The sequence below is a fragment of the Urocitellus parryii genome, chromosome 12 (assembly GCF_045843805.1).
Source record: "Urocitellus parryii isolate mUroPar1 chromosome 12, mUroPar1.hap1, whole genome shotgun sequence".
NCBI classification, from domain to species: domain Eukaryota; kingdom Metazoa; phylum Chordata; class Mammalia; order Rodentia; family Sciuridae; genus Urocitellus; species Urocitellus parryii.
Window position 1 is genome coordinate 62,385,252 of NC_135542.1, and position 72,089 is coordinate 62,457,340.

A 72,089-nucleotide genomic window follows, 5' to 3' on the forward strand; every position below is an offset into this window, starting at 1 on the left:
ATGTTGGAATGGTTGCACAGTACTGTGCGGGATGAATAATTTATCGAGAGCCTTTGTTTGTTCTTATGTTCTCTCTGTCCCACTTCTAGCTGCATGCATGTAGCCAGACTGTATTCTGTGCCTTGGGGCTTTTTTGCTGGGCAGAAAGCAGAGGTGACTGAGCTCATTGAAGTGACTATGCAGTGAGTCCAGGAGAGGAGGGAGGGCAGGAGGGGTGACTAGGCAGGTTAGAAGTGCTAAAGGGCTGAAAAGACAAAAGGATGGCCACCACAAGATTAGCGGAACAGTCCTGAAAGGTTCAGGGATAACGGGGCCCTTGGTACAATAGCTCTCATATCCCACAAGCAGACTCGATGGTCAGGGAGGGGCCAAGCCTTGGAATGGGGGCTTCTCAGTAGTATCCAGTGGGAGCCTTAGAAAATTCAGGGACATGGTCACAAGTGTGTCCATGTGTCCCCGATAATGTTTGAGGGCAATTTCCTCCAATCCTGCAAATAAGGCTCTGGATTTTGAATGGATTTATAGAACATCTGAGATTGTATATTAAAAGTCATGCTCATCTTCCATATATAGATAGCATTTACAGAAACTGAGACTTTCCCTAAAACTTTGATGAGACAATCACAGACCACACATATGTTCCTTTCCTTTGAACAGCATGGTCTTTGATCTATTTGCAATGTTAAGACCATACTTGCTCACTCCCAGGGAACCCTACCTCTTCTTTTGACCCTTGAGAATCAAGATTTCCCACAGAGCATAATATCCCCCCATAAAGTGCATTATGTCTTTCACCAAATATTTATTGAGTGCTTAATGTGTGCCAAGCACTATTCTAGCCACATGGGAAACATCAGTGAAGCAAATTAGGCAAAGGTTCTTGCCCTTGTGAAGCTTTTGTTCTAGTAAGATGCGGTAAAATGCAAGTAAAAAAAATTAAAGTCACCCTTTCTGCCTCTAAATAATTGCATGAATGCAGAAATAAATTAATTCAAACAGTTATTAAAATAAGTTTCCTTTGCACATTCTCATTGGTTCTGTGCATTTCGCTTCACAGCATTTGCATTTGTCTTTGGCAAAATGAAAAGTGCATTATGAACTTTTGGGAAGTGTGGGTGGGGAGGGGTGCCTCTTGAAGATCTCCCATTTGAAACTTGAACCTGAGAATGACAAAAGTGGATCTGGCCTTCTGGAGACCCAAGAGCTCAAGGTGAACCACCAGATGGAGGCTGGTGCACGTAGGATGCCCAGGTCACTTGCATGTTGCCTCCAGGTCTTTGCTTAGGCTGACTCCTCTGCTGTAGACTCCCAGCTTGGCTTATTCTGACTTTTCCTTGTGTCTCAGCATCAAACAACCCTCCTGAATGCCATCTTCAAGAAGGCTGTCCTGCTTTGACTCTTTTCCTGAGCAGATATGCTAATTATTCATTCACCCCTAACCAGACTGTAGATTCCTACAAGGTAGAAACTGTCTTGCTCTGCTGTCTCCAGTGCTTGGCCCACCACCTAGCACACAATAGGTGCTGTCCCATCTTTGTGGAATCATTGAATGAATTAAGAGTCACAGATAAACTTTCCTCTTCCTTGGACAGAACTGACTCCCTTAGCACCAATTTTAGAGAAGCTATTAAAAATAGACAGTAGTATGATGAGGCTAAAAGGAAAGAGAATATAGCTTGGCAAGCTAGCAAGCCTCATTAGAATAATTAAAGGGACTATTAACCCAAACTAACCCAGACATAATTTGAAATGTGTTATGAACTAAGTACAATGGAACATTTATTTGATGGCTCAAACATTATTACGTTAGTAACCTCAATATGGTTCTACACCTCAATTTAAACTTTCTCACTTATGTGTGGGTGTTTCAAATCTCTAATTGGAATTCTGAAAGGAATGCCTCAGAAATGACTTCCTTTGAATGCAAATAGCTATACTGACCAAGGACTCTTTTAAATTGCATTTGAATTTCTCTAGGGCCTTGTCCTCTGACCAGAAGGAGAAGAAATTCTCCGTGTTGCAGGCCAATCACAAATGCTTGAAGATGCTCAGGGCATCCAAATGCATACTGGGAATATGGCTATTCAATATAGTTCTTCTCAGTATGCAACCTGTATTTTGCAAACCTTCAAAGCAAGGCTTTTTAATTGTTCTAAATCCTATTAGAATATCTGCCTGGAGCTCTTACAAGAGGAAAACAAATTAGTTGGCTATAAAATAAGATACTTTTCAGCCTTTATTTCCTATTTTTTCTCCCTTTCAGCATTCACTGTAAAATAGTGCCTGCTATGTGTAAAGCCCGGGGCTATCCATTTGTTCCTCTCCAGTCTCGAAGTACATGGTATGAAGACAGGAACCAGAGGAGACCACAGGTTTTCAGCAGAGAGAACAAGGGTGCAGTGGTGCAGGTGAGGTTGCTGAGCTAGGCAGGATGGAGGCTGGGCTTTATTCTGGCAATAGAAAGCAATTCAAGGGTTCAAAAGAAGAACAAGGATGTGAACTGATTTCTACTTAAGGATACAAGTGTTGCCACTGGGTGGAGAATGAATTACCACAGGCCAAGACTAGAGGTGGAGAAGCCAATTTGGAGGGAGAATGTCACAGGATTTCAGGAGACTAGATGGTGCCTGGACTGAGGAGCTGGCTGTGAAGATGGAGACATGGATGGCTACATTTTAAGAGGGTGTTGATGAGCCTTGTGGTAAATTTGATGGAGGGGAAAAAGAAAGAGAGGTTTTCAAGGATGAGGTCTAAGAAATTTTAAGGGTTAGCTTGTTTTCTAAGGAAACTGTGGTTCTTAGGCTGAAAAAGGGATACAATAATATAGAGGGAAAAAAAACCCACCATGGTTTGGAGGGGATGCTAACTTTCATGGTACACTGTGTCACTTAGGATGGTATTTATCCCAAACTGAGTGGAGCCTGGGCCTGAAATCAGCAGTTGGGAATATGGTTTAGTGTTCCCAGTGCTCTTTCTAATTGATCTAATTTGGCTCCAATTCCTCTTTGATTTCTAGTTGTTCTCCAGAACCTGCCTACAGGGTTGATGATAGTTGATCAATTAGTGATTGACAGGGAAGATTTCAGTTCAGGTACAAGGAGAAAATAATGTCGTGATTTTGGGGAGTGGCTGTGAGTGAATTGGAAGGGCAGGTGTTCCATAGTAGCTACTCCAACTTCAACCATATCTGATAGACTGTCAGTCTTCTTCAGGTAAGTATTTACCTTCTCTGGAGCCTACTGTGAAATTCTGAGAAGTCCCTACTATGCCTTAAGGCTGACATTCCTGATAGTCATAAATGCATGCATCATTGCATCTTCTCATCTTGAGAGGCCACGATTGACTGTGCTACTCCCTCATGTGTGGTTTGTGAGGATGGGGGAATGGTACCCTCAGGTTTTTCAGAATGTGCTGTAGGTCTACACAGGAACTTGGAGATGAATTTCTTCAATATCTGCATGTGAGGAGTGACATCCTATGGGGGTTCAGAAAAATGCACAAAAGATTTGCTGTGGCAAAAGTTCATGAAGGTTCCACTAGATTCTGACAAAAGGGCCAGGTTCCACTGACCATGTTCACTGAACACAGTGTCCCTTACAATCATAGCCAGATGTCAGGCTCAGGATGTTTCATTCTTAAATCATAAATGCCTTCTATTTCTATCTATGACTTTGCCTATCACTCAGGTTGACTGGGATAAGCACATAAATTCTTGCTTTAGATACTTGGCTAAGCCTGAGCTGAACTTCACCCCACCACAGTTTCAGTGGGCTTCAAACTTATTCCCTGCATATAAAACACATGATACCTCATCATACTGGTTGACCCTCTTCATGCTAAGAGCTTAAAATATACCCAAAGACTTAAATAAATTGTTGCGGTTTTCTCCCTTCCCCCTAAAGCTCTGGTTTTTCATTTGTTGGTTCTAAACTCTGTTGGGTGCTCAAAAAACAAAACAAAACAAAACAGAAAAACACAACATCTCATTCCTTTAAAGGACTGTAAGAGGATGACACTAGGAGTCACATCCATGTCAAGTCTTAGGTCTTCTTCATTCTTGTGAAGCATAAACAGAAGCTCTGGTTCTCAAAGTCCTCTCGGTGGGTCTCTTGGCATTAATGAGAGTGAGTTCGTGAATGAGGAGAGGACTCAGCGCTCCTCAGCGATGATTTCAGGCCATCTTGTTATTTCTGCCCCTACTTAATGAATGGAGAAAGGAAGTCGCATAGAGGCCAAACAACCTTCCTTAAACTTCCAGGGGGCAGAGCCAGAATCCGGTATCCAGCCTGCTTCCTCCAACCAAGTCTTCTAAGATGTCAAGCTTTTCCCTAGTAATGACTGAGCAGCTGGCTCTGTGCTGCATGATTCCATACATTCCAATGTCACACAGCATTCTGATCAACTACCCAAGACCCAGTGCACACACCAATACACAGTAATAGTGCATCTTGAATCATATCTGGGCCTGTTCTCAAAGTTGTATACCTCTAGATAGGCTCACATCCCCCACCCCCATGTTAGACCATTCTCCTTGGAAGTTACTGCTTTATAGTTTTTAATCAAGCTTCTGTATTTCTAAACCAGAGCACACCCTGCCCTTTGTAAATCTGTAAAGAATGCCAGACCTGTTTTCATAATCACAGGATTTCTCCTTACATGACTGACCTTCAAGAGACCCTGTAGTCTGCAGTAGCCTAAAGGTATGACAGCAATTTTAATTACCTTCTTGGCACTTCCCACTCCACAGCATATTATGAGAAATTCCCATGTCACCAGGCCTGCTCAAAGGTTAATATTTAAGTTGGTATGTCCTCCTTACTTTGCCCTGTGAAAGTATCCCTGATGGCTTTTTAAAAACGTTATTAAATGAAAGCAATTACTCCAAAAAGGAGTCTATAAAGCCTCGTGGTTAGAGGTAGGTTAGCCACCCCGAGAGTTAGGAATTACAGTTCTTGCTTCTTGGCTGTTTCTTTGTGTGGTCCCTGACCATCTCTCCACGGGCCCTTCCAGGAGACGTCCATGAACCAATGTACTGTCCAGGGATGTTGGCAATACTGGCACATTGAAGAAACCTGAAAAACACTCTGAACACCTCTATCCACTTATTTTCTTTATCCAACTTGAATGGGAACTAATTTTAAAACATAGCATATTAAATTACACAAACAATAAAACAAAGCCATCTGATGTGGAGTCAATTCAAGAATACCATCCAAGTTAGTTTTTTTTTTTTTTTTCCATATTAAGGAGAGCATTTCATTTTGTATCTTCTCTTCAAGAGAATGGTTGCTGTGGGATGATGTAGGGAAAAAATGAACAAACAAAACCCCCTAAAACAAAAACCTCAGACAGCCTGGGAAGCCCAAGGGGGGCAGTGATTGTCATCCCCATTGACAGGAGAGGAACCTGAGACCCTGAGCATTAACCCCCACATTCCCAGTCGGTCCCTGGCAGAGGAGCTAGCTAGATTTTGAGGTGGATGTATCTGACCGAGTATCTGTATTCCTGCGAACACGTCGATGGCACATCGGCCTCTGCTTTATATGCCTCTGCTGTGACTACAGTAAATCGCTATCATGCCAACAAGTTTCTCAAATAAAATGGACTCGGGAATTGAAACTAAACCAACTGTGAAAGGTAATCTGAGGAGATAACACAAGTGATTAATGCAGTATTGACTCAAAGGATGAGCCAGTTCTTAAATAAAGCATTCTCCAAATAAAGTCACAGTTTACAGAGTGCTCACACAAGTGGGGAATGGTTTTCAGGAGAAATGAAGTGGAGGTGAGGAAGAGAATGTGGGGGTGAGCCACAGGGAGGAACACGTGGGGCCACACAGAGGGGACACGTGAATGGTCTTCTTCTCATAAGCCTGTCCAAAAGCACAAAAGAAAACCCCAGTTACCGTGAGGAGCCAGATGAGTAAGAATGCAATGGGTTAAGATGAAATTTAGCACAATTTCATTATTTTTTTAAAGCAATCAGCCTGTGGGTCTGTGATACGCCTACATAATCATGAAGGTGCCACAGAAAATGTCAAGCTTTTCCCTAGTAATGACTGAGCAGCTGGCTCTGTGCTGCATGATTCCATACATTCCAATGTCACAGAGGAAAAGAGAAATCTTTCAAGGGAAGAAAATTTTTTCTTTTTGCCTTCAAGACATTGGGATGTGTGGATTTGATCAAAGTGAGGGGAAGTTGGTTTAGCAAGCCAGACCTTTCTGGCACTGTTCACTTTATTGGCAGATGACCATGGGGCCAGTGGGGTGGAGAGCAAATGCTCAAAATCACATGCTGAAGCAACAAGGGAATAAGTAAGTGAGTGCAGCACCACAGAGATGCTGGTCCTTTGAACTCAAGGAGTAGACCGGCTGCCTCCCAGTCTCTGTTTTTTCAGGTTTATATTCTTGTGTTATTTGGAAGCTCCATTTACTATTGTCTGCGGTCTCTTTAAGAGAAGGCCCCCGCAGTAGCAAATTGGTTCTGGGACCTCAGTGAAAACAGGGACATCTCCACACAACAAAGACATGTGTGGTCATAGGAGGAGTGACCAGCATCGCTGTTCCCTTGCTCACTCATTCATGGGGTCATTTGTTTATCAAATCTATATTGACTGCAGAGTGTGTGCCAGAGACTGACTGGAGTGTGGGAGGTAAACAAGGGACAGATCAGATAAAGCTGAGGCCCTCAAGGAGTTGCTATTGCAATGGCCAAGAGCCAATGGGACCAGCTTGTCTCAGGTAATGTGTGGTGGTGATAGGTGCTACAGAGAGAAAGGGAGGTGCTAGGAGAATCCAATGTGAAGGACCAGGTGGTGGCCATTTAGATAGGCAGGTGAGGGATGGCATCTCTAACAAGCAGACACTTGAGTCAGTGCAGGCCTCTGGGCAAACAGTCTAGGAGAGGGAGCAGCCAATATGGAGGCCTCAGATGGGAAGGAGCTTTGCATGACTCCAGGGTTAGCAAAAGAGAATGAAAGGGGGGGCTTCTGGGGCCAGATCAAGACTTTGGGCTTTATTCTGAGTAAAACGGAAAGTTCTTGGAAGATTTTGAGCGGAAGAGTGACATTATCTGACTTGTGTAAAAACCAAGACAAAACCCCCTGGTCTGGTGAACCAGTTTTTCTCATGTTAATGCCCAGAGGCCAGTCCTGGACGTGTGGACTCCCTGGCAAAACATATGGTCAATAAAACTTCTCTTCCACGGGCAAAATCGATTTCAAACCACATGAAGATGTCAAGGGCAGGAATCACAAAAGTGTAGCTTTTTTGTACCAAAGGGTAGAAATGACCTGTGAGCAAGGGGGGCAGGAGGGCAGGGCCTGCCTAACTGCTCTTCTGAGCCCATCCGCCAGGCGGTTCCTGTAGAAGGAACCCAATGAAGACCCACAACAGTAAACAATTGTGGCAAGATTATACTGCAGATCTCCCGAGGCTCTTGAACAGCATAAATTCATGGAATTTAACTAAAAGAACAAGCTGAGCTCTTCATGTACTCGGGCATGTTTTCAGTTGTTTCTTTCATCTTCTCTCAGAGGTTTTCCCCGACTCCCTCCATCAAGGTTTTTTTCAGAGAGCAGCTTCAGCCCTCTATTTCCAAAGGTCAGGATTATTTCCTTCTTTCCTAAACCATGACTTCTGGCGGCTGCCCTCCTACCCTTTGCCCAGCTTCCCTTTCAGAGAACTGTCATAGCAGCACTCCAGGTGCTTTTCCTGAGTCCAATGCAAAGCTAGTACTCATACATGCCTGAATGAAGGAACAAATGAATGATTGAACGGATATGGAGTTCCAAGGGGCTGCACACACTCTAGGAAAATATAAGCATGCATGAAAATATTCTTTTGAGAATTCCTAATTCGCAGGAATTTCTCTGTTTAGACTTTGCATCTCTCCCATGGAGTCCAAAGGCTTTCTTGCAAAGTTCCCTGAACAACCATATTTATCCAACATCGAAGTGAGCAGTTCCTCTTGAACCTTGGTTTATTTTGAATTCCTAATGACATACAGTTTTCTAGGCTGCAAAGGAATTCAGTATCTCTCTAATAGCTGTCTCTTGCATGGCTTCTGAGTGTCTCTTTGATTCTGTTCTCAGATCTACAGGCATTTATTTATTTGTTTGCTTCCAACAACAGTCAGTTGAATTTGGTTTAAGACAACAACAGTCAGTTGAATTTTTTTTTTTTAGTGCCACACCCTGAGCCTTATTCTGGAAAGAAAAATAAAAGACTATAAAATACTCCAATTAGAAAATATCCTTAAATTTTGGGGAAATTTCCAAAAGATCTATAGTTGTGTGCATTTTGGTATATAAGATATTTTAGCAGAAACTGAAATCATGATTTAATTATTCAACTACACAGAGATCATCAGAACTGCTGCCCCCTTGTGATCAACACCACTGTCTCTCAAGTCAGTGAAGAAACACGTTTTTCTACCTGCCATTTGCTGCATCTTGGTCAGACACTCAAAGATGTCCACCCACATATGTTTTTTTTTTTTTTTTCCTTTTCTCTTAAAGACGCAAATGAGGCTTAGGCACACAATGAAAGACATCATTTTAAAAATCTTTGGGAGGCACAAGACATTAAAAGTGACTTAGGGGAAGGGAAATAAAAAATGATAGAACTTACACCTGGAAAATAAAGCCAGGGAAACATGCAAAAACTAAGGAGACACTCAACTGAGAATGACCTACATATAGCATACATATGGCAGGATAGCAAATGTTCTAGTAACCTCAGTTGCAATCAACAGAATCTACTCGAGGCAGTTCAGCAGAAAGGAAATTTATTAAAAACTACATTAGGATGGGCCAGAAAATTAGTCTAGGGACCTATACAACCGAGAACACCATCCAATCCATGCAACAGGGATGAATGATGCCTCTTCTGTCTGCCCTGCCCCTTGCACCTTGATGCTGCGCCCTGAACACCACCCTCTGCCCCTGCTGACCTTTGAGGCCAGATGCATCTGCTGCCACACTTCCACAGAGTAGGTTCGATCGTGCCGTGCCTGTTTCCTCAAAACAGCTCCTGTCCGAATCAGATGATCACCTGTCAGTGTCTGGCCTACGTTCTACCTAGAATAGAGGTTGGAAAACTAGTGTTCTGGTTTCTGCCTTGGAGAGGTGGGACTCAAAAGCTGGAAAATTCCCCAAATGTTGGAAAAGTGTTAAAATATACTAGGTAGCCTGAAAATATCATAATTTACTATTCTACGGCAATCTTGGATGCCCGTTATCAACATCCATTCTTACTTCACATTTGAACTTCCTCTGAACACCCAGTATTTCCATGGAACCTAATGCAATTATACTTCATGCAAACAAGAGCCTGCTCATTCTTTCTTTTGACAAGGGTAATACATCCACTTCAAGAACATGATTTCTGAGGGGTTTCATTCTTCCTTTAGTTTCATTTGACCTTCTGTAAATTATGGATTAAATTGTGGAGACAAAAATCCTAAAAGTAAGAGGGAGTTGAAAGTCATCCTACTCAACCGATGGGCCTGGGGGATACTTCTTCTTTGGCCCTGAGGGTGGACAGTTCTGGGGAGCATTCTACATAGCTCTTCAGAAGGGTCTACAGGATCAGATTGCAGTTTCTCACAGCCCAATAGGACATTCTTAGATAAATTTCTTTCTCTCCCTATTTTACTCCTTCTAGTTCCCCACTCCCCAAAATAAATTATCTGCAAAGAAATCTTAGTCTTAGTGGTTTCGTGAGAACCTAGGTTAACTCCTGGGTTCCAGACATACTTGTCCCTGAGTAGGAAGAACAAACACATAAACCCACACTATTAACCTCCTTTATGCCTTTTTGTCCAGTGGGATCAAGAATTCCAAATAATCAATACCTCTTCATTCAATGGTTTCATAGCTGTGTCTGCTAGCAGAAAAATTTCTCTCTTGGGAACGATTTTGTAAAGAGCACGGTTATCCGTGAATGACCATGGGGCTCACAAGAGTTACATGGACAATGAGCAGCTGGGAACTTGGGGGTACCTACCTGTTCTCCCAGAAAGAGGTGATGGCTGCATTCAAACTCAGATTCCCACAGAACCAGTGGCTATCTTTCTGTTTCTCCCTTCTAGCTGGCAAGGAGGACTGTAACATATTGTGGGTTTTCACGGTGAATAGGTCCCCCCAGTTTCTCAGGTGTATGGAAACTGGCGGTCAGGATCATTCCAATAAAAAATTGGAAGACCAAATCCAGACTGCCTGACACCAGGGGATATATTTCTCCACTGAAAAGGCTCCTTTCTAGTGGTTGCCCTATAATGATGGAGACCCATGGGCTGGATGGAGGTGGCTGGGGTGATGATGATGGTGGTGTTTGAGTGGTTATTTGTTGCAATAACACTGATCTTTCTATGAGATGATGTGGAGGCCAAGGGAAGGTGTGAAATATGTCCTGAAGATTCCCAAAGAGGCCTTTGTGACCTGTAAACCAGAGAACTTCAGGGATGAGTTGCAAATGGGAGAAACAGCACCATCTATTGGTCCCTGGTTTGTGGTGCACACAGCGTCGGGTAGGGAGGCATCCCATCTCTGAAGGACGCTGAGTTCAATAGGTCATCCCCTGTGCCACAGGCCTTGTGTTTCAAGTGAGAGGATATATGACAAGAAATCCTAGGAGTGTCTGTTATTTCCCTCATATTACTTTAAAAGGAGCTTTTTTGGTGAGAAGTATTATTGGATGGAAATAAATGATAAGTGAGTAAATCAATTTGGTAAGTCCATGGAAAATGTTGAGAGAATTCAAATCCAGAGCAAATGGTTATTCCAGTGAGGACAAATTATTGCCTTCTCCCCAAGGGAAGGGTCTCCGGTGTAATCCCACTCCTGCATGGAGTTTTATAACAAGTCTTGGGGTTGCTCACAACTGCTAAAAAGTAGTCAGTAGTGCTAGTAGCCACATCAGCCTTGGTAAGAAGGCCTGCTAGTCTGGTGAATCATTTCCATCTCTGCAACCATGTCCAGCTGTCTGGGAGGCTACTGAGCAAGTACCAGAATGGCTGGGGAAAGGGAAAACTTAGCAGGGGAAAGGGCAGGCAACCTTCTACTACATAGAACCTCCTCTATAGGAGGGCCTCTTCCGAACATTCCATGGGACACCAATTTTCTTCCCTAAGAGAGCAGAATGAATTGGACGTAACTTTCCTGGGTTCACATATGAATACATGACCAGTGTAACTCCACATCATGTATGACCACAAGAATGGGATCCCAATTAGAATAAGTTATACTCCATGTATGTATAATATGTCAAAATATGTCATGTTTATCTTTAAAGAATACATAATTTTTTTTCCCATAATGTTCTGAGATGCCCATCTACATTCCTTTTTCTAAGACCTTCTTTCACGTCCTTGACCATCCATCCAAACTTAGCTACCCCGTATGCCATGCTGAAGATATGCCTCTCAGGCCATCTTGCCTTCTAGGCAGGGTACATAGTGGACTACTTACAGTTCTGCTCCCTGGGAGGACTTCCTTTCCCCCACTGTCCGACATTCCTCAGTGATTAAATTCCAGCAGGGACCAACAAAACTTGCTTGCATTCATCTGTAAACCAGATCTGACATCTTCCCCCTTAGCAAACTGCTTATTGGGGATTTCTCATGAGACCATCGCTGTGAGGGAGGAGTAGCAGTGAGGTCAGCGAGAGTCATCAGGGTAAAGCACTAACTGCCTCTCGAGCCCTTGAGTCCAGTCAGCAAGTTGGAGCTCAGTGCCCATGTAGACCACTTCCATCTGAGGAGCAGGTACTGCTGTCCTGGGCCCACAGCACTTTGGGATTGGTGGGTGCAAGCACTCTTAGTGTAAGATAGCAATTTAGGTCATGTGGTCACTTAGTGTCCTGAAGTCAAGTCCCAGTGGCAAATTAAGGGTTATTTCCAAAAGGAGAATAATTACTTGCATAAGAAAGCTTGGCTTTGTTCCAAAAGCTAAAAGGCTGCAGCTGTTCTTCCCCTGTCGGGATTGGCCACAGGCTCCATGCAATATGCAGGTCTGTCACAGATGCTCTGAGTGTCGCTAGGTCTCTCAGGTCATATGGGCATTAATGTAGAGCTGCTTCTGGTGGGACCTAGACCAGCTGGAGAGCCCTTGCTTTGCCCAGGCCTCCATTAACAGTGAATGAGTCTGAGCAGCAAACTCAAAGGTGACATGGACTGCCTTCAGATGTCACAGAGTTCCATCAAGTGTCTGTGCCTTTCTTATTGGTGGCACTAATGCCTGCAACTCCTACAATCATTTGGTATTGCTTCTGTTGAGTTATTTTGGCAGGAAGGGGAAGCCTAAGGAATGTGACATTGGCCCTTTCATTAATTGACAGCCTTATTTCATGGGTCAGATGGCTGAGGGGAAGCTATTTCAACTATGGACTCAGGAACTTACCATTCATTTTTTCACTGAGAAAACTGAGGTAATCAGAAAAGAAATTCTACAGTCTCTACTGCCAGATCCACCCACTGTCCAGCATCTGTTCCCACTTACAGTCTGCTCTCCTACAATGCATGTTCTGTAATGGCACTAGCTCAAATATTATTGCTAAGTAGGGAGATGATGTCACTCCAAGGTGGAAATTGGGTTGGTGTCTAAGTGACTTTTTCCCTTACCATATTCATGTTTGGTGTCACCAGATAAGAGCAGCAGAATAGAAGGGCACCAATGGAACCAGCAGAATGAGAAAGTTGCAGAATAAGGTGCCCACATGGCATGCTCTTCTTGGTTCATTTTTGCCACAGATTGTGCCACAGAAATGCTTTTGGAATAATTCAGCAGTTTATCTTTCTTTATGCCCAATTCTGTTACAGTGTCTTTGCCTTTTCCCTGAAAAGGTGAAGTTCTTTATTTACTGATGCACTTATTTACTAGGAATATGATGTTTTTAAACTGTGCTAATATTTTCCTTCTCTCTCTCTCTCTCTCTCTCTCTCTCTCTCTCTCTCTCTCTCATATTGCTAAGGCTGGCCTCCATCCTGCCCCTGCTTCCTGAATAGCTGGGATTATAGGTGGGCACCACTGTGCCTGGGTTTGTGCTTTTTTTATATTTATTTTTTAGTTGTAGTTGGACACAACACCTTTATTTCACTTCTTTATTTTTTTTTATGTGGTGCTGAGGACTGGACCCAAGGTCTTGCATGTTCGAGGTGAGTGCTCTACCACTGAGCCACAACCCCAGCCCCTGGCTTTGTGCTTTTATGTTTACTAAGATGGTGTTAGTACTCAGGTTGCAAAGTTGGATAGATTTGGGATGGTCTGCCCGACCCATTTTTTTCCCCATAATTGCTTAGAGCATGAATTTGAGAATGAAAACCTTTTTAGGAGCACATCTATCATATTTTAGCAGAAATGTCTGTTTGCTGCCTTTCCACCCATAACCATGGATAAATTATTCATGCTCCTATCTAAAGCGAATTCCTCCACTAGTGGACTGCGTTCCATCCTCTTATTCAAAGACCTTGCTCCAGCATTTTCCCATTTTCAGCAATTTTTCGAATTTCATCAACTTTTATCTCTCCTGGAACATTCTCTCCACCATCCTTCCCTCAATTAAAAAAAAAAATCATTCTCTTGATTCCACTTCTCCTACCAATCTACTACTCCCATTTCCCATTTCTTTGCTCTTCTTTTCCAAAAAATCAGTGGTAAGTGTTGCCTAATGCTTTCTACCTCTAGCTCTTCTCCTATGTTCTCTTGAGCCTGTTGCCATCTGGTTTGGTTCACTGCTCTCCACAAAACTCTCATTTTCAAAGCCACCAGTGACCTCCTCATTGGTAAATGCAATGGTTAATTTCCACTCCTTTTCTTACTGGGTGGGCCTGCAGCATTTGTAATGTTGCCCACCCCTCTTCCATACCCATTGTTTGTAAGCTTCCAGGCCGGCACAGTTTGGGTTCTTGTCCTAGCTCAATGGCTACTCCATCTTGGTTGCCCTTGAAGATTCCTTCTCTAACCCTCTAGAGTATTCCCTCTATAGATAATACTTTGGTGATGCCCTCCAGTTTCATGCTTTCTAAATACTGACATTTCCCTAATATATGTCTCCAGAGCAGACCTTTCTTCTTAAACTGCAGACTCACATATTCAATTGCCTACGTGACATCTCCACTTTGTTTAATGTGCATTTTAAAATTAGCAAGTCTAAAGCTGTCTAGCAAGCAAGTCTAAACTGGATTTGCTAGTTTAGACTGTCTTGACTAGACAAGTCAAAATTAGACTGTCTAGACTAGCAAGTCTAAAACTGAACTTCTGATAGCCCCCACCCACTCTGCAAACCCCTCCCCAATGGCCCCAGAGCCATTCTGCTCTCAGTTGATGGGAACTCTGTTGTTCCAGGTGCTTGCCCCCAATTCTTAGCCATTTCTGTCTCCTCTCCATCTATCACCCCCCCTCATCAAACATATCAGCAGATCCTGCTGGTTCCACTTTCAAAATACATCCAGAATCCACGCACCTTTTGCCTCCTCTGCTGCTGTCATCCTGCGGGTATCACTTTATCTTGCTTCAATTACTGTAAAAAAAGCCCTCCCAGCCGATTTCTCTGTTTCCACCTTTTCCTTCTTATAATCGATTGTAATACAGGAGTTACGTTGATTCCTAAATGGATGTTAGATTCTCTTACCTGTTCCAAACTCCTTTAGTGGTTTTGAGTAAAAGCCCATCTTTACAGTAGTCCTCAGGCCTCATCTAATCCTAACCTACCATGCCCACCTGCCACCCACTCTCACACTCACCGGATCTCCTTCCTCCCTCACTAGCTCTCCTTCAGTCACATTTGCTTTTCTTTGCTCTTGTTAAAATACATCAGGCATTCTCCTGCCTCAGATCTTTGCACTGGCTATTTCTTCTTCCTAGAACATTCCTCCGTCTCCTTTATTTTGGTACCACGGAGTGAACCCAGGGTTGCTTAGCCGCTGAGCCACCTCTGCAGCCCTTTTTATTTTTGATCAGTCTTGCTACGTTGCTTAGGGCCTTGCAAAATTGCTGAGGTTGGCTTTGAACTTGAGATCCTCCTGCCTCAGCCTCCCAAGCCACTGGGATTACAAGTCTGTGCCACCGTGCCTGACTCTCCATCTCCTTTAAATATTTGCTCAATCCTCACATTCCTCATATTCTCAAGGAGGCCTGACCTATTTAAAATTGGAAAATACTTCTGTCTCCATCCTCCTTACTCCCCCACCACTTTACCTCATTTCCCTGTCCCACTATTATCACCTTGTAACCTGTCAAATAAATAATGTCTATTGTTTTCTTTCTCCTAGAATATTTGGGTCTTATGAAGGGAGGGATCTTTGTTGGGCTCACTGATGTATCCTAAGTGCCTAGAAAAGTGGTTGGCGCTCAATGAGTATGCAGTATTTATTGCATGAGTGGTGGAATTTACTGGGTCAAAAATTCGTTTGCTGCCTGAGCACCGCCCTCCCCAGTGGCACTTGGGTTCCAGGGATTAGGGCTGGTGTGGGGCAGTGAGCCAGCACCTGAAAGGTCTAGGTCGTCCCTTTCCTTAGTGAGCTGTTTGTTATCTTGTTAAGTAGCTATAGTACTTTTCTGATGAAGGCTAAGAGGGCTTCTTCCCTCAATGGTATCTATCTTCCTGTTCATTCAAAGGGCTGTTGGATATGAAGATTCAGGTCTGGGAATTGGGTAATGGGCTATGACTTTACTGTGGCTTAAGTCAGACTTGGAGCCCCTCCCAACAGTTTGCTAGACCTTTTTTTTTCTGGGTGTATGTGTGGGGGTTATGCACAAGAAGTAGGAGTTTAATAGATTTTATCTACTTGGAGCTTAGTGGCATCTAGGGATATGGTACCTGATTAGCCCTTACCCCAAACCTTGCAGATGAAAACTGCTCTAGTTTAGACACCACTTTGGTGTTACTGTCTCCATAATTCTTTCGTCTCTGGTCTTTACATGCTGTTTCTTGGACTCTCACCGAGGTATCCCATCTATCTCCAGAGAAAACAGGAGGCCCATTGCAGTAGCCATGTCCTACCTGATCCCCAGCCCACAGAATCTACTACAGAGCTTCCCTCCATCCCCCAATGCATTTTTCCCCCTTAGTGCTGTGATGAAGGGCTTTGGGGTACACAGAGTGGGGAAGTATCATCAGCCCAATCCAATATGTTGACCTCTTGGAATTTCTTTCTCTATACATCCCAAAGTTCTGGGATTCAGCTCCAGATGATGATGGTAACCAAAGAATCCAGGTTGACTGGTTGTCAAACTGTTGGAGCCCCTCCCAGCTGCTTGGCCAGGACCTTTGCTAAGTGCCCCTGTATCAACAAATTCAATTTGATCTAAAATTACAACCAGCTTTTTCTCGAATGACATAATGGATCCTCTCATATTAGCTAGGATTTTGCCTTCTCAATTAGAAGTGTTTGGAATTCTGATATGCAAGCCTTTTTCCTCCACAGGCCCCAAGCCTCCTGGGCTCTGACTTTAAGTTCTAGAAGCAATGAGACATGAAGCACACGAAAAAAACTGGTTTCCCTGTGTAAGAGAATCTAGGCTATGAGCACCTTCCAGGAGAGCCTCATCAGGAAAGGAGCAGAGCTGCTGCTTCTGGCTCAGGAGGCTCCCTGGGCTATGAGTTATTTGAGTCACCTGTGTCTCCATCCCAATTCTCAGGGTCCCCCCTTTCCTAATCAAGTACCAATTTTCACCTTAGAGACCTACTAGGCTGTGAATTCAGCGGATAATTCAGCGTCTCACAGGATCAAAGTCTTGAGTTCATTTTTTCAGCTCAGTCCAATGGCTACCAGAAATAGAGGTTCTCTGGAATAAACATTAAGAAATTCCTTGGGCTGGTGTTGTAGCTCAGTAGTAGAGCATTTGCCTAGCACTTGTGAGGCCCTGGATTCAATCCCCAGCACACATAGAACTAAAATACACACACACACACACATAGATTCCTGGCATGTTCTATCATGAACAAAGCCACTGTTTCAAAACTTGATCACTGCTAACATTCTGAATCAATTAATTCATTGTTGTGAGGGACTGTCCTGTGCACTGTAGGATGTTTAATAGTGTCCTTGGTTTTCCTTAGTTCATTAGATTCCAACCCTCTTTCTTCCAAGATGTAGCAGCCAAAATGGTCAGATGTTCCCTGGGGCAAAGTCGCCCATAGCTGAGGCCATTGCATTAACCCAAGGAATAAGGACTACGGGAATCTTGATCTTTTTCTCCTAGTTGTCAAATTTTGTTAAAAGTAGATAGTTCACCCTCAATCCTGCTTATGTTTCTCAGGTTATTGATACTTCTCATAGCAGTGGAATAAGCATAGGAATAATGAATTGTTCTACCATCATCACATGCCACACACTTTCTATAATACTAGCTTAAGTCATCCTTAACCCTAAGCAAGCCAGATAACCAATAACAGAATCACCTGTCTGGGGGCATGTTGCTTGAAACCCCTCAGAGTATCTCTATGTTAGGGTTCTGGTTGCTAACAGACAAATCTACACAATTTTAACAAAAAAGGAATGTAGTTGAGGTAGCCGGTAGCTCTGGTAGCTCTCAGAACTTCTAGGAAGGCCAGAGAGGCAAGCTTCAGGACAGGAATGTTCTGGTGACTACTTTTCTGCTGCTCACAGGCACAAATGCCACAGCTTGCAAGTGTAATGTAGCTTGACACTGGCCTGGAAGACAGACCATGCCCTGGTTGGAAAGCAAATTTTGGGGCTTCACATAGTAGGAAATCTCCCAAACACAGGTTGTTTGAATGGTATGAAGTCAGGCAAAAAGTTGAGCCACTATATCAGGATGTTGAAAAAAAAAAATCAGAGCTATATTTTCATCAACTTCCTATTTCTTCTTCTCACAGAATCAACACAAGACACATAAGGCGGCAATTTATTAATGCTGTTCAGAAAAAAAAAGTAAACTTCATTTTCTATCACGTTGGAGGCTACTGGCTTAATTCATGTTGTTGTTATTTTCACTGATATTTTTTATCACGAGCTGTATAAAATGTACTACAAATAAAAATTATTTTCATTCCAATGGAGAAGAAAATTATAGGTTCAAAAAAATCAAGTTTAATATCAAAAGAAGTTACACATAAAGGTTTCTACATTTCTACAACCTGATAGTTAAAATTTCTCAACCTTGTGTTGACTGAAGGATTCATGTGAACCCTTAGAAATATTTATTTGGAAGCAGAAGTCTCTGCTCATAAATTGTGCATGGCAGAACAGGATTTTCATATTGACAGACCTTAGAACATGAGTTTTTTTCCCAAAATATTCAATAACTGTAGAGTGCTTTGGAGCATAAAGCAGAAATTCTTAATGAGAGGGTGCCAATTCACCATAGCTCCTGTCTTCAGGGGAATATTTACTTGAAACTGTGGGTGCTATAAAGAATCTCAGAGCAAGTGTGGTGGTCTAAGATAGTATGCAGCTACTCAGGAGGCTGAGGCAGGAGGATCAAAGTTCGAGGCCAGCCTATGTAACTGAGTGAGTCCCCGTCTCCTGTGTCAAAATTTAAAAATAGCAAGTGCTGAGAATATAGCTCAGTGGTGGGACAGTCCTGGGTACAATTCCCAGTGCCAAAAAAAAAAAAAAAAAAAAATTTCTCAGGACAAACAGGATTCCACCTGGCTCCCTAGCAGTCCAGAACTGTGTGACTTCTTATATTTGCATATGAATGCTTCTGTTTTTCCTAAGCTAACTTTGTAGTATTCCACTGGCACCAAAGAGCCAAAAGGTGACATCTTGTTTAAGCATGTGTTGTTACTGGTTTCATGTGAAGATGGAACCATCTCTGATGTGCCAGTGTTTTCTTCAGGATTCAAGCATTTCTTAATTTCAGGTTCATGGGTGTGGCTGCCCTTGGAGCTGAGAGGGCTATTGCCCTCTCTGCAGTCTTTAAGGAGCCTGTGGTGATCTTCATTAAGCAACAAGACAATGGTTCCACCAACATGCAGCACTCTGTGACAAAGAATGGGGTAATTAGGATGAGTACTTCTTTCTTTTTAGACAACAAACAATCCTGCTTTATTTAAAATAGTTGTTTTTAATTTGAAATTTAATTTTCTCTATTTAAATACAAGGATTTTTGGTAATTAGGTAGTATCTTCCATAATGCATATTCATTATAGTAATTATTGAATCTCTAGTACAAATCTGCTTTAATTATCTATTTTTACTCTACTTAAAAGGCAAGCCTCAAAGTAATTTGTAGTCACATTCTAATAAATGATTGTACAGAGAAAAAGGCGAGTGACAGAGTCTACAGAATCAGCATATTTGAGTAGGCAGGAGGCTGATGGCAGAAGAAAGTCACCAGGGAGGAGTTAAAACATGAACAAAGAGATGGCAAAGGGAAGCTCAGACAAAGCGGGGCAGACCGTGACTATCGTCGCCCTTTGAGGAGGATTCATTTACTCTGCTGAAGTCTGAGCAGCCTCAGGTGGAACCATGACAAGGTGCAGATTTACTGAGCACTGGGGGAGAGGCACGTGAGGAGTGCAGGGGGTGATAAAGGCCACCATGAAGGCACATGTAAAGGCCCTGGAAACACACGAGGTGGGTCCCAATCCGGGCACAGGAGAGGGGAAAATTCCCCAATGATGAGATGTCTGTGTGGTGAGCTGAAGGACAAGCAGGACTGAGCCAGGAAGTTGTAGGTTGGAGCTAGGGAGGGGGCTGGAGGCAGAAGAGGTGAGACGCAGGAAGGCGTGAGGTGGAGGGTCACTGAAAGCCACCTGCCTTATGGGGAAAACAGAGGTTAAGAGGAGGAAGAGTAGGAAGAGCAGAGTTCAGTTTAGAAAGTGCCTGAGGAACGCACAGTGCAGATTCCCAGAGAGCAGGGTACTCAGTTTGGAAGCACCGAGAAAGACCAGGCTTGAGGTAGAGGGACAAGAGCTTTCATTAGTGAAAGGCAGACAAAGTCATAGGGCAGAGGGGGTCATCTGGGTGGCAACAGAGTAAGAGAGAAAAAAGACCAGGGAAGACATAGGAGGTCTAAGGAAGGTCAGGGGAGAGGAGCACAATGAACAGATATCATAAGAGAACAATCTGGACAACTGTGATGTCCTGGAAGCCCAAGATGTAGTTTCAAGAAGGAGATGGTCTCACAGTGTCAAATGCTACAGGACTAATAAGGACCAGGATTATAAGATGTCATCAGAGAACCAAGGGACAGCAAGCCTAGATGAGGACAGGAGCAGACAGACATGGGTCTGCTGGGGTTGAGTGAGAATGGGAGGTGAGGAAGCAGAGCTATCAAGAGTGGACTGTTTGAGAAATTTAGTTATACGGGTAAGGAAGCTAGAGGACCAAGGGTCACAGGGAAAGACTGAAGCGCGAAGGGAGCTTTCTTTTATCGAATCCACCAGGAAACCCAGATAATTCTGTCTCCACACTGTTTCACATGTTCATCTGCATATTCATATTCTGTCTGGACTTAGTAACAATCTCCTGATAGACAGGCCCTATTTCCATTCTTAGTACCCCTCCCACTCTCCTTCCCAGTTTCCACACAGAAGACAGATGCCAATGCCTGCTACCTCTCCAGCTGCTCTACGGCCCTTCAGTCAGTTCAAGCTCCCTCCACAACCGACCTCACCTAGGCTGCTGCCTGCCTGCCTGCCTCCGCAGTGACCTTCCTTCAGCTGCTTGACCTCACCAGCCGCTGCTGCTCGCCTTGGCACTGCTGGTTCTGCTGTTTGCTGTGCATTTAACTCTCATCCCTTGTGTGCTTTCTCATTAAAGTCCCAGAGTTCAAATGTCACCTCTATGGAGCAGTCTTTCTGACTTTCTACCTGTCTCTGGTAGCTACTACTCTTCTCTCACTCTCCAGCAAAATATCCTATTTTATTTGACTTATGATCTGGAATGACCCTGTGTGTTGACTCATTAACAATCCATCTTCCCACACAGGGCGGTCTGGGGCCTGTTCTGTCCTAGTCGATGCCTGTATCTATCCTCAGGACCTCGTGCAGTGATGAACTGTGTAAATACTCACAAAGTATATTGAGAAAAATGGCCGATTCTCTGGGAAAAAAATGAGGAGAAAATTAAGCTGAAGGTAGGAATGAGAAGTGGGCAGAGTGCTATCCTTGAAAAGGAGGGAATGAGCAGGATACCCTGGCCAGAAGAGAGACTTCTCCTGAGACAAGGAGGTGGGATGAAGACAGATGCAGTTGTATACCATGGGACACAAGCAAGAAAACATACAAATGTCTCTAAACACATACATTACAATTAAAATAATACATGAGATATAACCCTTCTACCCACTGAATTAACAAAGATGAAAATAAACAATTGAGATTATGAGAAAATGAGTACTCTTAAAGAGGGAAATGTTTTGGAACAGTAACTATCAATAATGTATCAAAAATACAAAATGTACATAACCTTTATCCGTCTATTTCACTTCTAAGAAATTATTCTAAGATATAACAGCAGTAGTAGAATAATATTGATAATGTGATGATAGCAAATATTTATTGAGCACTTATCATGTACTAGGCACCATTTAAAATATTTTGTATTACATATTATTTAACACTCTCATTTGTCCTTTTATGTGTGGCTGGTTAGCATTGTAATTTTAAACATGAAGAAACTAAGATACTGGTTTTAAGCAACTTGATCATATAGTAAGTTTGAAAAACTGTAAAAATGTTCAAGGCATTGTTCTTTATTAAAATAAAAAAAATTGAGGATTACCTACATCCATAAGTATTGGTACATAATGGTAACACATATAATACTGTGACAATTATTGGAAATTATAATGTACAATACAACTGATCATAAAGGAGATTCATGACATACTGCTGAGTGGGAAAAAAACAAGATACAGTAAATTAACAATGATTCTACTTAACAAGTATCTATTTATACCGAAGTACAAGGCAAGATGCCTATCACCAACTTATGTACTATAACTTTTTTTTAAATAATGGAGGCAATAAGAAAGTAAAACTCACATGGAAATTTAACATTTTGTAGGCATATTTTCATTTACATATAATTTCTCACTAAGAAAGCTATTCAAAAATTACAAAGCAATATTTCCCAAACTGTATCCCTTTGAACACTAGCATATGGGGTATTTGATGATGATAATGATATTATTTCTTGAAAAGAAATTTTGTGGTTCATAAGTTGGGAACACTCTGTATCAAACAAGATAAAAGAGAGACCTGCAAGACCAGAGTAGATGACATGAATAATTCTAAATTATTTGACCATGAAATATAGTAGGTCTTACCCACGTACTAAGTCCTCTGCTCCAGGCGGTCTGCTCTACTCACAGTCCTTGAAAACACCTTTCCTTCAGTATTCACTCAAACATTCTCTAAACATCTGTGGTCTCTTTTTATTCTCTCTCAACTTCTAAATTCACTGAAATTTTGCTTCTTCCCTGATCATCTCATGTCTTTTTGTCACACAGGACTGCCTCCACCTTCAAGCTGAGCAAGCTGAATTTCTAATTTTGCTCATATATTTTACATGGCTATATTTAGAAAGAAAACCCATATTAAACTTCCTTAAATTCCTCAAAATGCTCTGTATTCATGAAATGGATAATATTTAAATGAATTAAAAGAGGAAATAATTGAGCTGAGAGTGCCTAATTCAAGTCAATAGAGTAATCATTTGTCTGAAAAACTTTAATTCTGATGCATGCATGATACTACATATAGGATCAGCTATTTCCACTGCTTATTATGAACAGGTTTACTGACCTCTTGTAATTTTTTCTTCTTTTTATTACTAAAACTCCCTATCTCTTTCAATTCCTATATAAGGCCTTAAATCATCAGTAAATCACTGGGAGAGGTTATGTGTACTTAAATTTTTATATGTATCACCACTTCCTTCCCAAAAGATCTGAAGTAGTTTACACTAAAAAAATCAGGCAAGAGCTAACGGATACTGAGCATTTTCTAGATGCCCAGCATTGTTCTAAAAGCTTTAAATCTACTGAATCCTCTGAACAAGGCTGCAAGGTAGGTGTTAAGATTTAAAGATTATGCACAAGGTGTGAAGTCAGGCAGTATGCCTATGACTGAAGAACTATGAGGAGTTAGAGCCAAGACTAGAACCCAGGCAGCCTGGCTCCAAAGCCTGTTCTCTTAACCCTAGCATCCTGTCTTTTCTGTATCAAACCTCAAACCACAAGAAGTTGAAAGTCAGATCACAGAGGTTGGGGCAGGTGGCAAGGAAGCCTGGGTACAGGAGATGAAAAAGTCCCTTATATTCAAATGCACACACTTTGAACTGGTCCTACGGAGGTGCTCTAATTACGCAGGAAATTTGACTATTCATCTTTTGGATTCTCAGGTAAATACTTAAATTTACTGCCATGGTAAAAGGGTAGTCAAATCTATCATTATTTCACTTTCAATTACTTGGAATAAAATAAAAAACCAGCCTAGATAATATCAGGCTGGTATAATTTACTAGTGCTGAAAGGACTGTCTATTCAAATTCCTACCCGTTCACTCCTGACTTGTGCAGATACGTAAAATAGGCAGCACTAGATTTTGAGTTAGGTTGAGTCAGTCATCTTCGTTCTGAAAAGGTCCAGGTTAAATGCATGTCACTGATCACATATTAATATCTCACTGTGAATCGGTTAATGATATAAATGGTGAATTACCTTATTAGGCTCAAAGGTTTAGTTATTAATCCTGCTTGCACAACAATTATACTAGGAGTTTTTAAGAAGTACTCACATCCAATGGAGTTAGAGAAGATAATGCTAAGTGAAGTTAGCTAATCCCAAAAAACCAAATGCAGAATGTTTTCTTTAATATAAGGAGGCTGATTCATAGTGGGGTAGGGAGAGGGAGCATGGGAGGAATAGATAAACTCTAGATAGGGCAGAGGGGTTGGAGGGTCATAGGGTAATTAATGATGGTGGAATGTGATGATCATTATTATCCAAAGTACAGGTATGAAGACACAAATTGGTGTGAATATACTATGTATACAACCAGAGATATGAAAAATTGTGCTCTATATGTGTAATAAAAATTGTAATGCATTCCACTGTCATATATAAATAAAAAAAGAAAGAAAGAAGTACTGACATCCAGGTCCTACTTCAGATCAGTTAAATTAGGTAGAGGGTAGCTGGGAAAGTGGGGCATAAATATTAAAAAAAAAGTTCTGCAATGATTTTAAAATGCAAAATTTTAAAATGTAAAATATGCAATGTGAAACTGTAGGGGAATGTTATACTAGGAATCAGGGAGTATATGGGTTTCAGGAGATGTTTGAATTAAGAGTTGGTGCTCAGAAAGAAAGGTCCCTAAAAGTTAGGTAACTGGGCAGGAGGGGAAGTTGCTTAGAAATAAGACAATTCAAAAAGAAGTGTGAAGCACCCAACTTACAAGACACAGTGAGATTGACTTGGGCTTAGACTTTGAGTCAAGCTTTAATTTTGTGTACTGTCATCCTTGACACTGAAGTTTCTCTAATATGTGTTCATTTTTAAAGAATATGTGACACATTATTCACATGGTAGACTTATGACATTTATTTATTTATTTTTTTAAAGAGAGAGAGGAGAGAGAGAGAGAGAGAGAGAGAGAGAGAGAGAGAGAGAGAGAATTTTTAATATATATATATATATTTTTAGTTATTGGCAGACACAACATCTTTGTTGGTATGTGGTGCTGAGGATTGAACCTGGACTGCACGCATGCCAGGCGAGCGCGCTACCGCTTGAGCCACATCCCCAGCCCAACTTATGACATTTATGTTATCCTAGTATATCAAATAAAAGCCCATATGAAACAACTTAACATGAATTGATCTTTTTTGGTGTCTATTCATTCCTGTAGCATTCTAGGTTCACGCCTTTACCAACTTAAATAATGAGAAAAATACATATCTAGGTCTCACTGTTTGAACCCCTCTATTAAATTATATTCCCTGATGTCAAATTAGAAGCCCTGAGATGAACAATGTCCTGTGCTGCACTTTCATTTCACAGCCAATGCTGGCCTTGTTCACTGTTTCTTGTGACAGGATTCCTTTCAGTTGTTTTAGCATCAATGTGATCATGAGGAAGTTCAACTTTCTGGGATTCAGTTTCTTATCTGTACAGTGTTGGTTTTTGTGAGGATTAGAAACGTATATGTAAATTATGTAGCCCAGTGAATGAAATAGAAAAAATTTTTTTTCTGAATAAAATTTACAATACAAGATGATATGGAATAACATTTATTTCAATTATAAACTTCTGACTTGAAATCTTAAGAAATTAAACCATAAAAATCTGGGAAAAATAATGCAATCAGATGTTAAGAGCAATGATATATTTTGGTTTAATGCCCAGAAGCTAAAAAATTATGAAAATAAATTCAACGACTCACCTTTCCATTTCCTGTAGAATGCTTTTGATGTCTTTTCCTAATTTAAACTTTTTTCCAAATGGAATGTCAGAAATAATAATATCGACACTGTCTGAAGGCAGTGGCAATTCTGAAATACAGAAATCAGAGAATCCTATTTAGTAAGGTCAAATATTGTAACGTAGATAATGAGAAAACTGAAGTACACAATTAGTTTTGCATGATGAATAAAATTTAGGGTTGGTAATATTGCTTCGAGGTAACCACATGATCTTAAAATGCTTTGCAAATATCTAAAGATTAATAGTTATTTACTGTATTTTGTCCTTTGAAAAAGTGGGCTTTCAAATGTTATAAAATGATGTAAGTTTAGTGGAATTTTAAATTAACCAGAAAAACTCAATTTTCTAGACATATTACATGCATAGAGAGTTGTGGGATTCAGGAAGAAATATGTTGTTTAGAAAATGTTTTTACAACATTATATTCTATTTCCCTTTCATTATTGTATATAAATTTTTGTAAGATAGGTTTCAGTTTCTAAGAGAGAATCCACAACTATCATTATATTTTTCAGGGGGAACTTAAAAAGTTAAAAATATCTAGAAAAGCCCTAAGATTAGAGAAAAAGCTATAAGATCAAAAACCAACACCATGAATATCGTCGCTAAACAAAACTAAATACGGTATCTGATCATTAAATTGAAATTTCCTGCTCCTCTTAACATTTTCTTCTCAGCATTACATTTCTATAAGGCAATATACCCAACCTTCGCACCCAGGTTTCCTGTGTGTCTTCCCCTTTCCCATCCATCAAGTCAATCAAGTATGCATAAGGTAGAAGGGTTCTCAAATTTCAATGCAAAAATGCAACCTAATCCTATAGAAATGCAATAAAGTTTAAATAATCTTTGTTAAATATCATATAAATTTTGGTTGGCAGGAAATTTAAAAACAAAACAAAAATTCCTCTTATCTGGCAAAGTCTAATGACCACTTGCTGGCTGTCTCCTAATCCTAAACCTTGTGAGAGAGCAGCAGAAAAGCAGAGTGTTAGAAAAAAGGCAGTAGTATCTTTTAAAACTAGGCAGGAAATTAAATCCCAGGTAAGCATTCTATCATAAGCCAAAGCCCACCCAAGGTATGTTTCACTTCATGTGCTGTGTTTTAGGGTGCTGATACTGAACACATCCATTTCAGCCTTTCTATACTTTTTGCAAAATGACTAAAGACAATAAATAACGAAGGAAATCACAGTGATCAAATGTTTTACATATAAGGAACTACAAGATATACTCAACTTTGCTTAATTAGAAGTCTTTCTCCTGATACACACACAGCACCTACCCGTAAATTAGTTTATTAGTTGCCCAGTTTGTCCAGGTTTGGTAATCTTCTTCTTCTTCTTCTTCTTTTTTTTTTTTAGTTCTGGTTGTTCTCCATTTTTTCTATATTATATAATTTTGCTAAACTGCTTTATAAATAACTTTAGAAGGAATAAAATTCACATAGGTAGACAAGACTAATTTTTTAAAAAGTTCCAGAATTAAGCAGTGACATCTTCCAACCAAGGACGAAATAATCTGAACTTCCGTTGCTGTGGTGTGCAGTGCAGGCTGACAGCCTGCTGTGTTTGGCTCTGTGACTAGTTACCTATAGGACTCTGGGAGGCTACTGCTTCAGTTTCCTCATTGTAAAATGGAATGGCAGTGCCTACCTTAGAAGTTAATAAATGGGGGAAAACATTTAGAACAGTGCCTGGCACATGGTGAGCACTCCATGAATACTAGCTATTTTTAAATTATTATTTACAGTGTCCTCTCTGATGTCTATAGGAGATGACAGTCAGGTGGAGCCCAGTGGGCCAGAATCCTTCAAAGAGTTCAAAAAACTTCTAAAACTGTGAGCACCTAACCTGTAGGACTAAATACATAGTAAAGGCTTTTTAATTATTAAATATTTTAAACTGCCTATGAGTATGCCTGTAACTAAAGAGAAAAGACTAAAATAGAAATAGCTCAAAACAAGCAAAAATCATTTTTTTTAAATATCTCTTCAGGATGATTGAAAAACATGAAAAAAATAGTTTTAAAATACTAGTTGCTTTGAATAAAAGAACTGCCCCATTTTTCCCTTTTCTGAGAAAAAAGTGGGTAAAAATTGCCTCAAACTCATTAGGGCACCCAGGTATTTTCTTTCAGAAGGTTTTATGGGCCTTCCAGGTATCTTTTTTATGTATATACTTAACAAAGACTAGGTTGTTTGAGGGCTTTTATAGAATTGATTACATTCTTCTTCCTAGTTTCCTTCCTATACTTTCTGCTGTTTGTTATTCTTTCCAGTGTCCAGGTTTATTACTTTGATGTCTGTCACATAACAATAATTCCCATAGTTATTTAAAATTAGTTCTATATTTAAATTAATTCAATCTCTGTTCCTCTGCTGATTCATCTCTTAAATGTCTGGATTTTATTAAAAATTCCCCCTGCCAAAAGCCTATTACTGAAATGTTGCCTGAACTGTTTCATATTGAAAATGTCTCCTCAAAAATAACATTTTAGTTATGTATAATATTTCTGCATCACATTCTGCTTCAGTAACCTTATAAATAGGGATCTCAGAACATTATAAATAAACACTATTCTATTGGCAATTGCTCTATAACTTTGCTTATTTCCATTGTGGCCAAAATAAAATTAAGTTCACTGCATTAGATCATTTTCCCTTCTTTAGTTGCTGCTGATAGATTTTTTCCTTTATGTTTATTATTCTTTTTCTCATTTCAATTAAGTGTAAGAGAATGCAAATCCTTCACTGAAATTTTAATCTGCCATCTTGATCCAGAAGTCTATAATAATTAAATAAGCACCATATAGTGTGGCATGTGGATTGGTTGCCATACAATAGTACAGTCAGGAACACTGCCAAGAATGAGGATGCTAGAAAGAAAAGTTTATACTTATGAAATACTTACTATTGGTTTAATATGGGGAACCTAAAAATAAGGATCCATGCACTTTTAAAATAGTAATAGGCAAAATATTACTGACCCCCACACTGACCAGCTTCGTACACATATTAGTTTCTAATCCCATGTCATCACTGGTATTTTTCTGAAGAATACAGTGTTTTTAAAAATAGGAACTTTAAGTTGCCTTTTTAATAAAATGCCTGTGATCTTCAAAGCTTCACTTTCATGTTTAAAAACTTATTTTAAATTACAATATGTTTATCTGAGGAAATACTTTGTTTACATGTGCTAAAGTAACTCTAGAGATCAGAGCAAATTTTGCAAAATGGAAGATACTCTTGACTCTTCTCAATTCTATTTTTTTTCATATAGATAATGTAAAGATTTCAGTCCTCCAGTTCACAGTCCTTCCAGAATGCCTTTGACAAATATTTCCACAACACAAAATTCAAGTTGACTCTACTATTCTTTTGTTTTGCCAAATTTAGATACTGCAAAATTAAGGCCTTCTCAATTTCATTCCATTCCATTTTAGAAGACACAGATGTCTAATTAAAATGATGAAAGTCATCAAGAGATTCTTCCTACAATATATCCAAAGTACATTTACAGAATTTGAGAATTAAATCTCTAAAATTACTGAGCTTGCAATAATGTGTTCATGTCTTTCTTGGTGTTTTTAGAGATAGATTTAAATGTCTTCCTGTTGCCAACTTTGTTTTTAATAACTGCAATTCACAAAAAAATTCAAAAGTGACAGTTCTGTTAGTCCATTTGCTGAAATCTTTGATTACAGATTGCCAATGGATTTTGAACAAAATGAAAACAAAATTAGGCAACTTGTTTATCTTTTAAGCAAAGCCTATAGCACTACCGTAGGACTGCTTTACAAAGTAGTTCTTCAAAAGCTTCAAATTTTAAACCCAACTAATGACAGAGAGAAAGTGTATCACTACACTGCAGTATAGTTTTGCATTCAAGCAAAACTTCATTACAAATAGCTTGCAGTCAATTACTCTGTGTATGTTTAAAAAATAAAGTGCTGATTATTTTAAAAACTTAAAGTTTCTATATCAATTGACAGAAGGCTGCAAACCAGAGGTAATTATGAGTTATATGGTACCATGTTAAATTTCAGGTACTTTTCTCCGTAGGTTTTAGCAAGATATGAATTTTTCTCCTGTGTTGGTCTACCAAATTAATGCATACGTGGAGACACATGCAATGCTGAACTAAATTTATGGTAACATTTACAAGGATGTTTCATTTTTCACAAGGAAAAATCTACATTTCCAAGAATTAGGGGAGAAAAGCTGAACTACTACTGGAATTGGCTTAATTTGATTTTGTTTGGAAGTATCCAAAGATGTTGCTACAAAACTGGCAATATTTGTCTGCAAAGGTCTTCTAGTGGAGCTAAAAAAATATCAATAGCCATAGTTTTATTTTGTTTATGCGCATGAGAAAACTTGGAATTGAATATGAGCAAAATTAATTTAGAAGAATAGTCATTTAATCTAAATGAAAAGTTATGCTTCATGGAGTGATACTTAAATGCATTTTCTTCAGCTTCATGTGATAAATAATTGGCTTTGGCCAAGTATCCTTAAAATAACTGCTAGGTTTTGAAGTAAATGCTAGATGCTGCCATGCACAGATTTCTTTCATTTGTGCCCTCATAGTAGATGGTAAATGTCAACAGACATTTTACTCAAGTTATGTGTTCATCATTAGCTTTCTTGAGAAATGGAAACTCAGTACTGTTTAATTTAAAATGCATGTTTAAAAAATTTATTGCTGCTAAAAAAGTTTATTATAAAACATAAGTGCTACTGAACAATAAAATGATACCATATGATCATCCAATACACACAATAACAATAGTGCACAACAAAGGAAAAGACCTTTGCTGCCAGGACACTCTCTAGGTGGTGAGCTTCTTTCCCCTATTTCCTACATATACTTCATGGACAACCCAACAATCAGGTTCCACTTTCCCTGACTCTCCAAATCAGATAGTCGGGCAGCTTCACAAATCTTGTAGAAGACGGCATGGGCCACGAGATGCTGTGCTGAAAGAGTAGGGGCCAAGGCAGCGTGGGCAGGATGAGCAGCAGGAAAATGCACTAGCATGAAGGAAAATGTAACCATGCATGGTGCATGGACAGATGTGGTGGAAAAAGCCCATCCTACTACTGGCAATAAACGCCACCTGAGAACAAAGTACAGTAGTTGCAATAATCTTGTTGTTTTATACTCTACCACTGATGTGACATGTGACAGCCTGTAGAATGTTTAATCAGGAATGCTGAAAACATTCCTTTTTACCTACCTATCTTGTTTTTTTTTTTTTTGTACGGGGGATTGAACTCAGGGGCACTTGACTACTGAGCCACATCCCCAGCCCTATTTTGTATTTTATTTAGAGACAGGGTCTCACTGGGTTACTTAGCACCTCGCTTTTGCTGAGGCTGGTTTTGAACTCACAATCCTCCTGCCTCAGCCTTCAGAGCTCCTGGGATTATTGGCATGTACCACTGTGCCCAGCTCTTACCTATGCTGTTCATATTTTAACTAAATCATAAATGTGTTTCTCTGGCTCAAATCTGATTGTTACAGATTTCATCTTATATTGAGAATGTACATATATCCATAGATTAAAACCCAAACAGTGATTAACTGTCATTTCCTAAGATAACTTATAACATAATATTCATTTGATTCTTAACTACCATGATGATTAAAACTCAGGAATAAATACATACAATTTCTTTTTTTATAGTAGTACAGAGTTATAAAACAAAGTGAATATTACTTTAAAAAGTAGAAAAAAATAAAGTCATTAAAGCACAATAGAGAGAATGAGATTGTGTAGAAACATAAATAATGATGGGTGTTTTAGGTATAATGTGTTTGTACGTCAAAATCAGTGATCAAATAAAAAAGAAGAATATAATGCTGCAGGAGAACAGAAAAATTGCTCATTTGCTATACTTGAGGCACATGAGAAGGGAGGTATCCCAGTGCACAAGTGGTGAGACATGCTCTGGGACTGGAGAAGGCAGACGGGAGGACAGTAGTTTTGAGAAAGGTCACAAACTAGCAGCAGAGGTTAGTGTACATTTCCACATGTCTTCGACATAACCACACATAACAGAGGTCTTTAATTCACAATATGTATTAGGCACTATGCCATATGGATTAATGTATAAATCCTCACCAAAGCCTCAGAAAGTAGGTATTATTATCATCATCTTGTAAATACAAAGAATACAGAGAGGTTCAGATTTCTCAGAAGGCCACACAGAAAAGAAACAAAAATAAAGCCAGAATTCACACATGTTCTTAGTTACAACAGTCAACAGGTGTGAGATCTTGAAATCTGTTAGTGTTAAAAAGGGATTCATGGGTCTCAGCATTCTAAATTGTACTTATGATGAGAACCGTTAAAGGCAGAACCAAACAGAAAAAATAATTTAGTTAGAATATCCACCTCTAACATAGAGATCTGAAACAGAGGGCTGATAATTAAAGAGTTAATACTGGCTCTCTTAGTAAGATCTCCAGATCTCCAGACTGAAATTCACCATTAAAGTCTATGATGATAAAACAGCTTAAAATAGACGCTTTAGTCTTTCTACCTGAAAGCCATTCTAAAAACAAGTAATTCACAAAAGAAAAATCTATGAATGACATTACATGAAAAACATTTAACTCATTAATAGTCAAAGAAAGGCATTTAAACAAACTAAATTTGCAAAGTTTTAAAAACTGTAATAAAAATAGTGATACATCAACAAAGGCTTCTGGAAAGGTGCACTAACCTCTGCTGCTAGTTTGGTGTGAGCCATCACAACTCTACTGTCCTCCTCTCTGCCTTCTCTTGTCCTAGGAGTGCATGTACCACCACTTGTGCACTGGGATACCTCCCTTCTCAGGCGCCTTGAGGATGGTAAATGAGCAATTTTTTTTCTCTTCTGCAATGCTATATTCTTCCTCTTTATTTTATCATTGATTTTTGACATACAAACACATTGTACCTAGAATTAATTTTGGTTTCTATCTTCTAAAAAAATTCTCATTTAAGGTTGGGGATGTAGCTTAGTGGTAGAGCACCTGCCTGGCATGTGCAAGGCCATAGGTTTGATCCCCAGCACTGAAAACAAACTAACAAACACACTCTGTTTGATTCCCAATATTCTTCCTTTCAGTTACTACCCCATTTCTCTGCTCTCCTTACCAACTAAAGTGCTCCTGAGAATGATCTAAACTAGCCCTCATGGGGGCTCTGTGATTTGCCTTGCGTGCTCGAGGTCCTGGGTTCAATCCCCAGTACAGAAAAAACAAAACAAAACAAAACAAAAACCACAGAAATTCAACTAGCCATCTCTAAGTTCTTCTCTCGCACCTCTCATGCCCACTCCAGGCAGGCCTATGTTCTTGCTGCTCCATAGAAACAACCCTTGGCCTCAGTTTACTTCACTGACTGGCAGTGGGTCCCACAGCTGGTTACCCTCTCTCTTCCCTGGATCCTCTCACATCATTGGCTATTCCTCTACTAGATACTCAGTTCTAGCACTCAAAGCATCTGAGAGTGCTCAAGAGTGCAGTTCTTTCCCTTCACTGTTTATACTCACTCCCTAAATGATCTCATGGATTTAAATGTTATCTGTACTCTCCAACTCCAGATTTGCATGCTGGGCTACTAACCTGACATCTTCTCTACACGGTATCTGATAATCATGTAAAACTGAAAAGGTTCAAAACTCTTAACTTGTTCTTCCTTCGGGCTTCCCTGCACCCTCTGAATGCTTGTCAGAAAGTTGTTATTCTCATTCTCACCCTCACACTCCATTGCCCAATCCAACAACAAATCCTGTTTGATCTACTTTCAAAGATAAATACTTGACCTCTTTTCCATCACCTTCAGGTACTCCAATTCGGCCCAAGCCACCATCTTTTCTTACTGGACTACTGCAACAGTCTTTGCTTCCACCCTTGCTCCACTAGTCTATTCTTACCATGGGAGTTAGAGGGATACTTTCAAAAACTAGGATTTGTTTGGTTACCTGATGCCACAGAGAACTCCTTTTGTTTTAAAAACAGTGGAGTGCCTTTGCTTTTTTTTTTTTTCCTTAAAGTAACACTTCATGGGAAATGCCTCCAAAATGAAAACAGATAAAAGTGAAGGGGTGGGGGGGGGGGTCTGGTAGGCAGCTCTATGCTCCCTTCCTTGTGCCTACAGGGTGCTCTGGCAAATATAAAGGTTCCAAACCACTGCTCTGGAGCAGCTGATGAAATCATTCCAGTTTCCTTAAAGGTCACAGAAACATTTTTAAGGAAATTAGGGTCTGTGAAAGCTGATTTCAGTCTGATTGATGGTCTCTCAGTTTACTTTGGAAACTTGTGTCTTATGCACAGAGTCCTATTGGACTATTGGCAGAATGTCTAAAATGCAGTCACTGGCCACAATCAACTGTGAGATCTCAATGAACTTGGCTGCTTTATTATGCTTTTACACAAAAGTTATCCTCATGTTTTGATCTGTTGATACTCATCTTTCCTACTTTTCCATTTTAACAAAAATTTTTAAACGATATTTTGCTCCTCTTGATTATAGGCTTGATACCTATCCAGTGCCAAGAAAACTCAAATTCCTTAGCTGGAAATGAAACATGACATTTTTAAAGAGAGGTGTGTTAAAGAAACAGAAGAAATAAGAAATGAGGTTACTTTATAATAATCTGAATATCATGGATATTAGAGAAATGTTATTTTGACAGGACTCTACAGATCTGATTCCTAATCAAGTCTGTCACTGCTGATTTCATATCAGTAAAGAAGCAGCAATTGTTTCTCTACCTCACAGGTGACCAATGGTCTAGGGTCCAGGTTTGCCCCAGGCCTTCCTGGCTTCTTGAAAGTACTAGTTTCACAAACTGTGACAGGTAGTTACTTATTCCTGTATATATCAGGGGTACTATCTAATGTGAAGTAGGAAGAAGGAAAAATAATTCAGAACAGTTCATATAGTTTATCTGAAAGAAATTAAAATTATTACTATTACTATTATACTATTATACTGCTGTCTAATGCCTATATTACCTGGTCCCAGATTATGAAATAAGAAAAATTGAGATGCAACAAATACTACTTAAAAAGGCATGCTTTTACTTAAATGCTTATGTTTTAAATGTTGGTTCTCAATCATAAACCTTTTGAAAAATTAAAAAGTTACAATTCTGGAAGTAATCTGAGTTTTAGCCCCATAGATATATTATAAGGTACAGAAATTAAGCCTTTATATATAGAAAAATGATCTTGCTTTTATTATCTTACCTATAACAGAGACTTTAAGCAACTCAATTTTATCCTTAAGGCCTGCAGCTTTCAGATTGTCACATGCGCCAAGTAACTGTGAGTCGCTGACATCAGCACCCATATAGTACGCACTCTATGGGGAAAGAAAGTCATGTTTTCAGTATAAATACAACTGTTAGATATTTCAGTAGTTAAGGACATCTTGTGTTTTCTCAAATGGTGAAAATTATATCAATAATTAAAAAAATTCAAGTTATAACAAAATTTATAGTGTTCTTTTATTAGAATACTATATAAATTAAAAATTAAAAGTTTTTATTAAAATTTTAAAATCTATTAATGTTTTACCATTACAAATGTCTAAACACTTTGGGGATTAATATAATCTAATCCCCATGATTAATTATTGGAATCCTGTCACAGAGAAAAGAAGTAACACAACAATTTAATCAACTCTTCAGAATCAATTTTAATAACAGGGAATGGTACTCATATAATTAAAAATAATCCCTAAACAGACAATCTACTTGTAAATAACTGGCAAGAGATCACACATGCTGATTAAAGTAAATACAATACTTAGTTTACACCAAACTTTACAACTTACTGGCCATTCTTTAGCAGCTTCCAAAAGTATTGTTCCAAGTCCGCACATTGGATCTAAAACAAATGCACCAGGCTATAAACAGAAATACAAATTAGGTATTATTAAATCTACCATAATAGGTCTACCATAAAACAAGTCTTCTTCCAACCTGGAGAGTCCATATTTCAGGAGTAAAGATTCCTTTTTATACTCTTAATAGGCATTTCAGGTAGTTAAAACCTTAAAGCAGGAATGTGTTTGCCATGTTTGAAGATTAGGAGGGAGGCCCCTGTGGCCAAAGCAAAATGAGAGAGAGGAAAAAGATGGCGATATCATCAGGGAAGTAGCCAGGGGATGCCATCCAGGAGAGCTGGATGGGGTATGCTGCAGGTACAACAACCCCCAAACCTTAGAAGTCTAAACCAACATCTAGCTCATATTACACACCTGCAGTAGGATACCCAGGGCCTCTGCTCCTCACTCTGGAACCCAGGCTGATAAAGCAGTCACTCTCAGAGTACTGCCAGAACCATGGCAGAGGGAGGGAAAGCATGACAAATTGTGCCGAAAGGTGCCACATCATTTCCACTAGCACTTAAATGGCTGAAGTCAATGGACACATGGTTTCAAGGATCCATGAAAGTAATCTTATTTGTACTTAGGAGGAGAATAGGAATTTGGAGGAACAACTCATCACTCCCACTCTGGAGATCACATCATGTCAGATCTAGTAGGTACTGTAAGGATTCTAGTTCTATTTTTAAGGATGAGCAACTAGTAGAGGGTCTGAGTAAAGGAGTCACATGATATTAGGAGACAGAATATTTCAAGGGGATCATCTGTCTGCTCTGCCAACCACAGACCATAGAGTGCTAAGAGTGCTAACCACAAACTAGTTAGGGAGTCCAGGCAGGAAATGATGGTGGCCTGGATTAAAAGCAGTTGGATTCTGAATATATTTTAAAAGGTAGTACCATAAGGAAGAATCAGATGTGGAATATTAAAGAAAGACAACAGTATGGAATGACTCAACCTTTTTCAGTTGAGCAGTAGAGAATAGCTGCCTGTTACCGAGACGGGAAAAGAGTTGGGGAGGAAAAGATTTGGAGGAGACAAGAGCACACTTCTCTGGACATGTTAATTTTGAGAAACCTCTCAGACCTTCAAGTATAGACATCAACTGAGTCAGTGGATGTATGAATCTAGAATTTAAGGGTTCAAGTCACAGATATTAATTTGGGAACAGACTACATGAGTGCTCTTTTTACAAAACAGACTACATTTATAAATGGTATTTAACACAGTGGAACTGATGGGATCATCCAGGGAAGTTAAAAGGTCTTGGAGACCTAAATACTGATGTTTAGAAGATGAAGATCTAGATCTGCATAATGAGAAGCATCATATATGAATGTAGGAGGGGAACCTAGAGTGGAGGTTCTGAAACAAAGTGAAAAAATCTGTTTCAAGGACAATGGTAACTTGTTAAAAGAAGATGAGCAGGTTCAGTGGCATACTGGTGATGAGGCCTGATGGAAATGGGTGTACACAAGAGAATGGGAAGAAAGGAAGCAGAGGCAGCACATTTTTTTCTTATATAAAAGGAGGCAGAGAAACATCCTCAGTCCACAAGAGGAAACAGAATCCAGTACCCAAGTACTGGAGTCAAACAGACAGTTCACTCCTGTAATGACAACAAGGCAGAATGTGTGGGCACAGATTACGATATGCTGGTAGATTTGGTGAGCAGAACATGCTGAAGTTCTGTCCTGATTCTAATATTTAAGTTAAATAAGAAGGAAGAGTTACTAGGAATAGAACCACCATATAACTTAGCTATCCAATTTCTTGTTATTCATCCAAAAGAACTAAAATTAGCCTACTATTGCAATCCAGCCACATCTATGTTTATAGTGGCACAATTTGTACTAAGTGAAATAAGTTGACTGAGAAAATCAAGGGTCGAATGTTTTTTTTCATATGTGGAAGCTTGAGCAAAATAAGGAGAAATGTGTGTGGGGGTAGAAAAGTGTGTGTGGGGGAGCAAAAGAAAGATCAGTAGAGTCAAGGGAGGAGAATAGAGGGAGGAGGGGACAGAAAGTGGGGGAAACGGGGACCAATATGGAGTAAATCAAAGTTCATGCATGTATGATTTTGTCAGAATGAACCCAACGACTATGTGTAACCATAATGCTCTAACAACAAGAAAAAAGACAAAAAAAAAGAGGAGTTATAAGTATGGATAAGATAATATATAATGACTATAATGACAGAGCATAGAATATAAGCTATAAAGGAGGGAATGAGGACAGGTGGTGAGTGACAAATAGTAGGTCAAATGACTGGAGGTCCCTGGTGAAATCCTTAGGGAACCAGTGGAAGCAAACAGGAAAGAGAAGGTGGTTAAAAACAGAATCATAGCTGGTCTTACTATGTTGCACAGGCTGGCCTTGAATTCCTGGGCTCAAGTGATCCTCCTGCCTCAGCCTCTTGAGAAGCTGGGATTATAGATGCATACCATCATGCCAGGCTAAAAACAAGAGTTTGGGGGAAATCTGGAAGGGATACTGTTATGGATATGATAAGGCCTAAGATCCACCTAGAGCAGATTCTTAGAGGAAGGGAAACCAAAAAACTAAGAGGCAGGTTATCGACTTGCTATGAAGATCATAAAGAATTACAGATCTGGGGATGTAGCTCTGTGGCAAAATGGATATTTCCCTAGATGCAGGAGGCTCTGAGTTTGATCCTCAGTACCACACACACACACACAAATTATGACAGGAATATGGTTTATGAGTGAGATCTTATACATGACTGGGATGCTCTAAAGGCATATGCTTCAAGGGCCCTGAGAGACTCTGGGCAGAAAGAAGGAATCAATTATCCAAAAGGGGAGATAAGGAGCAAGCAGGACACCTACCCCACCTTCAGGCCTAGTGGTACTCAGATGTGGGAGAAAAAACATCCATCACTTGATATGTCTATAGAGGAAGCAGGGTCCTCAGTGGACAGCCAGGTATCGGTCAGAGTCAGAGGGTACCTAATGGAAAGAAGCAAAGTATTCTTCAGGAGAGAGAAACATTTCCCTGGCACTAAATTCTAAGGAGAATATAATATGGAAGGGGAGTAAGTTAACAAAATAATGATTTATATGGCAATTTATTTAAAATTAATGAGAATTAATTGTAATCTTAAAATGTGCCAGACATTGTGTTCTTCCTCCTCCAAGGTCTCTGTTCAATAAGGTAATCTGACCTAAGACAGCTTTAAGTATCTTTATTTTACCTTAATATCTTTTCTACTCATGTCATTTGTAGACACAGAATACTCCCAAATCAGGGTATTTCTGATGCTCACAATAACCACCAAGACTTATAGAACTTGATTTTCCTTACTTGTTAAGGTATATAAAAAGGAGAAACACTTATGAGAAATGTGAAAAATACCTGACATCCCTATTTTGAAATTAAATATTTAGTTGCATTGGCCTACCCAAGATTGAGCTGAGTGGGCACTGCTCTGGGTACAAGCTCCAAGGGGGCACTGGATCAGGCTGGTATTGAGTTGTGCTTCCTCTTACTTCTTACATGCTTTCTCAGACCTCCTTTGTTGGTAAGGAGAGACATTTGGAGGAACATTTCTAACTCTTGGTACAAGCAAGACAAACTGACAGTAAGGAAAAATTCTTATCAAGCATTATGTTTTTATATTTTTGATCATTTGTTTTTGATTTTTCTGAAACATGTATGTTTATATTAAGATAAAAGTAACATTCCAAATTTGTAGGTGGTTATATAAATTTATATTTAAATATAAACTATTGGAAACACTAGCAGTTTAGAAAACAATAAACTGTCATCATTCTTCTTTCCTTACCCTAAATGAAATTTGAGATCAAGATTTAAATCAAATAAAGAAAAGCATGGGTTCTGGGAACATGGTAATCTGAAAGTACATCTTCTACTTCTAACTCCATTTCTGCTGAACCAAGAGATGCTCAGTGATACCATTTACAGGATTTCAACCACTGAAAATACTTTAGCAAACATACTTTGGCCCTAGTAAGTCAACAAAGAAAAATAATAGGAGATCTAAGGGGCTGTGGCTCCCTTCTTAATGTAAGAGAGCTAGAGGAACCACATAAGATTTGAATAAAGAAAGTACGAGAGTGAAATGTGACACACATATTCTTCTAAAGCTAAAATATTATGATTTTTAAACTAAAAATATTAATAAGTGAATTAAAGTAGAACATATCTCTGTGATTTTTATTATAACTTGGATTATAATGTTCAAGAATAACTTCAAAAGCAGAGCCAAAATATAAAGAGATGGAAATTATATAAAAAAGGATAAGTGACTTGGAGGATGGTCAAGAAGCTTAATATATTCATAACAGGAATTTCAGAAGTAGGAAAAAGAGAAGAGTTCAAGGTTAAATTCACTAAATACCTGAAGCAATAATAATTAAATAAATAATGGCAGAAAGAGTACCTGGGCTGGAGAAATAATAAATGATAATAAATAATTATGTACTTCATATTGTTGCCATAGCAGTAATGAAGAATTATACATTTTCTATATGTCAGGCACTGTTCTAATTGCTTTTATTAATACTAATTCATTTAGTCTTGACAAGATCCTATATATCACTTTCATCTTGCAAATAAGAGACTGAAGCACAGAATGGTCAAGTGTGCCTTAAACTTCACAGCTAGTAAATGCCAGAGCTGGAATTAGAACCCAGGCAGTAAAACTCTAGAAGGCAACTCTGGGCTGAATAGAAAAGACACATAGAAAAGGAAATTCTGGTAAGATTCCTGAACTCTAAGATTAAAGAGAAAAGTCTTACAAGCTTCTACGTGTAAAGAACAAATTGTCTATAAAGGGAAGAAAAACCACAGTGGCATGGTAGGCTCATCTATGGAAAATGAAATAGTACCCATGGACCTTGGAGGGAAGCACCACAACTCAACAACCCTGGGCCCTGCTGAGATGGGTGAACCAGGATGAGAGGGAGACACTTGAGGACAAAGGAATGCAGGCAGTATCTTACTCAAACACTATGTGTGAGGAAAACACCCAAGAAAAGACTAGCCAAGCAACAAATAAAACCAGAAAACAGGCCTGGAACTGAGAGAGGCAAAGAGAACAAAAACAGGAAGGAGCAATACATCTGCAGTACATCCTTGTGTGTTAGAACTTCTCTGAAATGCTCAGGCATAGACTGTGATATTTAAGTTCTAGGAAATTTTGAAACAGAAAGGGCAACATTAAGGGAAGCTCCTATATACAATAAATAATTTAATTTAATCTAGTTGCTGCGGTTGGTAGAGAAAGGGGGTAATAATGTTTCAAAGGTCTCATTGTAGGCAGGAGTATAGAGAAAAGAATCCTCTAAATGTCTCACCGCACCATGGGAGAGAGGGAGAAGTTGGTAAAAATGATAATTTTTACCAACTGTTTAGGGAGTAAAAAACAGTGTGTCTTAGCAGCTGAAGCCAGTTGATATATTGCTTTAAAGTACCAGTAGAGCTCTATGTGTTTAACTGAGAGAGCTGGGAAAAGGAACTTCATAGAGCAGCAAAATAAAATTTCCAAGTGTGGGAGAACAATGGATTAGCAGGTAACTTCATCAAACCAGCAAACACGAAAAGTAAACATAGGGGGCTGGAGATACAGCTCAGTTGGTAGAGTGCTTGCCTCGCATACACAAGACCCTGGGTTCGATCCCCAGCACCACCAGGTAAAATAAATAAATAAATAAAAATAAAGTAAACATAGCTGGACATGGTGATATGCACATTCTCACAACAGCTTGGGAGGATGAGGCAGGAGGATCTTGGGGTTCAAAGCCAGCCTCAGCAACTTAGTGAGGCCCTAAGCAACTCTTGATGAGACCCTGAGATACATACAAAAATAATATACAAAATAATAATATAATATATATAAAAAAGGGGCTGGGGATGTGGCTTAGTGGTTAAGTGCCTCTTTAGTTCAATCCCCAGTAAACAAAACAAAATGAAACAAACAAACAAACAAACAAACAAAAGTAACCAGATGAATTAAGAAGTTTTGAATGGAAAAAAAAACCCAGAATATAGTCAAGTCTGAAAGACACAGACCATCAGAGTGGGATAGAAAAGATCAAAGCAGTTGTATGTTGGTAAAAAAATACTTAAACTTGAAAATAAAGTAGTAGGAAAGAAATTTTAGGCAAACACAAAAAGAAAGGAGTAAAAAATATTAATAAGGAATAGTGAAAGTTAAGTTTAAACTTACTCATCAAGATCAAGAGGATTTTATGTACAATAAAAAGGCACAATTTTTAAATGAAGCATTAATGTGTATGTACCAAACCACATAGAAACTAAATAATGCAATAACTAATAAAAATGCAAAAACAATATAAATACAATAATATGAGATTTCAAAATAGCTCTTTCAGAAAGGAGAAGATAGTAACACAGTAAGTAAAGGTCATAGAGAACATTTCTTAATCAGAAAATAAAATTATCAGCTCAGTGGTAGAGTGCTGTCCTAGCACATGTGAGGCACTGGGCTCGATCATCAGCACCCCAAAAAACAATAAACAAATAAAATAAAGGTATTGTGTCCATCTATAGCTAAAAATAAAGAAAGAAAAAGAAAATATTTTTTTATATTCATAGAACATTTACAAAAATTGATCAAGATCTTAGTTATAGATAAAAATTTTAAGATGTAGAGACAGACCACACCTTTGGACTATCACACAAACAATTAGAAACAATAAAATGTGGTTAACTTTTCACTCAGCTTCTTCATAGCCAAAGTACACAGAAACATATCACTGTAGTAGTTTTAAAGTATAATGGCAATAACACAAAGTAAATAAATGAATAAATAAATATGAGAAAAAGAAAGTAAGCAATCTCTTATTGTCCACCAATAAGAGACTATATAAGTTAACTATGGAAGAGACTGTGCTAATAGCAAAAATAAAAACATTTTCATTACCTTAATTTTTGCAAGAGATGCCATTGCCCACGCGATGGTGGATCGAAGTCCAGCAGTCTTGATGTAAGTTCTGCTGGCTAAGGGGATTCTACAAAGAAAAGAAGCTGTTTACATACCAAATATTACTATATATTAAAGAACAGAATATAAATAAAAATGATGAATCTGTCTGTATCTAGAACCACTTTAGCACATTCATCTAACATATCTCAAGAATTATCTAAATTAGAAAAATTTTAATCTTATTCAAAATAATTCTCTAATGGACATTTTGTCTAACCAGCCACTGTGGTACTTAAATTCTTTGGAAACTGAAATTTAAACTCTCACGTTTAATTTATAAAAATTTAATCACACATGAGGAAAATCTTTCTCATTTAGTATTTCCTTATCTTCCCATGTACAACAGACCGTTCTTTTCTCTCTGGAGTCAAGAGGAACACACTGTTTTTTGATGTAGGTGCAGTTGGCTGAATGGATACTAACCTTCAAACCTGTTTTCTACCAAAAAATCCCTTTTGTAAATTTGCTTTTTGCTTATTTGCATCTTTCTCAAAAGATGAAATGAAGCATGACAATCCACTGTCTAAAATAACTTACTGAATAAAGGGATGAAGCAGACATCTCCCAAATGAGTTTACTGGTCTCTGTTCTGTATCATCATTGTTACTAATCACCATTGTTACTATTGGTGTTTCCAGAATTGATAGAAATTCTCTTAATATGTTAAGATATTGTCAAAAAATATTATTTCAAACTTTTAATGTTATAAGCAAACAACATCTTGGAAATTAAAGTAGTTATGATTTCAAGAATTTGTGATGGTTTGTTCTGGGATAGGCTTGTTCTGAAACTACTAAGAGGGCTCTTCTATAACACTACCCAAACACACAGTGTTCTCCACTCTTCTTAAAGACTTTCAACAGAATTCCATGTATATAAATTTATTAAATATTGATTTCTTCCATGATCTATTTCCTCATCTTTCTTTGATTTTAAATTATCCTGTCCTGGTTTATACTAACTGCAAGCTCCTCATGTGCTTAGAAATAAGATGATATACCCCTTTCAAATAAAACAGTGTAGTAGTATGCCACTATAATGAGAAAGTTCTGCATGGCAAACCCATGGGAGCTTTGCTTTTTAATAAAGTTTTTTTTTCAGGAAACATTAATTCATATTATAAGTAATACTGTATCTATACATTCGAAATCAAGAATGTAAACTGGCAGGTGAAAAGGCTATAAAATATTTCAATCAATTAATCACTTCTACAGGGTAAGTTCTACTGGTAATTCTATAGGCAACTGTCTTGCTAGAAAACATTTTATACTTTAGACACCAAAAATACATGAATAAATAAATAAAATAAAAATAAAAATGACACAGTATGGAAGACCATTTTTTTTGGTCTCTAAATGTTTATTTTATTTTTTATTGATTCTTTTTAGTTACATAAAACATTAGGATATATTTTGACATAATCACAAAAGCATGAAATATAATTTGCTCTAATTCAGCCCCCAGCACTCCCCACTTCCTCCACTCCCTCCCCTGCTCCTCTCCCTTTACTCTGCCAATTTTATGCAATTTATTTATAGTTTTTTAAACATTAGTGTTTTGGGTATATAGCTGATATTGGGATCCACTGTGGGGTATCCATGTAGTGCAAACAGAAGTGTAGTCACCTTCACTCTACTGTTCTTCCCTCTTTCAGACCCTCCTTCCTCCCCCTCAATCCCCTCTCTACTCTACTGAGCTTTCCTCTATTTTGATGAAATTCCCTCTCCCTTTTCTGGAAGACTGTTTTCATGTGTATGTATTACAAGTTTATATTACCAACTTCTAAGTAGCAGGGATTTATGTGGAACCTTCAAATTTTTGACAATTATGTATACATTTTTACCAACACGGCTTTTATTTTGTGGAGCTAACTCTACTAAAATGTCATAAACGTGAATGTGTTTTTACTTTGCTGAAAGCTAGGTGAAAGTGATCTGCTATTATTCCAATAAATGGTCCCTGTTAAAATCAGTATAATAAAATTATTCAGGGGAAGACAGTATTCACAAACTCCTTGCAAATAAAAACAATGCTCTACTTTCATAGTGTCTGACTGATGTTTTAAATCAGATTGAAGCTGGTTTTTATGTAGTTCAAAGTAAATGTGGTTTTTGCCCCCCTTTCCACATAGATATATTTCTTTTTTATTCTCTTGCACATCACGACAAATACACTCTTACCTACATCTCTAGCTTGGATTTGAGCCCCAGATTTTTATCTTCAAATACCTGTTTGGGCATTTTTACCTGGAGGTGAAGTAGTATATGTTCAACAGCTGTAAAGTGAACACACTCTCCTCTCTTTCTTGTATAAACGTTACTCTTTTCTTATTCCATTTGCTATCCATATATTGGTCACCCTAATCTATATCTTCAGTCTAGACTTGTCACCTGAACTTCAGAGCTGTAACTTTAAATATCTACTTGGATGTTTGTCACTGAATACAGTTTCCTTTCGCTATATTTCGTATCTCAGTGACTAACACTAACATCCACTAGTTGCCTAAATCAGAAATATATAAGATTTCCCAAGACTCCTTAACTTTTCCATGAATTCAGTCCTTCTGTTACCCCCAATTTTTGCTTTGGTTCAGTTCTTTATCATTTATTGCCTGGACAGAGTTTAAATCCTCTCTCTTTTCCATTTTAAAATATAATTTCCTTAGTAATTATTTTAAATCACAAATATGACCACATTACCCTTGCATTTCAAATTCTTATGGCTTTTAGAATGAAATCCAAATTGTTTAACATGGCTTACAAGACACTTTGTGCCTTTTCCTTAATTGTTCAGTCTAATTTTTGACTACACTCAGTCCCATCTGTACTGGGACTACATATCATCCCCTAATAACTCAAGCTTCCTTACATCTCTGTGCCTGTGAATACACTACTTCTTGTCTGTAAGAGCTTTTCCTTCTTGTGTCTACTAACGAGCCCTTACTTATTCCCTTCAGGACTCTGCTTAAGTGACACTGCTCCATGTTCTTTTCCTCATGCCTCCTTTAGCTAAATCCTTTTTTAGTTGGGCAAGCATTTATCATATGTCTGTTGTACCACTAGACCAAATTCCTTGAACTTTGGGTGTCTGGTACACAATTGATGTTTCAAAGGAAATTAACGGGGTGAATTAATCTCACTCTAGTAAATGCTTCTCCTCTGACTAGCTGCTGACTTAAAGAAAAAAAAGTTGAAATTTATTCAACACTTCCTTATCCCAGAAATAGTACCAAGCATTTTCACATGGAGTATCTCATTTATCTCATTCAATTCCAACCACAAAGGTATAAAGTAGGTAATATTATTTTCCTGATTTTATAAAAAACAGAAAAATGATAAACTGCCCAAACTTGCAGTTAAATGGAAGAGAAGGGAGAATTCAAGTCCACAGTTCTTATCCATTATGCCATCACTACTAGTTTATATGTACAGTTAATGGCCTATGGGGCTAACTAATACCCCAATAGTTCTTTTCTTTAAAGAAAGTAAGGCTCTATTATGAACAATGTCTTTAGGAACTACTAAAATATACATTTTGATGTAACCTTCAAATTTCCTGTCTGTTCTATACTGTTTCATCACTTCTCACTTTTTTTTTTTTTCTGTTTTCAGGATCACCAGTTTGTCCCTTCTTTTGTCAAATGCTATCTGCTCTTCATGTCTTCATGTCACTTTTTTTGCTCATACCCAGTAAATTGTTCTTTTTAGCCAACACATCATCAAGACCATTTCTTCCTTCACTAGCTAGTAAAAATGACTTATCACAAAGCATCTATTAAAATCTTATCTACAATCACTGTTCACTCAAGATCTGAGTCTTAATTTTCAGGTACATACTTTGTATCTGTAAATTTTTAAGTGTATCACCAATTAATATTTAAAATGCCATAAGCCTGACTCCTTGAATGTTTCTATGAACATAAAAATAATTTGGAATAATAAAATATGTCTTTAAAATGCTATATAAAGCTATATATGTTTGTTACATAAGAGTATTTAACACTTCTGTATATAATTAAAAAATTTTTAAATTAAAAGACAGTAGAATAAATCTAACATAATTTTCCTATGTACACATATGAAAATGCCCATCCATAAGAATGGGGTCCTAATTAGAGTAAGATATATACCATGCTTGTATAATTTTATCAAAATGGATTCTACCATCATGTATAACTAAGAAAACCCAAAAATATAAAAAATAAAAAATGTTTATATATGCACACACATAAATTAATTAATTAAAATAATTTTAAACTACATTATAAATTCTATTAAAAACATTTCATATCTTGCTTGTTTTGTTAACCTTTCCTATCTTTGTTTTGGTGATCATCAATATTATTCTGACAAATGTGATCATTTCTTCAGTCTCCCCATCCTTCATGTCAGTTATGAAATCTTAAAATGTAAGATAGTCAAAAGTATTGAAATGAAAGTCAATCAGTTTTATAAATATTTTACAGTGATTAGGGCCTGGAGTTATAAAAGGTACTGCAGTAGGGCAGCCTAGAAATGGTTCAGGTGTAGGAGAGCAGGATAGGTTTCATCTGCAAAAACTTATAAGGTATTGGAGTAGGTGGGGTCCAAGAAAAACGAATAGGGCATTGACATGTGATGACCTCTCAGGACTTATGGTGCCAAGAAATTTTACTGAGCATGTAATGTGATCTTTGTTGGTCATGGAAATGCTGGTAGAGCCTACCATATGGCTGGCACATAGCAAGGTACTCAACCATTCACCATTCTTAGATATCTACAATGTTCTCAGCATTGCGCTGGTCAAATACTAAAGCTCACCCTTAAATAAAAGTTTTTAATATTAACATAAAATTTAATAATCTTAAACATTTAAAAATATATCCTGATTTAAAATTTCAGATGCATAAATAGAGCTTAAGGTAAATGCGTTATTCTCACAGGATTTTCCAGATCTTTAAAACATCCTACTGCCTAAAATCACCTAGGAAAAGGGTATTTAAGTCACTTATATAAGGAGTTATGCATATAAAATGAAGTTTTATTAATATTTGTATTAATATTTACATTCTTCCAAGAAACTGGAAATCAATGGTTTTATTCAACCAGGTCTCCCCAGAACACCTAGACAAAGTACCTGTTACACAGGAAGAATTCATTAGGTATTTATTAAAAGAAACAAATCATTTGTATTTATTATTATTTAGTAGTCTACATGACTAGGGAGACCCCTGAAAATTTTAAAAACTAGCAATAACCTGTTACAATAAAAGAATAATGGCAATAAAATCTGGAGAATATTCAATATGAATTTAAAGAACTACATTATATTTTCTATATATTTCTAATATGCCAACAGACTAACTTTTAGCTTAAACATGGGTTTGAAAAAATCACTTAGATGTAATTTTCAGTATTAATCATGTAATCAATGGATGATTATGACAAAATTTTTCACAGCTCTAAGTGGTCAGATCAAGTCACATCCACTAAGCTCCACGAAAACATTTTCCTGGATTAAGCAAAGAACTCAAAATGCTTTACCTTTTGCCTCCTCTGTTTTATCATTATTTCATATTATTAAAAAAAACACACAGTTTTTAATTTCACAAACTCTTAAGGGACATACCTGAAGCTTAGAATATAATAGTTACCTGAACACAGGAATCCCCACCACAAAGTAAATGTCATTTAGATGTACAAAGATCTGAAAGAGCAAACACAGGAGTTCATATGGAACAAGAAAATACATGACCAAATTACTGACAATATGAAACTTCTATTTTGAATTTATGTAACAGATATTTTAATATGAAATTCCAAGGCTTATTTGCTATATCTGGAAAAACGTTTCATAATCTTTTTTTTTCTAAAAGAGGAAAACGAAATTTTAAGAACATTACATAGAAAAATTCTGAGGTCAATTTTGTACATACATTATATGGAGAATCATGTTACAAAGAACTCAAGATCTTTTTCCTCAGAGATTATTTTATCACAAGGGAATTAGACTTTTCAGAATTTTGGGTTAGAAAAGACTTCCTAAATATACCACAATTCTAACCTCAAGTAAGACTTGAGCCCACACAAGGTTATCATGAGCTACAAATACCTGCAGTGTGATACAAAACTTTCTTCAGGCCAAATGTATGGTAGCAAGAGTGTCCTTTCTATCTACTATCTCTAGGTGAGTTTTTGCCTCTTTTATTTCCTTTCTTTTGTTAGGCCATGCAGAAAATGTAAATGCTTCAGATACTAGTGACCCACATGAATTAAAAAAGTTAGAATATCACTTTTGTAGTCTGATAAGGTTTAAGGAATATTTAACTGCCACTTTGAACCTTAAGAATATTTGATCCCTGGTACTGCCATCCCAAACTCAGGGCAGTATGCCAAACAAGTGTTCTATCACTAAGCTATACCCTCCAGTCCCTCAAAGTTATTTTTAACATAAGCAGTTTAGTCAGAATTGTTCCAATATTGATACATTTTCCTAAAAAATAATTATCTAAAGTGACTCATTTTAGAAACTTAATTGTTTGATCAACTGAAACATCACAGTTCAACTTTCCAATTTTTACACAGCATGCACTGTAGCAATTTTATTTATTAAAATTCTTTTCTATTTATAATTTATACCAAAGATATGATATATTTTTGATTGATCTTCTTTTTACATATCAAATATTAAAAACAGCTTCTCCATTATAAAAATTTTTTCTATCAACTTGCCAAACAAAATTTGTTAAGATTTGATTATCCTGTCAATTTTCAGTCACAAATTTTATTACATGTGATTTTAGTGTTGTGAATTTTGTTTTGTGTGATTGTTTTTTATAGTTATAGCTATTATTGATTTCATTAAGGCTTGTAGAAATTAAATTTGCTATTTTTATAAGCTAAGCTATGAGAAAACAGTAATTCTGACAGTAAGATGGGGAGACAAAAAAGGAAAGTGGGAAGAAGAAGGAAAGAGAACTGAAAAGGCAGGATGGGTATAAGACACCTTATTCAGGGGCATCAAAATATTTTTCATGAAAAGATGGACATATACCAGGTGTTATTTTTTAAAAATTGAAAAATATCAACTAAAACTAAAACTATAGAACTATAAAACTGAAAAAAAAACCCATAAAGTGTTCTGATTTGGCTAGTTATTACTCCATTTAGAGCAATATAACAAGCAATTAATTTATGAATTAATAAATCACGAAAATGACTATCTGTCAAATTCATGAGATGGTTTTCAAAACAAAGAGAAGAATAATTTCTGCTACTCCATGTAACAATACTATTAAATTTTATGCAGGCCTTCTTGTTACTATTGACTTTAAACAACAGCTAGATGGGCCTGGGGATGTGGCTCAAGTGGTAGCGCGCTTGCCTGGCATGCGTGCGGCCCGGGTTCGATCCTCAGCACCACATACCAACAAAGATGTTGTGTCCGCCGAGAACTAAAAAATAAATATTAAAAATTCTCTCTCTCTCTCTCCTCTCTCACTCTCTCTTTAAAAAAAAATAAAAAAAATAAACAACAGCTAGAATTTCTTATCAGAGACTTGTTATATATTATAGCAACTGTAGAGAGCATCTCTGCAACCTCACAATGGGTACTTTATTCTTTAGCTGTGAACAAACAACTTCCTTGTCTTTTCTTTTTAAATTTGGATAAAGCATTTTCACAGTGAAACTACTAGAAAAACTGTTTGCACTCTTCTACTGTTAAAGACAAACTAGACTATTGAATCCGTACAGACATGGATTTTAACAACTGAAAAGTATGATAAGAATAGGTTATATGTATATAAATTAAAAAGAATATTCATTACCTCTAAATTTGGAGTCCTCAAATCTGTTTTCCATCCAAACTGCTTCATAAGAGCAATTCCAATTACTCTTCCTATCTCCTGCAAAGTAGCAAGTTATAGAAAAGAATATATTAAAAATGAAAATCTGAAATTTAAAGAGAAGCAAAAATTTATACAAAATCAAGTGTTATAGAAAAATCAAGTCAGATTATCTGATGGTAATTTAGGATCCCAATATTAAAATGTTACTCTGAAGCATTTTCTATTCAAGGCAATAAGGCTATATTTTATCTCTGTTATTCCTCAATATACCTATGGCATTAATGTCTACACATGAAGAACATCTATTCTTGCAATTTTAGGTATACAAAATCACAAGATCATGATCTGATGAATACGGTCATTCTAAGTTGTAGGAAACGAAAGCAAGATGAAAGATTAACCATTTCAGATATTATCATCCTGTTTACAAATTACCAGAACAGTATCGTTAAACCCCACTTTTACGATTTGATTCTAAAGACCAATGCCCTTTGTATCACTGAACTCTGTAAGGGTCAACCAATAAGGTTCTGTGGAAACTGTGGTGTCCACTCTTCCCTGAAGTGTGGAGTCCTCCTGTGTATTTGTGGTTGTAGGTCCTAAGGAAAATCCCACTTATAGTACCTAGTGCAAAGTGGCCACCCAATAAGAAAAAAATGTATAAAAGAGAACCCCTACAAAGCTGAAGACCATGGCATCAGGGTTTCCAAATGCAAAGGACATCTATGAATTTAAGAAAACCTTTAGGCACAAAATAAAAGGAGGTCATTACATGGAATGGCATGCCACTCCTTTTAGATACCTAGGGGTAAGTTAAAAGGGGAAATGCAATCTTGAAGGTATTGAGTCAAGGAAGATTAAACCTAATTATCTGCTGGGCTTATTTATCTGTCCTATGGGAGGGCTGCCTCTCATTGTAAATCTCAGGAGTGATGGATTCATTCTTTTAGAAAATGGGACCCCGCCTCAGGAGGTAAGCATACCTGTGCAGTAAAGGCTTTTCCGATAGTTCCACTGCAGCGACAAGAAACCCGGAAAGTCAAGTCGTCCTGGTTATGAGCATCAACTGCTTTCCCTACATCATTCTGACATCCTTCTTCTTGAAGTGTTTCTTGGCCAGTGAAAGAATCTCTTTGCTCGAGTGCATTTTCTTCTATTTGTTTTTCCAGCTGGCATTCCTTATGAGTTGTTTCAATCTTTTGCATTTCTTCTACTTTTAATTTCTTAGCAATAATTTCATTTTCTCCCATTTTTCTTTTTAGTGGGTTAGAAGCCCTTTGAGAAAGTTTTTCCTTTTTTGTATCAAGTTCAAGAAGATTTTTCCAAATTGAAATGGTATCCAACCAACTTCCTGGATCATCATTTATAAGTTTTTGTATTTCATTAAGTATTTTTCCTAAATAAATAAAATCTCACTTTAACCCATATCCCTTTAAAGACCATTTATACACTCATTACTCCCAAATCTCATTACTTTCTTTAAAATAAGTTTATTGAATTGTTACATGAATAAAATTTCACTTTCATATGGAACTTATATAATTTGTCATAAGAATATTATGCAGATTAAGTTAATTCTTATACACACAGCATCAATATTGCATTAAAATTCTCATATAATTACCATGTACTACTTTAACAAATTCATTTATCCTATGATAATAAATATATGTATCTCATGAATAAATACACAGACTAGAGTCTTTTAAATAATGGTGATCTTGCCTATAAAAATTAAGGTTTTAAAAAAAAGAATAAATTGTAAAATACAGAGTTCAGAAATTGGAGCAGCTAAATCTTGGGGTTATACAACATTAGCATGTATCTTAAAATGAGTTTTCATAAGCGAAACTTCATATACACGATCCATTCAAAACTTAAGGACTGCCAACATGCTCAGTAAAATTTAATCTTTTCTTGATGAATAAGGGTCATCAAGATGACCCAAAAGTAATTACTGCACTTCCCTAAAGATGAAGGTAGGTGGCAAACTGGGATGAAATTATATTAACCTCACAAGATAATATCTTGGGATTTGCTTTAAAATATTTTTTCATGCCCAGTCTTGATTTCTTGTCATTTGTATCCTTCTTGAAGTAGTTTATTAGAGAATATATAATTACACGATCTCTTGTGCACATCAGCAACCAAAATGAAGTATAAGGCAGTGTTTAATCCTGCAGTGTCTGGCCCTTTTTGCTGCTTTGATCAAGATTCTTAATTTATTTTCACAGCATATTTATAAAATATAAATGGGTAGAAGTTTATTGAAATAAATTTAAGGTCCTGTTACTCAATTAAAATTTATAAGGTGACAGTTTTCACCAACTTATTATTAAAATAATACATTCGGAGTTATTACATGCTTCTAAATGCAAATAAATGCAAATGACCAAATTTACATCTAGAGAAGTTGCCTGACCATAATTCCCAAAGAAAAAAATATGACTTTGGACATAAAAATCTCAGGAGACAGAAAACAGATTGGAAAAAGGAAAAAAATAGATATCACTATCATTATGTGATAATGTCAGGAAAAAAAAACATAACTAATGATGCCATTTGTATGAATGACTTATGAATGTGAAGTTGTTACATATTAATTATTACATAGAAAACTTTGGAGTTCAATGTATTAAGTGGATAAAAAGCAAATAGGCATACACTGTACCTTTACGTGCAGAAGAAACAGTAAATGGAGACTGCTTTTTAATCAGCAAAAATAATCTTTCTGCAGATTTTAATTTCTTTAGCATATTCAAATCAGAAGAGGTGGTGAAAAACACCTTTCCTGAAATATATTCAACCTAGAGACAGAAAGATATTAATGTGGTAAGAACTATCCTTTTCCCACTTAATTAAGACCATAGCCTCTAGACTAATAATTAAAAATGTCCATTTCCAAAGCATCTTTTATTTGTTAAGCATTACACTAAGAACTCTGAATACATATTTTTTCCCTTTATCTAACACCCCCCTCTAAGGTAGATTTTATCATGCTTAATTTACAAATCAGAAACTGAGGTTTAGAATAGGTTAAATAACATGTTAAGTAGTTATCTATAAGGTTACACAGTCAGTGATCAAGATCATAGTCCTTTCATGTTACGTTTTAACACATACACATGCACATACTACTAGAAAAACAGAACATAAAATACTTAGTAATTACATAAACCTTAAACACTATTTAAAAGTGGGGGGAAAAAGTTAAAGTGGATATTTATAAAACACCTGCCTGTGGTCCACCAGGAAGCATATGCCATAAATCCTGAATAATATTATAGTAGATATTATCATTAATAATGTGATAGATATATACTGGCTGTTGTGGTTTAAAAATGAGGTGTCCCCAGAAGCTCATGTGTGAGACAATGCAAGCATTTTCAGAGGTGAAATGATTGGTTTATGAAAGCCTTAATCTAATCAGCAGATTAAACTACTGATATGGATTAACTGGACAGTAACTATAAGAAGATAGGGTGTAGCTGGAGGAATAGGTCTGGGGGCTTGCCTGTTTTGTCTCTGGTGAGTGGAGCTGTGTTTCCTTAGTGCCATGTCCTGAACTGCTTTCCTCTACCATGTCCCTTCCACCCTAATTTTCTGCTTCACCTCAGATCCACAGCTAGGGACCTGATCATTTACAGACTGAGACTTCTGAAACCATGAGCCCCAAATAAACTTTCTATTTTCTAAGTTGCTCTTGCCAGATCTTTTGGCCACAGGGATGAAAAAGTTGATTAAAACACTGGCATGAAAATTAAAAGGTAAACTGTATAACCCAAGAACTAGAAAAAAAAAGAACAAGTTTTAATATTATAAAGCACTGATAAGCTATCTATACAATAAGTAGCACTGAAGGCCAATGTCACTTAAAGCACTGGGTAAGAATTCTTCAAGATTTGGGAAGAAGGCTAGTAACAAAAGAACAAGGAGCAGATGCAGAAGCAGAGAGAAAACCTGGCTGAAGTCAACTGTAAGTTGGCTTGGCAACTTTCACTGTATTATGCTGACTGATACTGCTGAGTGGATAGATGGTGTGGCCTAGGCCAGCTTGATGTACGGTCATGAAATTTTGAGTACCACGGATGGTAATGGTCAGCCGATATAGAATTTTGATGAAAACTGTGACAGCACTGAATTAGCTGGCAGAAAAAATTACTTTGGAAGAGACATAAAGGACTGAGTATAGAATGTGATGCTGGAGGGAGAGGTAGATAACTGAGATAGAAATGATGAGACATTGGAAAATGGACAGAAGCAAGATACACACTGTTTCAAACAGAAACAGGCTTTGAAGACAGGGTATGTGGTAAAAGTAGGGAAGAAAGGAAATGAAAGAGCTCTGACTTGTAGGAGCCTGATGTAGCAATTGGGGCTCAGTACCAGTGGAACCCTAAACCTCATAGGGCCGACCCAGCTCTCTTAAGTTTAAGATGGATGTAGACTGTGTTGGAATTCTCCTTCAGCAGTGGCCATGGGCTAACAGAGTTCTAAGTTATTTCAGAGAACTAAGGCACCAGGAAAAGAAAGGTACCCACGTGCTAGGGTTTGAGCCTGTTCTTCAAGGGTCCATGTGCAGAAAGCTTGGTCTATAATGTGGTGATTCTGAAGGGTGGTGGAATCTTCAAGGCCTAGTGAGAGGAGATGTCATGACAGCCTCAGAAGCGATTCATGCTGCTCTTGCTGAGTGGGGAGTGTCTTGCAAGCTGGACATTATAAAACAGCAAGCTTGGCCCCTCCCTGCTCTCCTGCTTACTATACCTGCTCCTTCTATGTGCAGCTGGTTCCTTTTCTGCTTCTCTACAATGTTGTGACTTGGACAGGGGTGACCCTTGTCAGACACTGGCACCATGCTGCTGGACTTTCCATCCACCAGAATGGTGAGCTAAATAAGCTCTTTTATGTATATACTGTCCAGTGTCAGGTATTCTGTTATAGCAATGCAAAACAGACTTAAGATACTATGTGTTTAGGGAGCTACTAGACATAGGAACATAAAACCAAAGATTTGTTTTGTTTTGGCTCTAATTGAACATCTGCAATGGCAATTTCTAGAGTTACTAGGTTGATGAAAGAGGATTCTCTGCCCAGGAAGCCCTAGGTTGGTACCAACTAAAACTCAAATAGCTTAGGTATCAGCAATGTAGTTGATCAAAGCAGATGGAGGAACATATGATGACATTATGGGAAAAAAACAAAGTATGAGAAGAATGTTTAGGAATCAATATTTAGGGGGATAGTGAAGTAACCCAAACAAGATTTAACTCCTTTCTCATTACATAGATGACATTTTCCAAAACTAAATATTTACCTCAAAATGCTTAGACCTTGAAAAGAGAGTTTTAAAAAGTAAACTTTTGAAGTAAGATTTGTTACCCAGTGTAAAAATATATCTGATATCAAAGTCCTCCCAAGACAATTTCACAGACCTTGCCAAGATTCTGGGGAAACTGAACTAAATATTTTACTGAAAAAGTATGGTTTTAAGAATTAAGTCCTAAAAGCAAGAAAATGATTACAAACACTTATATCAGGGACTATACATACCTTCGTAGTCAGTGATCTGGACATTTTGGTTCCTTAACTATACAAAGATGTTATCTTTTCTTATTTGAATATTAAAGGAAACACTTTAAACAGTGAAAATATCTTCTAAAAAGAACATGACTCAGTATTGATTAAGAGAACCGAAAGAGTTTATTTAGGGTTTTAAATCACAAGAATAGTGTATGTTGATGCACTAAATTACCAAATATATTCTCAGAACCAAAAAAAAAAAAAAGCAATGTTACTCTCTTTAAGAATTAACATAAAGCCTGCATTGTTTTTGAGTAATAAGCATATAATCGGAAGTAGTTTACTAAATTATGAGATAGTCCCTGTGAGAATAAAATAATCATATATGTGGACACACAGTTTACGATTCTTGAAAACTGGATTTCATCTTAAAGCAATAGGGAGACTGAATTTTGATGCTTATAATTTCATCAATTGCTAAAGCCAGTACTTCTCTTTTTCTTCAGTTTATTGCTGAGAATTGATCATATTCACTTACAGTAGAGATAAATGTAAAATTTTAGAATATTTCAACCTAATATTTGTTACTTGAAAATTTATATATATTTTTTCTCCTTGGAATTAAACTATATCTAAGTGTATAAACACTGGTTTATGCCTAACATTTCTGAAGATTAAATAACAGCTCTATTATCTGCTAGAATATTATTAATCAGCATTTTTTCTTTTTAAAATTCATGGATTCAAGTCTAATCCAAAGATTAAATGTTTAGCTCTAGGTAAAATCATATGATATTACAGGGAGGTAATATAGTCTTCCAGGACTGTAAAGAGTCTTTTCTTTATAAAATACTCAGTCTGCAGTATTCTATTAGAGCAATACAAAAAGGACAAAGAGAGGAACATGCTAAACAACACCATGGAAATGGGATTGCAAAATCTAGACCAGGGAAACTATCAGTGCTGTCCAATAGCTTTCTGCAGCAATGGAAATACTATATAACTCCTGCTATCCAATATAGTAGCCACCAACAGTGTGGTTTCTAAGCACCTAAAGTGTCATTAATGCAGCTGAAATAGTGAATTCTTACTTATCCAACTTTATTTTTAATTTAAGTAGTCATTTATTTTTTATTTAAATTTGGTTAGTGGCAACCTTATTGGACAGCACAGCCATGTCAGAAAACTAGGCCTAAAGGCTAAGAATGGCTTTTATATTTTTAAAAGGATGTAAATATAAAACAAAGAAGAATATATGTAAAGAAGCCACATCTGATTTATAAAACCTACAATTATAACTATCTGGCCCTTTATAGGAAAAAGTTTTCTGGCTCTGGCAAGCCAACTTCTTTAAGACACAGTTTGCAAGGGGGAGAAAGGAGAGAGATGGAGGGGGTTAAATCTGTAGATTAGATTGCTTAGAGGAATACTGACCAAGGTATGGAAAGTATTTGAATCCTGATTCAAATAGACAAACTTAAAAAACAAAAGTAATGTTTAAGAGACAATTTGAGCATTTGACTAGATATTTAATAAGGAATTATTTTTATCTGTGACAATGATAATGTGGCTTACATTTTTTAGAGCCATTATACTATATTGTATTATATTATGTAGTGTTATAAAAGAGTCCTTATTATTTAAAGATAAATAAATATTTACAGATGAAATGATTCCTGGAGTTTAATTCAAAATAACATGGGGATAAAGAGTGGCAGGAGGTGTGAATGGGGCAGAATTCACCATGGGTTGATCTTTTCATAGTTGGTCGGTAAGTATGTAGAATTCTTTATACTATTCTATTTACTTTTATATCTGCACAAAATTCTCCATAAACAAAGCTAAAAGGAATACACAGGAAAATTTTCTACTGTGCACTGAGTAGTTTGTTGGCGGAGTCACCTGGGAAGGGAGAGTGTTTCATGTTCAAATGTGAACACCTGTGCTTATCAGCAGCTCTACTAAAAGAAAACCTTTTGAGGTGCGCACCCGGGGATATGGCATTTTCAACAAGCTCCCTCGGTAATTCTTATGTTCACTAAAATTGGAAAAACACTGATTAAAATTGAATGATTACTTTCTAAAAGTAAACAATCACTTCTGAGTTAATTTGTTTTATAAATTCCTGGTTTTGAATATTAATTTTTCTTAAAGCAAACCAAAGTTTCTGACAGACTCTCTTGTCGCTACAGGAATGGTCTTAAGTATTCCTGTGCAACTCCTGTGGGACCTAACATTCACTGAGCACTAACTGTCATGCACTGTGTTACCAATCTATCCTCATTTGAATGACTGAATTAATCCTGTAGGTACTACAAAAAATAAAAAAGCGGGTACTATCACCTTTTTTCACCTCCAAGAAAACAAGCTTAGCAATTTGAGTAATTTGTGCAAAGATACAAATCTATTACAGGAAGATGTAAGGTATGAATACATGTCTTTGATTCTAAAGCCCATATATGCTGTTTGCCAAGGTGTTATGGAAATAACCTATACCCAATGTTACAGGGCAATTTCTCACATGACAGTTGGAGCTCTGTAATGTAGGTTTCCTATGTGCCAATTCAACTAATCTCAGATGAAAAATATTTGGAATAAAAGCCTATGTTTGAACATACATCTATAGAATTCCTTCTCATCATGATACCCTAAACAATATAATATGATCAGTATTTGTAGAGCACTAGCATTGCATTAGACGTTATAAGTAACCTAGAGATGATTTAAAGCATGTGGGGGATATGTGTAGGTTAGATGCAATATTACACCATTTTACATAATGAATTTGGGCAACCATGGATTTTGGTGTCTGAGCAGGGGTGGTCCTGGCACCCATCCTCTCTCAGATACTAAGGGACAACAGCAATTGAGCTACCACATGGGTTACAAAGCTAGAGAGATTCTGATACAAGTCCCCATTCCACTATTTTGGACTAGTTTTCTCACTGCCATGAACTCAGTATCTTTCCTCCATCATGCCCTTCAGTCAAAATGTTCTGTCTCAACTTAGGTCCAAAGCAATGGAGCTGGCGGACCATGGACTGAAATTTCTGAAAATTGTGAGCCAAAATAAAAAAATTTCTACTTTGTGTCAGGTATTTTGGCCACAGCAACAAAGTTGACTAACACGTCCCTAAAATATACAAGAGCAGAATATGGAAATTATCTTGGCATTTAACTACTCTCATTGTCAAGAAGTTTTCCCTATACTTAATTGAATTTTCTAACTTCCCCATCTTTTTTTGTCTCTAAAAGACAATTAAGCAGTGAGGGTCTTTTCCTAATAAGCCTATGTAACTAGATTGGATCAAGCCTTCTATTTTTCATACCAAGCATTCCTGGTTAACATTAGAATAAAACAAACCAGTGCAGGATTACATATGGCTACATAATTGGCCTGGGTTGAATATGATTATAACTCGTGCTTGATTTCACAGGCAGCTTGGGTATGAATCTCACCTTTGCCATTTTCTGGCACAAGACTTGAACAGATTATTAAATCTACCAGAGCTTTATTTTCTTCATCTGTTAAACGTGGAACACTTACTTCATAGGGTCATGAAAATTAAGCAATTAAATTGAGGGTAAGGACCTAAGAGCATGTGCCTGACACATTAAATGCTTGAAAAATGCCAGCAATTATTATTACAGAGTGACTATTTTAGATTAGCTACATTCAATACTTTATTAAATTCTGTGACCCAAGCCACCAATGGCAGGTGGTCTAATAGGGCTGATGACATTTTTGTGACTGTCCACCCACACTTTAAACCTCCACTGCAGAAACTCTTTTGTGGGCCTCCAACACTGTAGGAGCTCCCTGAGGGAAGAGGTCTACTTGGTTTGCAAGCTTTCCTTTCCCAAGACTACATTATTCACAATGTCCTATATACCCCATCAAGATGCCTTTTCTAATTACATCTTTTCATCTTTACCTTTCAAGAACCAGCTCAGCAGTTCTAGACCAAAAAAAAAAAAAAAAAGGTGTTTAAAACCTTGTTCATTTCATTGAAGTTAAAAACAGCTAAGTATGAGGCCTGCAAGAGCATATTATTTTTCCAGCTATTGTTGTTGAATGTTTAAGGTGTACTTTAAATACCCTACATCGTTTGATCCTCACAATAATTCTAAGAGGTAAAACCAATTATTGTCACCAAGCAAATTTCAAATAGCTGAACCTGAAGATTATGTTTGCATTTAGAGGAGGAAGAAAGGATACTGACAGGTCTCAATCTAGTTCTTGGTCCTATGTAGCACTTCCTTTGAAAGAATCCAGGAACTTGGCTCAACACCTCTCTTTCAAAAACTTTAGCCACGGCAGAGGTCGGAGGTGCGGGAAGAGGACTGGGTATTTAGGAAAAGAAACAACCGCTGGTTCCTCCCAGCAGTAATTAAAGGACCGGCCAGTCAAGTTACGCCGTCAGGGACCTTAGCCTCGGTCACTCCAGGGTCTGGGAACCCGAGCTCGCTTCTAAGACTGCGCTGGCGGGGAGTGGGGACCGGGACCGGGTACGGCCGCCTGCCCTCCTGGCGCACAGCGAGGCTGACTCACCTGCGTGGCCGCCAGCCGCGCGCGCACCTCCTGCATCAGGAACGGCTCCAGGCCCCGGCCCGCGGTGCAGAAGAAGCGGACGCCCCCATCAGGCCCGGACCCCGGATCTTGGCGCGCAGCCGCCATGACGGCCCGGGAGCGGCCCCGCGGCTTCGTCACGTGGCCTGGGACGCGAGCGGCGCGATCCCGCGCTCTCGGAGGCGCGCGCCGAGACGGCTTTCGCCTGGGCCTAGGCCTGGGCCTGGGCGGGAGCTGGACCCCAAGACCCGAGGGTCTGCGGGAGCGGCCCTTGTGGCTCTCCTTAGTTAACTGCACGGAACCGCACTGAGTTTAGAACTCCGGGTGAGAGGACTGTCATTAATCACTTAAGCCACTTGCTTTATTTTTCAAATTGAGGGAACGGATGCCCAGAGAGGTCAAGGGACAGCAGAGCTGAGCCTGGAACCTAAGTTTCTCAATATCTAGTATAATGGATTTTCTTGCGTTCCTTCCACCTCCTTTCTCTCCTTCCTTCACCCCTTCCTTCTAAGCACTAACCTCAAAGAAGGAGGCACGTTGTGTCCACCAAGACTCCGTCCAAATCTGCCAATCCTGGGCCCCAAGAGCAGAAATTCATGTGCTCTAACACAATGCCTTTATATTCCTGAAACACACCACATTTCTTGCACTACTTAGTTAACCATCCTGGTAACGAACAAATTTCTCATCCAGTTTGAGCCATCTGATTTGAGCAGCTCATAACGGTATTTGAAAGTTATTTAAAACAAATAACAAACAACCTCTGAATTTAAAAATGACAACGAGAATCCTATTTGCGGAGAATAGAATCCATATCACAAAATGGACAGCTTTAAATTAAATCTATAACTACATATTGAATCAGATACACAGAAATTGTTAAATCTGTTTATTTTGCAAGTGCCTCCCACGTGCTTCACAATGGGACACCAAATGGAGAGCAGAATTGTAAAAATTCTTCATGGAGTCTTGAGATATGGACTTTTCATAGATTCAGTCCTAAGACCTTTCAGAGTTCCATTTTGATGAATTCTTTTCTCCCCCAAGCTGTTCTTTTGGGTTCTGACTCTCAAGTCTGTTTTGGGAGTATCATAAAACCTCTTTTTTTTTTTGTTTTGTTTTGTTTTGTTACCAGGGATTGAACCCAGGATCACTCATCCACTAAGCCACACCCCCAGCCTGTTTTTGTATTTTATTTAGAGACAATGTCTCACTGAGTTGCTTAGGACCTGGCTAAGTTGCTGAGGCTGGCTTTGAACTCACCATCCTTCTGCCTCAGCCTCCCAAGCTACTGGGATTAGAGGGGACACCATCGCATCTGGCTTATAAAATCTCTTTATTACTCCCAACATCCTATAGCTAAGAGGGTAAGCACACAGATAAGATGCATCCTGTTCTGTTCAATAAATCCTGAGCAGCTATTCTCTGCCATTCACCAGGCTGACCTAGGGATTCAGAAATGAGCGAGGAAGGGTCTGGACCGTCAGAGGCTCAGAATATGATGAAGTTCACTGAATGACCATTGATTCATCCAGGAAAGCTATGGCAGCACTGACAAAGAGGAGACAGGGAGATCTTCCTGAAGAAGATCACTCGTGAGTTCAGCTTGGAGGATGTGGGAGAGCAAGCAGCACATGCAGATGTCTGAGGTAGAGTGGAGTGGGGCTGAAAGGCTGAGAGCTCTTAGGAGGTGTTAGAGAATCAGTTAGTGTTAAGGTCTGTAAATAAGTCAAAAATAACACCTGGTATTTTGCCAGAGGAATGTTGGAGTTCGTAAACAAGTCTGGATGGTGCCTGGCAAAATGTCAGAGGGAGTGGTTTGAGAAGTAACAAAAGTGAGCCATTAAGTGTGGAGATTCCTTATTGGTTGATTGATGTATCTAGTTTATGCTAATTAAGATAAGCTGTGCAAAATGTATAAATAGCTCTGTTGCCCTACAATAAATGGCTCCTATTCCTGCTGCATCAATCTACAGAAGTTATTCGTCACCCCCCAGCTATTTTGCTGCAGCTGGCCTGCGGCAAGTTAGATGAATTGAAGAGTAAAGGCAGCGGGCTGGGAGTTTGGATCAGGAATGACCGTCAAAGGCTTGTGCATTGAAAACTTGGCCCTCAGTTGGTGGTACTATTGGAAGGTGGTAGAAAATTAAGGAGGTGGGGCCTAGTTGGAGGAAATAGGGGGACATGTCCTGGAAACGTGTCCCCTTCTTCAATCTCTCTTTTTGCTTTCCATCCTCCATGAGGTAAGCACCTCAACTCCATCGTGTTCCCAGCTATAATGCTTTGTCTCACCAAAGGACCCAAAGTGACAGGGTCAACTGGCCATAGACTGAAGCCTCTGAAACCAGGAGCCAAAATAAATCTTTCCTCTGGTTAAATTGTTTATCTCAGGTACTTCATCACAGTGACAGAAAGCTAACACAGGTAAGGATGGGCCAGGTTATGTAAGTACCACCCAAAGCCATTGAAGAATGACTGTCCAGCCCAGCACTGGTCAGCAGCTTCTGTTCCTGGATGGGACTGCAGCTGAGTGAAGGCTCCAGTCTCGCAGAGTCAACCCTCACTTTACATTACCTTCTTCCACCTCCTTTTGATATCTTTCTCCCTCCAGTAGCCTCGGGTCAGCAAGGTCAGGGATTACTTTTGTTCCAGTGGTTTTCATGTGCATTTGTTCTCCTCTGGACCCTGCTGCAGCTTGTCATATCCACCAATACCTTTCACATAATGCTTGCAATGAGTTGGAATAGGTGGGGTTCTGCCTCTTCTGGAAGAAAATAATTAGTTTTCTGGAAGGAGAGTTGCCTGGAATTCTCTCTCCCATTACTCCTTCCTCCATCATTTCTTCTTCTCATTAGCAAAATGTCTCTACTGAAAAAGAACCATTGATTCCTATAGATGAATTTAATATATCCATCTGTGATTTGTTATTTGAATATTACATATGCAATGTGCAGGAAGTTGGAACTCGGCAGGAACAACTTTTAAGTGAGAGTATGTTAGGAATAGAGGACAAGACCAGTGTTTCAAGAAGTCCTCTTATTTTGATGCCACTGGCAATTCCTTTAGTTCTTAAAAATGTTTAATGTATATTCTTAGATATTAGAATGCAGATGCTTTAGATTGTGAGATCCTTGAGAGGAGGGGATGACTATTCATCTGGGCATCCTTAGTGATAACACTGGCTTTCATGTGGTAGGCTCCCAGTCAGGGTGTGCTGCATTAGATGGAATGTTACTGAATGGATCAACACTGAAGTCCCCCTGAGCTAAGAGGATTGCTATAACCATCATATTGTGATAGTAGGAGCAAATGTGACTCCATTTTATTTTATGACTTCATCCTGTAAAACAACCATGCCAAGTAGAAGAGTCATGACTGAAGCAAGATGTTCTTTTCCTTTTGCTATAGAAACCTTTAAGAACACGGAACTACCTAATGGGGTATTATTTCTGTAACTAGGGTAACGGGGCTCTGTTTCTGTAACTGGGGTGACTGGGTTGTGATTGGTTAGGCTTCCCTCCGCTTGACTGCACCATCCCGCTTCTGTAACCTGGCTTGCTTGTATTGGCTAGACCCCCGAACATCCTTTTTGCGGTTTTCAGGCTTATAAGGAGTGCCCTTGCAATTGTTTGGGGCTAATCAGGGGAACAGCTTTATGTTCTGGTCAGCCGCCACCAGTGTGCTTCAATAAAGGCTTGATTCGATTATACGTGAGTGGTCTGGAAGTCAGTTTATGAAACCCTGGGACGAAGCTTTAACTATAACAATATCAGCAGGGAGTTTGTAGCAGGATGTGGGAATATGGGTATGATAGTGAAGCAAATCAGGTGTGAAAGCCAGGGAATGGGGGAATGACCTGAACCTTCCTCACTACTTTGCTTGTTATTTCCCCCTTCCTCTTCCTCTTCCCTGTCCTCCCCACACACTTATTAAATATTTTTTCTTAGGAATATTGCTCAGAATTACCTGAGAAGGCCTTTCACATATCCTGTGTTATGGTTTGGATGTGAGGAGTCCCTCAAAAGCTCATGTGTGAGACAATGCAAGAAGGTTTAGAGGAGAAATGATTGGGTTATGAAAGCTTTATCTCAATCAGGGAATTAATCCCCTGATGGGATTAACTGAGTGGAAGTTGAAGGCTGGTAGGGTGTGGCTAAAGGGGGTGGGTCATTGGGGGCATGGCTTTGGGATCTATATTTTGTATCTGGTCTGCAGAGTCTCTTTTTCTGTTTCCTCAACATCATGTGAGCCACTTCCCTCCACCCTTCGGCCATGATTTCCAGCCTCATCTAGAACCCTGAGGGATGGAGCCTGCTGTCTATGGACTGAGGCCTCTGAAATTATTAACCTCCAAGTAAACTTTTTCTCCTCTACAATTGTTCTGTTTGGGTGTTGTAGTCACAATAGTGAAAAAGCTGACTAAAACATCTTGCTTTCCATTTCCCTCTCCTGTAGTCTGGTACAGTTGAGTGGGGTTGAAGACACACCTTGGTCTCTTCTGTGCAGGAGATTAACAATCTGCTTTATACCAACCAGTACCAACTGCTGACTTCAGAATGCTACTGTTTCCCTAATCCCAGGCCTTATGTGTGCCTGTTTCCTTTGCCTGGAATACTCTTTTCTTGCATTTTTTTCTTTAATAGCTAAGCTAGAATAATATGCCTTTCTTGTACCCTTTTACTTATATAATATTTATACTGTTATCATTTGTTCATTCATAAATATTTATTGAGTACATGGCAATATATCAGTTAATACAAGGCACCAGCCTATGAGAAACTTCCAATTTAATGGGAGGTCATGATGATAACCCTGGATTGCTGAGAGAGACAAGAAAACAAGTTTTATTTAAAGGATAGAACAGGGGCAGGGGAGGGAGAGAGGGAGAAAGAGAGAGGGACCCCTACTAAGAGGAGGGGGCCCAAAGTTGGTGCCTGAGGGAGTGGGGATGTCTTGCCCCTTTATAGATTTCAGGTTTCCTTTCTTCTCATGCCCCCTCCTCCCTTTATCCTGCCTATGTGGCCAAAAGGTGGAGTGACTTAAAGGGCAGGGGGAGAGCCATTCTGGGGCTGAATGCCTGTATTGGAAAGTGCGATCCTTCCTCTTCCCTGGAGGCTGTTAGCAACCAGGTGATGGGGAGTGCTATCTACCCATTTCCTTTTCTTTGATATTCAGCTACTTATCCTTTGCCCCAGTCTCAAAAGTATATCAGTACATTGTGATATATGGGAACTAAGAAAAGCAATTGGGACTAGCTTATAATTGCCATTTTATGAATGAGGTAGAATAAATGAACTTATTCTGAAGTTAAGTGAGCCTTTATATCTTTCCCATTTGGGCATCTTTGCCAATTCTGGTATATTCTCTGTTTTATGAGATGCATTTCCTCAGGGGAGAGAGACTCTTTTGTCCTAGAGCATAGTCATGTGATCTAGACTGCACCAAAGAGACTCACATAACTCAGAAATGATCCACTAGGGGGCAAGGGCTCTTCTCAACATTCATTTTACTTCCCTGAGTGCTGGCAGGATGTCTGACCTTCAGAGACAGCTTGTTATCAGCAGGCAGAAGTATTGCTGGTAGAAATGTGGCAGGGGCATTAGTTATCTGGTTAGGTTGGTTTCTGAAAGTTAGTTTCTAGGTTGGTTTTCCAGCCTGCCCAGCATTTGAGACACATTATTTTTTTTAAAAACAAACTCTCCTTTGCATAATCAATCAAAATCAGCATCTATTTATTGCAACAAGAACCTTGATTGATGCATGCACCCATGAAGGTAGTTGCTCCTACACAGGATGAGTGGGTGCATGCATCCAGTCAAGGTTTTTAAAAAATGTATGAAGTCATACTCTTGACAAGAGAGTCTGTGGGCTTGTGTAGGAAAAAATTCATCAAACCTTCATGGTGCTTACAAATAACTGGTGTGATTTGTGTTAGCCTTCATCTCTTCCCCACCATTTATTTTTTAAAAATATTTTTTAGTTGTCTTTGGATCTTTTTAAAAATTTATTTAATTCATTTATTTATATGTGGTGCTGAGAATTGAACCCAGTGCCTCACACATGCTAGGCAAGTGCTCTACCACTGAACTACAACCCCAGCCCTCTTCATACATTTTTTTTTTCTGAAATTCAATTGCATTGTGATATTGTGGTAAAAACCCAGAGATAGACACACAGACTTGTCAGACAGACACACTTCAACCAAGTCAGTGAAAAAGAGAATGAACATATTTTGATGACTGCGACTGGAAGCCATTTAGGAAAAAGCTACTGGTCACATACCCATCATATAAACCAATTATATACGTAATCACCTCAAGTGGTGCTTCTTTGAACATGCAGTCAAAAAAGAGAAAATTCAGCAAAAAGTTGTTGCATACTGTATGTAAATACTGTCTTTAAAACACTACTTGCTAATTAGTATTTTTATTGCTGCAGTTTAAATGTAGCATCAGAATTCTAAAGAATGCAATCTTTATGTGCTGATTTAGAAGACAATTCTTGTTTAGTGTGTGTGTGTGTGTGTGTGTGTGTGTGTGTGTGTGTGTTTTGGCTTTGGTTATACAGCACATGAAATTATTTTGATGTACAAATACAGTTGAGTATTTCCAGCATCTTTTCTGAAAAGTTTGCCGTTTAATGCGAATTTCAAAACACTAGGCTGTTTGATGTGATTTTATTTGTTTGAATGTATTTTGAGTCCATAAAACTCTATCTACATCCGATAGACATTCATAATGCCTCAGTTGAAAGACAGTGTGGAAACTGTTTCTTCGATATATTCTTTGAATGAACAAATGACTGAATCTGCAATTTACTTCAATTTACTTGAAGTGTGTTGCCCAAATAAAATAAAGCCATTTTCTTCCTGCAGTCTTGGCACCTTACTCGGACTGTTATTTTAATATTCCTGTTCTCTTGTTGCATTTGTGATTATATTTATATAAATTATTTTTTTAAAGGTTTGCTATTACCTTTTCCTTCCTCTGTCTCTTCCTTTTATTTTGCTATGCTCTTGCTATATTGCGCAGGCTGGCCAGGAACTCCTGGGCTCCAGTGATCCTACTGCCTCAGCGTCCTGAGTAGCTGGAACTAAAGGCACTCATCATTGAATGGAACTCTTTTTCTCTTTTTCTTAGTTCAATGACAGTGACAGAATATCCAAAACTAGCAAGGATATCCATATTTCGATATTTCCTCCTTTCATTTTCCTGAAATTCTTACTCCCTCCTAATAGATGGAAATTTATTTTGCAGGTTTTCTTCATGGTAATTGAAAAATATTCACCTTAAAACTCAAGCATATGTCATCTACATAAACAAAACAACCAAATGTGGGTTTTATTTTCTTAAAAATAAATAATTTTCATTTTTATGTGAATGGTGTTTGGCAGAATAGAATAGGAACAATTTCTCAGAACACAGATTTAATCGAGCCAAAGTTTTCCCATGGCTGGAGTTAAGAGCGAATGAAGAATATGGAACAAGCAAATGTGCTCATTATGTAGGTATTCATCTTTTTCTGTTGTTCTTTTTGTTTAAGGTATACAATTCCTTGCTACTCACAGACATTCGTGGTGTTTTGAAAAATAGATTTTGGCACCACTGGAAAGTTATCTGATGCACATTCACACATAGTCATGGTTATCTTCTCACAATCTTCTTTTTAAAATTTGAATTTAATAATTATACTATTTGTGTTTATACTTAATACTGTAATTTTGTATTATAAATATGAATTACTTGGCTAGGCAGAAAAAAACCAATTTGGTTACCAAATAAAAGCATGCAGCATAAGTATAGGCAATCATTTGGTTCTTCCAAAAAATACCTTTAGAATAGGACATAATACATAAAATTACTGGATACTAGTTGAGCTTCTAAATCACAAATATGTTTGTGTTGAGAGCCACAGCCCAGTCGGGATGGGCCTAGCATTTTGCCAGTAGGAGGGGTTAAGAGATGACAACAGCGAGCCATTAAGATAATAATTGCTGTGACTGGATTGAGTTGTATATGGACCCTGCAGTCCTCAATAGGGCGGCTCAGGGAATAGGGTGGCTCCTGCTGCCTCAGGAGTTCTCAACGGGATCCTGTGGAGTTCGAGTGAAGCCCGGTGGAGGGAAAGAGCACGTGGAGTGTTGGTGGAGTTTGGGCAATAAAGTTGTTCCTGTTTGAACCTACAAGTGCCTTGGGACAGATCGGTTATTTTGTGCCCAGCCAGACTGTGGCATGTTTGCATCTTCAATCACTATTTGTGGCTTTGTTGTCCTTTCACTGAGATCAACTTTGTATGGATCTTCTGCTTCATGTTTAGAGCCTTTGAGCTCCTCTCCTTTAGTTCTTTATAAAACACATAATAGGTCACTGTGAACTCTAGTCCTTCTATGTAACTCTGCATTGGTCCCCATTCCCCTGACTCCTCTAGTTTCTCCTGCCCTGTCCCCTTCCCAGCTGCTAGTAATCACCATTACAAAATCAGTTTGAATTTTTTAGCTTTCACATATGTGACACTCAGATGTTTAAATTATGGTATTTACTATTTCAGTTATGGCATTTACTATTTCAAACTGGGTACATATATACTTTAAAAATTCCTATTTATAATTTTTTTTTTTGAAAACCGCTTTGGTGATAACTTGATTTGGAAATCCCTTGCTCTTCTTCAAGATATAGTTGGCCTCCTACGCAGATACTGTTGAAGTGATACTAAAAAACTAGAGAAAAAAATTCTCAATAATAAAATAAATCCTATAAATACAAAGGAAAATATGGGGAAAGATTGATAAGGCATAAGATTAATCCAAATTATCTGTTATAAGCCTAAATACTTAAAAGTGGACCACAAATTGTGTATTTATTAACTGTATATTTTTCTGACATTTATTATAACAATTTTCTTTTTGACATAGATGGGAAAGTTGAGAAGTTTAGGTAAAAGAATAAAAATAACTAATAAAAGTAAATTTTATGTGAATGGTTAAAGGAATTGAAATTATTTAGCTTGTTGAAATGGAAGCTAAGAAGAGTCTTAAATATTTTCTTATTAATGAATAGGATCTGACCTATTTATAAAGGAAATGAAAAAAAAGACAGGCTCAAATCCTCTAAGCCTTTTGAGACTTCTAAATCCCACAGTCTGATGTTCTGGCCCCCTAGACTGTCGATTCTTTCCCACTAAGGTGATTTCTGGGTGTCCCAGAGTGTAATGGATGCTTATTTACCATTTGTTTATCACATTCTAAGGAAAGTTAGTGTTCCCAGATCAGGCACAAAGGGTTAAATTATAGAGCAAAGACAGATTGTTGTTGAAAAGCTGGGCAATAATCTGCTTCCAAAGATTTTGATAAATGAAAAATATCCTGTTTTTTTGTAAGCTCTTCAGTCTTATTCCTCTATTAGGAATTAACAACTTACGGTTTTGTTGTTTTTATTTTGTACTGTGGTTCAAAAACAGGCAACATAAAATTTATTATCCTAATAACTTTTAAGTGCTTAGTTCAGTAGTTAACTACATTCACACTGCCGTATAATATCTCTAGAAATTTTCATTTTGCAACACTGAAATGGTACACCACCAAATAAATCTCACATTCCTCCTCCTGACTTATTGGGTTTTGATTTTTTTTTTCATATTTGTCTTCCTTACTAGACTCCAAGCTATGGAACTTATTAGCTCCCCCCCCCCTTTGTCCCCAGTGCCTATTACCTAGTAGGTGTTTGATAAATGTCTACTGAATGTGAACAAAATTTTCTGTCCTTTCAAATGCCCACCTTAGGGGGTGGGAGGTGGAAATCGGTGGTAGAGTGTGTGTTTATGTACAAAGTCCCAGCATATACACCTGCATGAGCACATTCACACACCCAAACACACAATGTTTGTTTTGGTTAACTTTACAGTGCTGAAACATAATACCACAGGATAGGTAATATATAAAGAAAATTTATTTATTTCTTGTTGTTCTGGATCCTGCAAAGTTCAAGATTGAAGGGTTGCATCTGGTGAGGGCCTTGCTGCATCATCATGTAGTAATAGAGAGGAAGCATGCAAACTCAGGTCTCTTTTCCTCTTTTTATAGAGCCACCAATTCCATCATGGTGGCCTCACCACTTTCATGACCTCACATAATTACATCTTAAAGGCCATATCTCTAAATACTATCAAAATATGAATTTAGAGATTAGTTTCTAACATATGAACTCTGGAGCACACATGCTGGTTTGATACCTCTGTGACATTTACACTCTAGTTGAGAGCAAGCAAGGTGAGAAAATCATCACCATCATCATCATAAATAAGAAGGGTGGTAAATTAGAAGGTGGAAGTGCCTTAAAAAAATAGAACAGACTAAGGGAATCAGAAATGTAGGAGAGGGCAGGGATTTCAGTTTAAATCAGGTGGAGAAGCTGACCCTCCTAGTTTACTCTGGACACTTGAGGTATCTTTAAATACTCAGGTAAAGGCATGATTACAGAGAATGAAATGACATAATCTCAAATACTGGATTCATTTTCTGAAGGTATAATATAGCCAATATATGTTCTGCAAAGGGCAAATAAAGTTTAAATCTGTTAACAACAGATAAGGCAGGGGTTGAGTTGAAGGCTGATCCTTGATTATGCTGTGATTACAAGGCCTTCTGTCTATCTCATATTCCCATTAGACATTTTTACAGTGTACAATCTTTGGAAACCAAAAGTTAACATTAGTTTCTGCAGTTTGAATTTGCAAATTAAAAACAATGATTTTTTTTAAAAAATAATAATTACGTGTGCTCTAGGTGCTGGGGTATGTATATGAACCAGCATAAAGAGGCCTAAGCACCAGGAGCTAGCTTTCTAAAAAGAGAGAAAGAAGGTCTTCTATAGATTAATATGTATGTGAGAGCTCCCCTGATGCTTTTGTGATTTGTTTTAGTGTTCATTAAATATTTAATGAATCACTGAGGTGGTTGAATGTGTTGGACAGAAAGGTTATAGTCATTTTTGTTCCTACAATAGAAGGTAGTGAAGATCATAAAGGTTAAATGAATTTCTCCTTTTTTGTCACATTTAATAATAAGTGGTCTGGTCTCTACCCTGATTTTCTTTTTTCTTTTTTTTTTTTGTACCAGGGATTAAACCCACAGGTGCTTAACCACTGAGCCACATCCCCAGCCCTTTTAAAAAAATATCTTATTTAAAGACAGGGTCTCACTGTGTTACTTAGGGTCTCACTAAGTTGCTGAAGCTGACTTTGAATTTGGGATCCTCCTACCTTAGCCTCCTTAGCTGCTGAGATTACAGGCATGCACCATACCCAATTTAATTTTTTGATTTAACCTGGTGCTATTTTCCTTCCTTTTTTTTTCCTGTGGGAAGAATATGGAATATTCTCTAAACAAAATTTTAAATGAACAATATGCATTATTAACCATAGAGACACATTGTACAACAGTTCTCTAGAACTTCATTGGCTCATTGATTAGCAAAACTTTCCTTTACCTCCTGGCAACCATTATTTTACTCTTTTTTTCAACTAGTCTATTTTAAGTATCTCATATAAATGAAATCATACGGTGTTTGCTTTTGTGACTGGCTTATTTCATCTAGCATAATATCCTTCAGGTTTATCCATTGTTGTATATGGAGGATTTTGTTTTCTTTCTAAAGGATGATTTGAAGTTTGGTTTATTTTAGTAAGATTTGACATAGTGGGACATTACAATGGCAACATGTTTCTCTATTTAGAAACAGGAAAGGGACATAACCAGTAGGGGGCATTTCTCTGGCTTATGGCAGCTGATACCCTTGTTTTCTTGGCTTTCTGGCTTGCTTTGGTAGACTTAAAAGCAGTATGAGTTCCCGAACCCCATTAATCATGAAAGCAAAGAGATGGGAAAAAGATTG

General features: G+C 38.1%; 1 protein-coding gene across 1 annotated transcript; it reads right to left on the reverse strand.

Annotated features, from left to right (window-relative positions):
• Positions 1-18,132: 18,132 nt before the first annotated feature.
• Thumpd2 (THUMP domain 2 tRNA and snRNA guanosine methyltransferase) lies at positions 18,133-51,449 on the reverse strand. The gene is made up of 8 exons (XM_026410140.2): positions 51,095-51,449; positions 50,091-50,168; positions 47,916-47,968; positions 42,221-42,308; positions 35,240-35,311; positions 34,651-34,765; positions 25,362-25,470; positions 18,133-18,948 (listed from the first exon to the last, which is right to left on the reverse strand). The coding sequence occupies exons 1-8, from the start codon at positions 51,359-51,361 to the stop codon at positions 18,594-18,596; spliced, it is 1,137 nt and encodes a 378-aa protein (XP_026265925.2). The 5' UTR covers positions 51,362-51,449; the 3' UTR covers positions 18,133-18,593.
• Positions 51,450-72,089: the final 20,640 nt, after the last annotated feature.

Bases quoted from the DNA above. Each gene is read 5' to 3' on its own strand.
- Thumpd2 (XM_026410140.2), bottom strand. From the start codon at position 51,361: ATGGGAGAAAATGAAATTATTGCTAAGAAATTAAAAGTAGAAGAAATG. The intron at 25,471-34,650 runs GTAAGATAATAA...TCTGTATTTCAG, and splicing joins GCTTAAAGTCTCTGTTATAG to AATTGCCACTGCCTTCAGAC. The intron at 18,949-25,361 runs GTGAGTCGTTGA...TCTTTGTCACAG, and splicing joins ATTCTACAGGAAATGGAAAG to AGTGCTGCATGTTGGTGGAA.